The 72089-nt window shown below is 39.6% G+C and overlaps 3 protein-coding genes across 4 annotated transcripts in view; 2 read left to right on the top strand and 1 right to left on the bottom strand.

Moving 5' to 3' along the window:
- The window catches only part of DDX18 (DEAD-box helicase 18), a 13736-nt gene extending 6238 nt beyond the window's left edge, over positions 1–7498 (top strand). Inside the window, exons 10-14 of the mRNA XM_027637201.1 lie at positions 399–551; positions 1265–1378; positions 1839–1895; positions 3247–3424; positions 4052–7498. Of these exons, the coding sequence (XP_027493002.1) occupies positions 399–551; positions 1265–1378; positions 1839–1895; positions 3247–3424; positions 4052–4194 (645 nt within the window). The 3' untranslated portion in view covers positions 4195–7498. The remainder of the gene's footprint in view (positions 1–398; positions 552–1264; positions 1379–1838; positions 1896–3246; positions 3425–4051) is intronic.
- A 7107-nt stretch (positions 7499–14605) lies between these two features.
- On the top strand, positions 14606–24220 carry LOC113944079 (5-hydroxytryptamine receptor 5B-like). 2 transcript variants are annotated; one of them, XM_027636704.1, is made up of 2 exons: positions 14606–15702; positions 19691–23383. In XM_027636704.1, exons 1-2 carry the CDS (start codon positions 14917–14919, stop codon positions 19754–19756), a joined length of 852 nt encoding a protein of 283 aa, XP_027492505.1. In that variant the 5' UTR covers positions 14606–14916; the 3' UTR covers positions 19757–23383. The 2 variants fall into 2 exon arrangements, with proteins under 2 accessions (XP_027492505.1, XP_027492504.1); XM_027636703.1 differs by lacking the exon at positions 19691–23383 and adding an exon at positions 23394–24220 and having other exon boundaries at positions 14620–15702.
- Positions 24221–30032: 5812 nt separating this feature from the next.
- Positions 30033–69918, bottom strand: CCDC93 (coiled-coil domain containing 93). Its single transcript, XM_027636702.1, has 23 exons — positions 69777–69918; positions 68619–68732; positions 66863–66957; positions 64389–64500; positions 61873–61971; positions 61088–61144; positions 57542–57642; positions 56417–56456; positions 55010–55102; positions 54498–54548; positions 53372–53458; positions 49113–49229; positions 44782–44844; positions 44520–44593; positions 43883–43964; positions 42581–42652; positions 41378–41449; positions 41002–41110; positions 37794–37876; positions 34768–34805; positions 33316–33400; positions 32420–32533; positions 30033–31221 (listed from the first exon to the last, which is right to left on the bottom strand). The coding sequence occupies exons 1-23, from the start codon at positions 69816–69818 to the stop codon at positions 31168–31170; spliced, it is 1854 nt and encodes a 617-aa protein (XP_027492503.1). The 5' UTR covers positions 69819–69918; the 3' UTR covers positions 30033–31167.
- Between the last annotated feature and the right edge of the window lie 2171 nt (positions 69919–72089).

The following is a 72089-nucleotide window of genomic DNA, read 5'->3' as shown; positions in this document are numbered from 1 at the left end:
GGGTTTTGTTTGGTTGTTTGCTTCTTAACCTGTAATCACTCTTAACATATTGCTAGACTTGCAAATGTCCTTTTTCTGAACTTCAGACATTTATGCAGCCCTCCTGAACAGAATGTTTTTGCAATTTTTAATTTTTAATACTTTTGGTGATACATTGTAACCTCTGTGAATTGTCACTTTGTGTAGCCCTGTGCTGTTTAAGTTTTTCCTTGTTTCTTCACTGTGAAATGATCTTGCTTGGTCTGTACAAAACCAAGATTTGGAAAGATGCCCCAAATTATTTTATATGTATAAAATAATATATATGTGAAATGAGAAATTGTATTTAAGTTTACCAGCTGGCAAATTTAGCTTTCTTTGGTTGATATTTCATGCTCCATGTGATTGTTTCCTTTCAGGGCAAGCAGAAGCAAACCAAACGTACTACAACTTTTTTCCAATTCTGTAATGCAGAATCTGGAATATTACTGTGCACTGATGTTGCTGCCAGAGGATTGGATATTCCTGAAGTTGACTGGATTGTCCAATATGATCCTCCAGATGATCCAAAGGTAAGTTAAGGAAAGAGAGAAAGAAATCAAATCTTAACTACAAACGTAGTTGCAGAAAAAAGCTGAAACTCCTACTTGAGAGAGGTCAGGATTCAGCCATGATCATATCCAGCCACTGATTTCTTTCACTTCCCTTCACCACTTCCTAGGAAATCCTGCTCCTGAGACCTTTATCATCTTTTTAAAACTTACTTTTTAAAACATTCTTTTTGCTGTGAAATTAATTTAAAATCTAATCAGCTAAACAACAAAATGCTTTTCAAGAGGAGTGTGAATTTACGTGTGCATCCCTGAGTCTCAACAGCTTTTCCAGTTGAAATTTGATTTTTGTTTAAAAAGTAATATTCTGATTTGAATAAATGTCTACTATACACAAGTGAAATTCAAAAAACTCAGAAGTTTTGACAAATATACACAGCAAGTTCACCAAAGCCAAGGTTTAATTTTCAATTACAGCAGACTAAGATTTTTTTCCCTCAGTAAAAGGTAAATTACTTTAGCCAAGGGTTCTGTCTCAGCATACCTGTGCTTTGCATCTTTGGCAGTTGGTTTCCCCTCATCCACGTGTCAGTGCCAAGAATAAGTCTTAAGAAGGAATGAATGATATGTTACGTTATATTAATGTCAAATTTTGGGTGTTTTTTGTGAAGCTCTTTGATTATTGCAAGTTTTTAAGACCGATTGAATTTACTGTTGCTTATTCTTCCCAAAAGGAATATATTCATCGTGTTGGTAGAACTGCCAGAGGCATAAATGGGAGAGGTCATGCTCTGCTCATTTTACGACCAGAAGAACTGGGCTTTCTACGATACCTAAAACAAGCCAGGGTAAACTTGTGTCTACATTTTAATGGGGTTTTTTGTTTGTTTACTGTGCATCAGGTTTTTAAATTTAAGAACTTTTTTACTATTCAAAGATCAATTTCAATTTATTAAATTCCAGAAGAAGCGTAACCTTCTCGTGAGTGTAACCATTTTAATATGTTAGAGCTGCACAGAGTTTTTTTGTTGCTCTCCTTATAGTCTTGTTTTGCCACTTTTAAAGTGGTATAATTTCTGAAGCAAAAGTGGTAAAAGAAGGTGTCATACTGAGCATCTTTATTACTCCAGCTTAAAGGAAGTGATAATACTGTCATATTGATGTAAAAGCACTTTACAGATATAGGTGTGGTGTTAAAAAAGAAATCTTCTGTTATCTAGCAGGTCTTTTTGTCTTGGGTCTTAAACACATTCACTATATACAGAGTGTAAATAATTTTGAAATTTCATTTCCTCTTTTGCTTTTAAGGTACCACTGAGTGAATTTGAATTTTCTTGGTCAAAAATTTCAGACATCCAGTCTCAGGTATGAAATGACTTTGTACTACAATTACTTTGAATATTATATTTCATGGAGAATGTTACAGCCTATAACGACTGCAGTTCACAAATAGATGTGCTTGTTTAGGAAAGTTCCTGTAAATGAGCACTGTGCAGGAAATCGTCCTACCCTCAATGACAGTAAAGCAAGAAAATATTTAGAAATTAAAGATGAATTTTAATATTTAGTACTAAATCGTCATCATTATACAGTACAAACTGGCTTTTAAGAATTGTTTTTTACATTACATCACAAAATAACAAAATAACAGTGATGCAAAATGACAGTGATGTCAACCTACTTTCAGCTTTTGAACAAAATGTTCTTATCTGGCTTAGCAGATAGGGGTTTTGTTAGGTAATTACTTATGTTTAGATTAGTTGCAAGTAATGTATGTATTGTAAGATGATTTTCTCAGACTTCAGTATGCAGAAATACACCCAGTACCAAAACTTAGGAATGTTAGTATGTAGTCCATATGTACTTTTAACTAGCTAGTGTTAATAAAACCCAGCATCAGCTAAACCTGCTTTGTGCTCTGGTGCTACAAAAATAACCATGGAGCACAAAGTTGAGTGGAATAGCATAGATAATTCTGTAGGTGTGAATTTCTGTTGTTTGTGAGTTCTGTGAATCATTGTTTTGATAAGAGATCTGTGAAGTTTCTTTGCAGTAACTTAAATTTAAAATAGCAAGTACAAGAAGCTGATCCTTACATAGAGAAGTTCCTAATTAAGAATAATCAGGAAATAATGGTATCTAATGTAACTTATTTTTAGTTTGCTGAATTAACATATGTTAATCATCAAATGAGACACTCTGATTTAATGAGAATTGGGAACTTGGCCCACAACAAATCAAATATCTCAGTCTACACTAGTGTATCTGCATTTTTGTCTTAGAATTAACACTTCTTATTTTACAATGCATTTGAACCATAATGGATAAGACTGTACAGAATTGCACGGAATCGTGGAGTTTAGACTTAAAAGTATATTGTCATTGTCCACTAATTCTCAATACACATAGTTTCATGGTGTGGCTGCAGTTGTATTCTCTTTCTTGATTAACTTTTTTTTTATTATTTCTATAAATTTAATAGTTGCTGAGGCTTTGTTTGTAATGTAATTCAGCTTCAAGCTTTTTTGTCCCTCTGCTTGTTTATAAAAGCATTTGATACCTGTATGTGCACTCTGCTGTCACAGGGCAGTTTTGCTGAAGTGAATAGAGAATGTCATTGCCACTCACAGAGTAAATAATCTGCTGGAATATTATGTATGGACTTTACAGATATAATTGTTTGTGACTCTTGGTTGTTTTTTTTTTCTCTGACCAGCTGGAAAAACTGATAGAGAAGAACTATTTCCTTCACAAGTCAGCCCAGGAGGCATACAAAGCTTACATTAGAGCTTATGACTCCCATTCTCTGAAGCAGATCTATAATGTCAATAATTTGGATCTTCCCAAAGTCAGCCTTTCATTTGGTTTTAAAGTTCCTCCGTTTGTTGACCTCAGTATCCTTTTACTGTTTCAGAGTTGAATTTCTGCATTATAAGTGTTCTGTGCAACTTACTGAATTCCTGTTACCTCAGGTTCTGATGGTTTGTAGTTGTGGGGGTTTTTTTGCTATTAACGGTAGGAATCCATCATGCTCTTTCTTATCAAAGAAAATGTTACATTGCACATGCTATAACTGCAAAAATTGCCTACAAGCATCTGTATTTTGGTGCATGTCCATGCTGTGTGTGCCTCAGTTGCTGTGGGGCAGCAGATACTGGAATGCACACGTGTTCCAAAGTACTGTTCTCCTCTGTGCAAAATTATTTTCATGGAAATGCACACACTTATGTTTCCTAGTCGTGGAATATTGACATAGAGGGGCAAAAGCATGAAATAGAAGGCTGTATCTAGATTACTGTCAGACCTGGCAGTGGATGGAACTTGAAGCAATAGCACTTTGGACAACTGCAGGAGTATTTAGAACCACAGGCACGTAGTTCTGGTTTCCTCTATAGTTATGCAACTCAGCTTTTTGTATAATGCTGGTATTTTTTTCCTCATATTAATAACCCTTTCAAAACCCCAAAAAAACAACATTCAAAATTATTCCTTTTTAAGTTCTTTAACCAATAAAACTTCAGATGTGAACAGCAACCATGGCAGAAGACTTCAGAAAAGAGGTGGAGGTGGAGGATTTGGTTACCAGAAGTCCAAGAGTGTCCACAAAGCAAAAATCTTCAAACACATCAGCAAGAAATCAGACAATCGACAGTTTTCTCGTTAATCATCCAGTCATTAAAATGGCTGCTGGCATTGGAAGAGCCCACCTTGATCAAAACCATCTGGCAGTTACTTTCAGTTTAAACTGCTCCATTCACATGTTTAGGTTTTTTTTTTCTGGGAACATCTTTTATTTCTCAGGTCAGGAAGACTCTTTGGAAGGGAGACTAAAGGATAATATGGCCAGCTAATTTTGCCATATTTAAGGAAGAAGCTCATTTAATTACTTAAAGTCAATACTACAGAGGTTTTTATTAAAGAAAGAAACATTACTTTTAGGTTTTGTAGAAGAGCTTGCTTTACATTTACCCTTTTTTCTATGCGCACCTCTGAAAATTGTTGGAGTGATCAACATAAGGACATTACAACATGAGATGAAAAGGTTTTGCTCACTTGAATCTTTGCAAGGGATTTTAGTGCTACAGAACTCTGCACTGGCCATCAAATATGCTGAAGAATATAGGAAGATTCCTTTAGAACAGAGCGTATGGATGAATAATTAAGGCTTTATGAGCTTGTGATTAATTTCAGACATGGTATCTTTATAACAAGTACAGTGTCCAAAATAATAAATCACCTCTTACACCACTTCTGGGACGTGCATAATACTCTTTTGATGTTGTGGTAGAATGGTAACAGTCTAGTGCAATGTTTGGTTTTCCTTCATGTTCGCTTTAAATCTGAAATTATCTGCTGTGCTCTCTTATGAAATGCAAAAAGAATTAAGAAAAGCAGGTAACATAAATTGTACTTGACCCAGATAATGTTTTTTAAGATACTTCATAACCTTGATGCAGAGAAGGTTTGTAGTTGTATCTTGTAAATTATAAAAGTGAATTCCTTTTAAGTCTTAGTATATCAGATCAGTGGTGGGCAAAGTCAAAGGTGCTGCCACAGGACTGAGGGTGGAGAGACTCAAGTGAAAAAATGAAATGGGGTATAGATATACTAGGAGGGTATTTTGAAGGAAGAATATAAAAGGCTGAAGTAGAAGAGGCTGGAATACAGATTGCAAACAAAGAAATGTGAAGAGTGCAAAAAGATACACAAGTTGGGCAAAAGTAGAGTAACTGTATTACATATTATTTTCATCTCTGCTGTTGTAGCAGTAGGTAACTGCTCATATGAGGCTGCAGTGGTGGTGGGCAAGTGTTTAAAAAGTGTTCATGTGTCAAGACAGGGAAGAACAAATGTCGCAGAATCCAGAAATCTGGACCCCAGGTGATTACAGTAAACCAGCTTTTAATTAACATTTAAAATGTAACTCGGGACCAGTTACAAATCATAAGTAGTTATTCCAATATAAATAGGACTGTTGTTTCTTAGGTCTTCTGAAGTAGCATGTCAGATTTAAAACTATGATATGAGCATTGATGTATGGCCAAAAAAAATAAGTGAACTTTGTTTTCAGCCTTAAAAAAAATAGATAATTTTTGGGGGGGAGAAATAATATCACCATTCTGTTGCCAGTGCTTCCACCATTCAGAACTGAGCATTGCCTGCTTTTCCATTTCTGTCTGTAGACTTGGACTTTTCAAGATTCTTAATTAACACTGGTCAGATCTTCAGAGCTTCTGATATGTCAAAATATTTCAGTAGATTAATTTTGTCACGTGGATTTGAACGTCTTGTGCTTCTAGCATTGCATTGAAATGGCAAAATCTGCTCTGAAGGGTAAGCAATGCTAAGAACATGATGCCTGTCTCATTGAGTTCTAATCTTTGATTCTGGGGTTTCTTATATATTTATAAATAATAGATGTTAAAATAGTTCTCATGCCTGGTTATTAGTGGCACATTTTAGGAGTTATCTCTGAGACCTACAGCCTCATACAGTTTAGGGTTTCTCTCTGTACTTGCCAGCTGTGTAGTCACAGCATGGGAATTAACTTACATTATAGCAAAAGAAACGCTGAGGGACTCATTAGATGAACTGCAAAATTAATTACTTGGAAAGAGATGTAAGCAAAGCTTTAGTAAACCACTGTGAAGATCAGAGAGCATGGTGATGTGGGGGAAAGCAGCCTGGCTGTGGTAGTGTGGAATATTTGTTTGGAACAGGTAAAAGAGCTGAGATGTTGGGCCCAGTCAGTGGCCACCTGTCTGACCATGTGCTGCAGTACCAGAACTGGTTGGGCTTGAAAATGCATCAAAATTCCTGCCACTTCCCTGTGTAGGCAAAAGCCTGCACTGGGGAAAACTACTTTTATCTGTCAGTCATTTTGGGAACAGCAAGCTGACTGCTTTCCCAACAGTGTGAAAACCTCTAGCTGCACCTAACTTTTTCTTTGGAAGAGCTGAGGTACTGTCTGATACATGGGAAACACTGACAAAACAGTGCTTTTGCATGAGCCTGCACAATTCCTCCCTGGGATATTTGGGTTGCATTTTCTTATAGACCCTAATACAAAGAAACCTTTGAACCAATCTTACTTAGGAGATGAAAAGACTGGATACTATTACTCTAGAGTAATACCAGCTTACCCTAAAAAAAAAAATTTAAACACTGTTACTTAAACATTATATATGTATGATGGCTGCACAGCCTGTGGTAACTACATAATTTGCTCTAATTTCCTGATCAAGCAGAAGAGAAATTCACGAGCTGAGACTAAGTGGGAGTTAAAAGAGAAAGGGCTTCAGCTTCCTGGCTTGTGCAGATGCAATTACCTTTTGCTTTGTTTATGAAATTAGAAATGACAAATAGTTTCTGGTGAAATATCATGTATGGGGCAGCATCTGTTCTACTGTGGGGTATTGCAAGAAGTGTAAAACATAGTCAAACTGATTGGAAATCCAGCATTTCCTTTGCAACTTCCCCTGTTATCAATCTTGTGAGCAGTTAATAGACCTCAGCCCTCAGACTCTCAAGGCTTGTCTCATAACAGTGACCGATAGGTTGGGGACTAATATTGTGTGCCTTGAGAAATTGCCTCCTTTCTCTGAGAACCTTGACAAAGAAATTGGACTCTTTAAACCACTTAAGGGGGTCATCAAAACTGTCCTGCTTGAACTCAAAGATTTTTTTGACAGTTCTTGGAACAGGCCCATAAAGGAGAATTCCATTGCTGAGCTACTGTTCATAATCATGAAAGATCTTGTCATGATACGAATTTCCTTTGCCATAACAAGTTATAGACAAGCACAAGAACCAGTCAGAAAGTGTTGCCATTAAATTTTTCAGGGTGAATGTCACAGGTAGAGGGCACCTTTATTGACGGTGTAGAGCAAGAATGCTTGAGAACTGGGTAAGATATTATCTACTGAGGTCTGCTGTAAATAAAAAGTGTGTTTATGTTTTGGCAATAATTAGCCTTTTTGTTTGATGTATGAGTTGATGACTCAATTTAAGTAAACTACCAAGCTTTAGGTACTCAAATGATTTCCTTTCAAGCCAGTGATCTGAGGCTCAGGGGAAGCAAGCTCTCACAGGAAGAGTGAAAAGGGTCATGTGATTTTAAAAAATAACATTTTAGTAGAGGTCCCACTGTGAAGGAAGGCAGGGTGCTGACAAAACACAGCACAGCTCTGACTTTTGCTTGTAGTTCTACCACTGTCCTGTTTAGGAGACAGTTTTCCAGTTATTTCACCACCCCCACCCCCCCAAACTTAGAAGGGATTTTACAGAGACCTAAAATCCTAACAACTAGCCCTTGAAAGGTCAGTTGGTTGTTGGGGCTGCGTTTTATTTGAACTAAATTAATGCTGAAAGAAGCCTAGAAACAAGGGGCTGGGCGTAAAGAATAAAGTCTGTCACTGCTCTTGACTTTTGCTCTACCAGCTTGGTTGTCTCGGGATTTTAGCTGCTTGGCTTGACACGGAATTCATGCAACTCTTTTTGATGCTTTTGTTTCTCCAATGCTTTTAGATTTATAGATGATGTTGAGCCCTGACAGTAGGAATCCAGCCTCCTGAACTGGAATGCTCTTAGCTTCTAAAAAATCTGCTTTCTTCCATCAAAGTCATAAATACCATGATGTTGCTTCTGTCAAATCTCTTTATTGCACAGCCATGTGGGGAAGAGATTACTTTTTTTTTTCTCAGCCACCACGATAAACTTTTGATATGGAGTTGTGAGGAGAGGTAGAGGAAAGATGCCATTAAGAGAAGGGAAGACAAATAGAAAATTGGAGTGCTGTCTAGAAACACATTCACTTTGCTATATCTGTGTCATCCAGCTTAAGAACTGCATTCACTTTAAAAAAAAAAAAAAAAAGAAAAGAAAAAAACCAAACCTGCGCATACTCTTCAATAGCAGTCCATCTTCCTAAACACTTTTGTAAGCTGCAACACTGAAAAGCATAACCATCTACTATTTTTGACCAGTTGGTCAAAATTAAAAAAAAAAAAATAAATTCATAGGCTCTGCAAAATCTTATATAACAGTACCGAAACTTCCAAACTCTATTTTGGCTGTCAGCTCAATGTGTTGAACCACCCAGGCTTTCTGAGCTCCTCTTTGAGTGGTTGCAATCACCTATGAATATTGAGAATTACAGGAATACCAGATATGTTACTCAGAACTAAGCCTAGATGTTCACTCATAGGGTCTGACAGACCATGTGAATTTGCAGGAGTTATTGGGTCTCTGGTTAAATGTTCTTGATTGTCACTTCTGATTTAAAGCACTTTCTGTATGGGAAAACAGGAGGAGGCAAATTCTCCCTGGCACCTTTCTGTCCTTATTAAGAGACCAGAGAAAGAATTTATGAAAGTACATAGTAACACTAGTACCTACAAAATGTGATTTGAGGGCATAAATGTAGCCCTAAAATGACATTGCTAAAAAACCCAAACCAAACCAACCCCACCATAAAGCAACTTCATGGTTTTATAGAAATTGTATTCACTGATATCTTTGCATTCCTCTCTTTGAGTGTGGCAAAAGAAAAATTAGCAAAATGGTGTGTGGTACTAAAAGAGATAATTCTCTAATACTAGAAAAATAATCCTTTGCCAGTACTAAGCCCTATTGCAGATGATCTGTAGCAAAACTGTATGAAGCGCTAAATGATTATTTAAACATTATATTTTCCCCTTCATTGCAAAATCTTTTTCTGGTGCTTGGCAAGTATGTGCTACTATAACTCTATATAAATTCTCTGTAATTTTTTTGTCCCTCTTTCTACATAAATTCTGGAAGGGATTATTTGTAAATAAGGATAGAGTAGAGAATAGAATAGAATAGAATAGAATAGAATAGAATAGAATAGAATATTTTCAATTGGAAGGAACCCACTATGATCATCCACTCAAGGTGAGGCTACACTAATGCTATTTCAGGTGCAAACAGCTGTAATTAATATTAAGCTCAAAGAATTTTTTTTTTATTTGAGTGTGGGCATAAAACTTGCCTATTCAAAAGTATTGCACAGAGAAATAAACCACACACACACACCTGCCCCAGACTTGGACTGATGGTAAATTCATACAAAGGCCTTGCTTTAGATTCACCTCACATTATGATGGCAGTGGAGTTAATTTGTAGTAATAGGTGGCTTGTATGGGGAATGTTTGTGAACACTTTGTCCAAGGAAAGAAGGATATTTCTACCAAACTTAAGAGAAATTTGAAATGAGTTGCACAGGTTTAAAGTGAGCTAAAACAAGAATCAAAAGGCCTCTGGACACTGCAACTTTCTTGGACGCCAATTAAACTAGAGTTCAATGGATGTGAATTACTAAATAACTTTGACACTTTAAATATTAAAATCCACCCATGGAAAACCCATGTTTAATACACAGTCAAAATAATAATTAGATAAATTCCAGCTCCTCCTCAAGAATTCTACCAGTAGCAGAAGCTACAATAGTCAAGGTCAGGCAAATTAGATTTACTCTCTTATGGTTTATTAGTTGAGGGGTTTTTTTATGTGGCCACTCTTAACAGGAGAAAAGGATAATGTCAGCAAAACTAAAAATTCCCTTTTTTATTCATGTGTTGGCCTTAGCAGTACCAGGGCTCATTATCTCATACACACTTCAGGGCAAACCTAATTCATGCCAGGATAGAGATCTTTGGTGACTACCCCTTGTGTTTGAAATCTTGCTTTAGTCTCTCACATCCTCATAGGCTACATAAATCTGATATTTGAATAGAAAGTCTTCTGTCAAGGATTTGCTGATTATTATTAATGAAATCAATACTAGGTATAATTTATGGGACATCTAGATTCTCTATCACATTTTCAATCATAAAAGTATGGAACTGGCTGTCAAAGGGATTTGGAAGTTTGGTTTTCTCTTGAGCTGAAATTTTCTAGATATTTATCAAATTAATTGCAACATTTATATAACTGAGTTTTCTGAAAAAATGCTTTACAAAGGAGGCTACTTTTCTATTAAAGAGCTAGCAGAGAACAGAGGAGAATGTGATAAAACTGCATCTACTAGAAGCTTTCATAGGATTTTTCAACCTAAACCAAAAAGTAATCTGCCTCTATCTCTAACACATAAAAAACAGCTTCTGAAAAATGTAACATTAAATTTTATATATTTGCTATAAAAATACAGCATCACTTCACATAATGAATTGAAATTCTGTTATCTGGATGAATCATCATCCTCCAAAGCTGTTCCTAAGCAGCATTCTGTTTTTGGAAGTGCCTGGAAACAGGGTGCTGTAACCAAGCTGGCCTGGGCAATTGCTGCCTGGTCAGGACAAACACTTCCTTAGCACAGCTGAGCAAAGGGGAGCTTGGACAGGAATTATGAGGATGCAGAGAGGGTTAAGCCAAGTTAAGAACTTCCAGAATGACAGAAAAAAAAAGATTATGACAAGACTGAGTCTGAGGAGATTCATTTCAAGAGAGAGGGTTCTGAGGGTGATGTTTGGTAAAGTGATAAAGACAAGGAAATATGTTTTGCAACTCCTCACCTCTGTCACAAATCCTCTTCTCAGCAATTCTCAGGTACACAGGGAAAAGTGAGAACAGATGCAAAGGAAGATGTAAAGTATTTCTCCTCTAAGACTTACAAGCAATTACTATTTCCACCGTTTTTTTGTTTTGCATCCCTCAGACTTCCCAGCCCACAAAGAACCAAACATCCAGATGTTACTTGGTATTCTCTGTTAATTCTATCACCCTTAGTCACATATTTGTTTGCTTATTTTAAGAGCAATGAAATGGTTGGTTACACACTGTTATACTCCACTGAAAAAACCCAAAACTATGAAGATTCAAACTGTAGTTTCTGAAGTCATTGAAAAGTATCAGTGAATGAAACAAAGGGTTTTCATTTTTTTCAGTTCACTTTGACATGGCAGCAGCTTATCATACTATAATTGTGCATAAAACTAAACTAGGTCCTCCTTTAGTTTCAGTAGAAGGAAAATGTTTTAGTTTTGGTTTTTTACTTTCTTGGTTTTTTTTTTACCTATGTATTTTATCGTGTCATGTAATTTGTATTTGTTTTTCTGCTATTTAGAATAAGTCAATACGTGCAAGTCTCCTCATTTTTTTATAATTCCCTCTTCTCTTTTTCAAAGCATACCCTGGTTTCTGAGACATTGTAAAGTGTTGCCATAGCAATCTTTGAGGAGTGCTAAGCCTTTGCAGTCACAGGACAAGACAGCAGTGGGGTAATTATCAAGAAAAAATAAACCCCTTGGAGACTTTATTCAAGCCTCTGTATTATAGGACTGGGTTATTTCAGCCAAGAGGGAGGAAAAAGTAGGAGATTTCAATGCATTTGATGTGTGAACTGGAATGTAATTCTCAGGATGTGGCACGTAATGTACACATAATAAGTAGGAGAAGAGGGATGGGGGATATGGCTTCTAGGAAAAGAAGATTTTGAGATCATCTGGGCTGCTTTAATGATGGTCTGCAACAAAAGGGTCTAAAACAGTAATCTGCTTGTAAGTCTAAGAGTAGGAATAGTCTGCAACCCACCAAGGAAGTACCCTCACACAAGAAAAAGACAACCTCATTTGCTGCAGGAGCAGGAACCAATAGATCATATCCTGCCCATTTGAAACATGAAACTTTTGCTGTTAGTCTAAGTTTTGCTTGTTTTTATGCAGTCTTTCTTTAATAACCAAGTTAATTCACAAGATCCTTTTAGTCCTTAAGTTCACAGAATTGGACTGAGAATTGTTGAAACATTTAGAAGTTAAAAGGCTTTTTTATCTGCTTGTTTCCCTGCCTGCTTTCATGTTTGGCTGCCTTTAAAATGAACAAAGTGTTGTTCAGTAATCCTTTCACTGGCATTTTAAAAGTGGCATTAACTAACAAAGTGAGACACAAATTAGAAAGGAGCAATATAAGGCAAAGCATGCAAAGCTGGCTGTGAAGCAGTCACATGCTGCCTGCCAACCCTGACAAATTTTTAGCAGTGTCTAGCTGTCTCAGGTGCTGCTTTAGGCTTAACTTGCCTAAAGTATTATGCAAAGCCTTTTTTTGACAAGCTCTGTCAGATTCTACCCGTTGGAAGCTCAAAGCAAAGGAAGCCCATTCAGCACTCAGAAGTCCTTTTCTCCTCATAATAAAAACTGGTAAGTGATGCAGATAGTCTTCTCTTTGCTGCTGGCTTATACTAGAACACGTGTCAGAATTACTGTAGGATAGAACAGCTGAAATCATGTTTGCATTAAGGGCCTGAAAAAGGATTTATTTGCTTTATTGTTCATCTGGTGAGTGAAGTGGCATCCAAAAGTTAACCAACAAAACAACCTGGTTATTCTGACTACAGTCATTGCCCTTAATTTCTGTAATATTTTATCACTGTTCCAGATTCTGAAGTTGGGGACCCCTGAGTAAGACAAGCCGGATTCTGTTTGCTGTGGGTAACACAGTGGTGCTGTGAGAGGTTTGTGTTTTGTCAAATGGTGCTATTTCTTCAGTGAATATGAATGCAAATGAAGAACATTGATTTGAGCAGCATTCATGTAGACAGGACCATTCTGACCCAGAAAATACTCCTTCTCTACCTCAACAATGAGCAGCCAATCTCCTGGCCTCAAATTCTGCCCCACTACAGTTTGTGATGTAGGTGTGCTGCTATTTGCAAGGAAATAAACTTCACTGACCTTCTTTGGTCTTATTTACAGATGCTCAACTTATTCAAATCCCTTTGGATATCTCTCAACAGCACCATATGACCTGGTAAGGGAAAAGAGCCTGTGTTTTTCCACCAACTCACATTGGAATAGTCCTGATCCCAGACTATGGGGAAAGAGAGAGGGTGAAAATGCCGGTAGTGGGTTGTAAAGGACCCCAGGAATGAAAGCAGGCTGGGATAAAGGATAACTCCCAAATACCTTAGATATAATGCTTTAAACACACTTTAGGTATAACACCCAGGTTGCTATATGATCCTGTCACAGTACTACAACTACGCCAAGTTGACTTAATGATCTTAAAGATCTTTTCCAATCTTACTGATTCTGTGATTTACTGAGGATGGTGAGGCACTGGAACAGTTTGCCCAGAGAAGTTGCAGATGCCCGATTCCTAGAACTGTTCAAGGCCAGGTTGTATGGGGCTCAGAGCAACCTGGTCTAGTGGAAGGTGTCCCTGCCCATGGCAGGGGTTGGAACGAGATGATCTTTAGTGTCCCTTCTAACCCAAACCATCTGTGATTGTATATTCCGTGATTTATTACTCAGGAAGTTACAAATCAAATCGCTATATCTCCTTTATGCTACCACATTGTTAACTTCTGTTACAGACTTTAAAAAAGTTTGTGTAATGGGTTTAAAATAATTTCTGAAACATCTTGAGTTTGGGGGGAGTTGGAGTAGGGGCTGTTCTGTCACCTCATGGGGGCTGTGGGGAGAAGGGGGTGTCTTGTCACCGCACAGGCTGTGGGGACACAGAGACTTCTCCTGTCTGCTCAGCCCTAGTGAGGCCACACCGGCAGTGCTGTGAGCAGTTCTGGGCTCTTCAGACAAGACAAGGAGCTACTGGAGAGAGTTCAGTAGAGGCCACAAAGATGATGAGAGGTCTGGAGCATCTCTCTTATGAGGAGAGACTTCAGGAGCTGGGCCTTTTTAGACTAGAGGAGACTGAGAGGGGATCTCATTAATGCACATAAATATCCCAAGGGCAAGTGTCAAGAGGACGGTGCCAGACTGTGGTGGTGCTCAGTGACAGGACGAGGAGCAATGGCCTTAAACTAAAACACAAGAAGTTTCACCTCAACACAAGGAAGAAATTCTTTACGTTGAGGGTGGTAGAGCCCTGGAACAGCTGCCCAGGGGGGTTGTGAACTCTCCCTCTCTGGAGACATTCCAGACCCACCTGGAGGCGTTCCTGTGTCCCCTGCTCCAGGTGACCCTGCCTTGGCAGGGAGTTGGACTGCGTGATCTACAGAGGTCCCTTCCAACCCTGACAATTCTGTGAGGAGAGGGAGTCCGGCCGCCTCGCGGGGATCGCGGGGCGAACCCGGGAGAGCCGTCACCGTTCAGGGAGCGGCTCCGCCACCGCCCCCGGGGCGGCCGCTGGGGCGGGGCGGGAGCGGCGGTGCCGCCCTCCCTCCATCCCTCCCCGTGCCGGCTCCTCGCCGCCGTCCCGCGGAGCCTCCCGCCCTCCTGCAGCTGCCCGGGATGGTTGTGAGGAGCGGCGGGCGGGAGCCGCGGGCTGCGCTGGGGCGGCGGCACATGGGGGGCGGGCGCTGAAGGAGGCGCGTCCCGGTGCGGGCTCCCGCCCGCCGACAGCGGGGCTGGGGACTGTGCCGGCGGCCTGGGAAGGGGGAAGAGTGAGGGGTCGAGCCCCGGTCCTGGGCATGGCGGAGACCCTGAGCCCCTGCAGCCCACGGGGCCAGTGCCAGCCCGGCATGGGCGCCAACGCCTCGTCCGCCAACATGGACACCAACGCCTCCTCCTCGGCCACCCCCGCGCTGATGGGCGGCAGCGCGTGGAGGGGCCGGGAGCCCTTCTCCATCTTCACCGTCCTCATCATGACCCTGCTGGTGCTCCTCACCGTGGCCACCTTCCTCTGGAACCTGCTGGTGCTGGCGACCATCCTGCGGGTGAAGGCCTTCCACCGGGTGCCCCACAACCTCGTGGCCTCCACGGCGGTGTCGGACGCGCTGGTGGCGGCGCTGGTGATGCCGCTGAGCCTGGTGAAGGAGCTTTCGGCCGGGCGGCGGTGGCGGCTGGGCCGGGAACTGTGCCTCGTGTGGGTCAGCTTCGACGTGCTGTGCTGCACCGCCAGCATCTGGAACGTGACGGCCATCGCCCTGGACCGCTACTGGTCCATCACCCGCCACCTGCAGTACACGCTGCTCACCCGCCGCCGCATCTCCAACGTGATGATCGCGCTCACCTGGGTGCTCTCCGCCGCCATCTCCCTCGCCCCCCTCTTCGGCTGGGGCGAGACCTACAGCCCTGAGCAGGAGCGCTGCCAGGTCAGCCAGGACCCCTCCTACACCATCGTCTCCACCGGCGGGGCTTTCTACCTGCCCCTCTGCGTGGTACTGTTCGTCTACTGGAAGATCTACAAGGCGTCCAAGTTCCATATGGGGGGCCGCAGGAGGAACGCCGTGGTGCCCCTGCCCGAGGCTGCCCAGGTAAGGGTGGGGATGGGGAGGAAAGCCCCTGCTTCTCCCTCAGGCACCCGCGATCGTCCTTCTCATCTGCTCCCAGCCGTCACCCCTGCTCTGGTGGTTTCAGCACAGTGAGAAAGCTACCAGGTGTCCTGGGGGTCCCGTGGGAGTTTAACTCTTATACAGACTGGACACTGTTACAGACTGGACGTGAGCAGTAATTAGCCAGTCAAAAAGCGCCACTCTTGAAGAGCTTTATTCTCATTGTTTCCTTGTGTGTCCTAAGAGTGAGAAACAGGTGCATTTACTGCCAGTTGGGAGAGCCATTTAAGAATATTCTCTTTGTTCTGAATTTGCCATTCTTTGGGGGTTTTTTCCTCTTTATTTCTTTTTACAGTGTTAGTGGGGTAAACAAAGACATAAACAGACATAAACAGATCCCTCAGTCTGGTAAGTAAGAGTAGATGCATGCATATTTTATCTACCAACACAGACTTTGTATCAGTATCTCAATACGTATCTCAATACATTTTAATAAGCAAATTATGCACTTCATTGATGTACTTGGGCTATTTTTCCTTGAATACTGCTCACTACATAGTGTTAAAGCAATGAGCAATTAATTGTTTCTGGTTTAAAATAACCTTCTGTCTTAAAAACCATGTCCTTCTTCTTATCCCAGAGATTGTCTGTAATCTCACAGTGCCTTAGTCGTGTGGAGATCTCATTCATTTTGGGGACACACCTTGCTGACAGGAAAGCTGTGTCCCTTCAGAAGGGTTGGGGTTGGCTCTTTGTGTCCCGTAAGTCAGGCTCTCTGCATGATCATGCTCTCAACCATGCCATGGCACCAAAGTGCTTGGCAATGCTCTCTATAAATTCTCCCTGCTTTCTGTCACATATTCTTACTCTCGCTCCTGCCTGTGGAAAAGATTCTTTATGTTTTTGTGATTTCCTGTTGTACTTGCTAAGTCCAGTCCCTTCCCAATAGCAAAAGATGACCTGTGTGGATGTCAGAGATATCTAAAGAGACATGGAACATTTCTGTTCAGTTTGGGCTAATCCTGCAGGGCCTCACTCCTCTTACTTTGATTTCGAGTCCTGGTAGGAAACACGTTATTATGGTCAGAAATAGAAGTCTGTAGGTTGTGTCCCCAGATTCTTGCAAGAGATAACAGCACTGGTAATTATATGTGATTAGACTTGCAGATTTGGATTGTAATGTCTTGGAGATATTTTTAATATATATTGGTTGATTAAGGTGTCTTCTGTGCAAAAACATAAAATGTGTTAGAAAACTTGAGAATGTCTCCTCTAGTGGCATTCTTTTCTTTTTTTCCTACGATCTTCACCCCCTAGTTTGCACCAAATTTCTGTCCAAATTGTTATGAGTATGAGGAATGTGTTGCTTAGAGTTAATGTATAATCTTTCCAAGCACAAAAGCCAGCTGATAGTTGCATGCTGTGTCTTTTACATACACACGTACACAGGACTACTAGTTTGGCATCTAAAATTCTGGGAAGCTAAATGAACTGAGGCGTTGCTGCTTGAGCTGATCTAGAGACATGTTGGTATGTCAGTTTTGGCAGAAAAAAGTCTGTCTCCTCATTGTCATAGCTGTGTCTGCAGAAGCCCCTGCATGAGCCCAGCATGGGTGGCAAGTGAGTGCTTTTTGCTGATGCAGTGTCTGGGAGCTGGTATAGGCTGTACTGACAGAAGAGCTCTGTCAGTGTGAGCTGACTCCCCATTTTGGAAGGGTTGCCAGCTGTTTACTCCTCACCTAAAGGAAGGGCTGATGCCCAGATGTACATGTACTCATTTAATGAACCCGTGGATCAGGGGAGCTGGCATTCAGGATGCATTTCTTCTCAGTTTTCTTTCTAAGAGACTGAGACTTATTCACTGAGTTTCATCCTGATCTTGTTTAAGCTTATAAGCAGGATCCATCACATCCACAGGAAGAGTAGCAGTCTCCCAATGAATTCTGGATCTTCAAACACAACACGAATGTTCCTTTGGCAAAACCCTTTTTTTTTGTTTTAACCTTCAAACACAAGAATAACATTGCCAGGATACGCAGCAAACCTGGTGAGGTGATCCAGCATTGCTTTTCCACATGCAGAGGTGATCAAGCTGTCAGCATCGGCTCTGTCCTTCTCTCTGATGAGGCAATTTCTGTTCCATATCTCTTGGTTTGCCCATCAGCTCACCCTAATTCACCATTTCTTTCTCCCTTAATGCCTCTCCTCCTCTGCTTTCTTTCATCCCTTCCCTCTCTGAGAATGCTCACCTGTCATGCTCTCCCTGGCAACATTTTCCTTCTGTCACCCTTACTCTGGATGTGGATTGCCCTCTGCATGTATGTCACTTCTCACTTCAGGTGCCCTGCACTATCCGAGGAACATTAGAGGGGTTTTTGGCAGAAGATGCCAAAGGCTGGAAGTGCTTCCCAGTCTGGAGGTGAGCAATAGCAGCAGCAGTAACAGATCCCTGCTGGGAGAGACGTCAGTGTTGCACTCAGGAACTGGCTGTCAGGTAGCGCTGGATTGGAACTGTGCCCCATGGCTGAGGTATAACCAGCTGGTTAATTCTGGCAAGTTTAAGGAGGAAAAGGCTTGAGTTCATAGTGCTGATGGGCCAGTAGAGATGCCTTGAAGAAACAGATGCACCAAATAGAACAGTGATGGTGAGATATATATATATATGTGTGGGTGTGTATGTATATGTATATTTATAGTTACCAAGTAACTATTTTAAGTAACTTTTTGGTTAAAATCGTACTTGTGTTTTTGAAAAATGCTTTTTAAAACCTTCCAAAAAATCCAGGTGAGGGATATGGACATGAAACATCTGGGGTGCTTCTAATTTTAATGAGAGCTTGTTTCTTACCTTCCCTTGAAACAAAAAAAAATTGCAGAATTGGGATCCTAAATTAAGCTGAGGCTCTTATAATTGTTTGCTTGCTAGTTATGAAACTCCTTAAAAAGTAAATTCTGCAGGCAATACTGATGTGGGTGATCCTTGTAAAAAACCTTGTGACATACCATCACTGACAGAGAGCTATGCTCTGTCACACCTTCTTGACAGCAGGTAATAATTTTCTCTCTAAAGAGTCCAGTTGAAATAAATGAAACTGCTTGAAAAGCAGCAGGTACTGCTGGATAATGCCATTTTAAATCAATGAAGTCCCTTGTAGCATAGGCTTTGCCCAGGAAAACCATGGATGACAGAATCTGAATGTCTGGATTACTTACAAGTAGCAATTGCAGAGTCAGGATTAAATTTCTATGTGAGGAGATAAAAATAAAGTTCCATTGATGGTTGGGCATTTTTTAGTTGTTGTTTTGTTTTGTTTTTTTCCTTTTTCCCTCTTGAAGTACTTGTATAAAAAATGAGGCATGATCCAAACCTTACTGTTCTGTGACAATCCTTCCCACTTTACACAGTCTGAGGCCCATAGCTCCAGCAGTGCAATGTTATTCTTCACCTTGGCCCCTTCCAACTCACAATGTGGGAGAGAAAACAGATTTTCCTTCTCTGAAGGGGTCACAGGCCTTCCATTTATTTCTGCTTCTGACTGTACAAATAGAAAAGATGGGTCAGGAAATGAATTTCAATTGTCTGGAAGAGTGGCAGCAAATGTCAGAGAGAAGCAAGGTGAGGCAGGAAGCAAAGTGGAGTAGCTAGTGGTTTCCTGGCAGAAATACAGAGTTATTCCTGCTCGCAGCAAAAGAAAATCCTGTGAGAGAAAGCAGGTGTTTTTCTCCCTATCAAATGATCTGTTTGTCTTATTGGTGGAGCATCCAAGAAAGTGTAGATGTTCCTATATTTTGATCCTTTCCTGTGCATTTCAATTTCTTGTGTTCTTGTTCAAAGAGCAAGAAGTGCCAAAGCTGCACTGAGGTAATAATGACCTTTGCTGAATCACACTGTAATAGGCAAAACTCTGAATTTGTGGTAGGAAGCCAGATTTGATTGAAGTTTATCTTTACTGTTGTTTTGTTATTGCAGACCCTGGAGGTGCAGGACAAACACACAGATTACCTACCACGAAGGACCAGTAATAGCAATGATTAAAGCTATAAGGAACGTTTTAAATCAAGGGATTTTGTCAGAAGCTCCTTGGTAACATGTTTTCTATGACACTGCTAGGAACATAGGAATTGGAAACATACAGCTCTTGGAACATGTAGCCATTTAGTAGTAGTGATTCACTGGGAACAGACAGACAAGTGAAGGGGCATTGAACTGTAACTGCTGATCAATGTAAAGAAGAATAAATTCTGAAACTAAAACCAAACTCCTTTGTGTCTGTAGAAGAATTTGTACTTGAGATCTCATTTCCTTCATTTACTCTATTATTCTCCCTGGAAAGCAGTCATCTCTGCACTTCTCAGGGCCTGTTGTCCTGGAAATAACAGATTTTATGAATGCAGAACCTAATTCTGGCCTCAGAGTAGCAGTCCCTTCATACCAGCTATTTCCCCACTGCTCCTGACTCGTAGATCCTGGAGCAGTGCCTGGGCAGATGGAAGGAAGTCAGTGCCCAAGGCATAGTGTGCTGCTTAACACTGAGTGAGAACAGTGTTCAACAGCGCAGAAATGTTCCCAGATGAGAGGTGTCTCTGCTACAACCCAAGCATCTCCATGGACTGCTTTAATTTACAGCCTGTGACCACCTTTTCCACTGTCACAGCCTGCTCATCAGCAGGCCTAAAACGAGCTCATCCCTCATTTCACATGGTGCAGGGATAATGGTCAGGTATTGTGGCTTATGTTAGAAATTGGAGTCATGCAAAGCCTCCAGGATTGGCACTGAGAACTGCAGATGTGGTATAGCCAGAACCGTGTTTAGTTCAAGTAAATCACAACTGGCAGGGCTGAAAAGCAGCCACGTAATCTTTTGACCTGTGTTCTTGTTCAGACAAAGCCAAATTAAGGTGGATTACCCTGTGCCTGCATAAGGGAGGGAATCCTTCAGCACAGCTCCCCTGCCAGCACTGTGCACCCCAACAGGGCTTGCCTGCAGCAGGCTAATTTACCTTCCATGGACTTAGCGTGGGTTGCCTTGTAGAAAATATCTGTAACAACGTGGTCTTGGGGGCTGATAGCAGTAGTAAAGATAATCTTACACCAACCAGGCCAGTGAGATGAGTCAGGTCTGCAGCAAATCATATAGAGAGCAATAAAAATAAAATTTAAAAAAAAAAAAAAAATGAAGTGATAATGAAAGGTTGGACTTCCCCAGCTTTGCGCTCTGCGCTGATACATATTTTCTGATGTGAATGGCACTTCTGATTAAATCTGTGTTTAACCTTAAAAGCCTGTTGGGCTCATTCCCTGAGGAACAAGCCCCCACAGGATAGATGAGGTGCTGGAGGTCCTGCAGGAGGTGTAGATGGTGACCAGGCAGGGAGGGAGCACTGGTGCCTTTCCAGGGCATAGAGCACAGCAGTGCTGAGCACGGGGTCTTGCTAGAAACCCTCTGTAAATTTGGGGCCCCTTTGAGGTGGTACAAGCCAGGAGCACCTTGGCCAGGTCTGCCAAGTGCAGCGCTCCTGCTGGGCGCTGGCCCTTGGAGCAGTGCCCTGTGCTGGGAATGCCCGGGAGGCAGGTGGGGTGGAGGCTTCTACACAGCTCCCAACTTGTCTGTTGAAGGCACAGACTGAAAGACCTCGCTGAGCAAGAATACTAGTTAACCTTTTCAAGAACATTTTGTGTATCCTTTTCAAAGGATTTCTTATGGAAAATTGAAGCAAAATATCTCCAGTCTGCCACACAGTCACTTAATGGAAGGTTCCATGAGAGATGCCATTATTTTTCTTAAAGGACTTGACTACTATTTTCTCTATTATTATTATTACTGTTAATACAACATTATTCAGAAGTCTCAGGCAAAACTAGTCAAAAAACAAATGAAAAAAGAGCTGTGACAACAGAGAAAGTAGAAATTACTTAGGAAGGTAGCTGCTGTCCTGTAATTTATAAAACATATCATGATCTATTTTCACTTGCTGTTTAGTATTCAGAGGCTGGATCGAACAACCAGTGAAGTTTGTAAAAGCTCCTTTGACTTCAGTAGGAACTTGACCAGGCAGTAAATGCTGGCTTCATTAGGGAAAACACCTGAGGACTGTGATATTTTCTATCAAAATAAATAAAATAATTTTTTCTTAAGATATGTAATTAAGTGATGAAAGGGTTGCTGCCACTAAATTCTGCAATTGAGTCATAAGCCTTTTAAAACCTGAAGTAGCAAAAAGGCTCTGATTTGATGATGGCACACTGCAAGCTCTATCTTTTGAGCAAGAGTTGAAGGTTAAGCATAGTACTAAACTGTGCCCAGCGCTATTGACAAAGTCCTTTGTGTGGCTCTTCCCAAGAGGCACACCTATGTAACTATTCCTCAGGGCTGAGACATAATCTTTCAGGGTTGCTTGTCACAAATTTGTCCTCGTGTCATACATTCATCCCCTTTTGCAGAGTGTGATTAAGGATGTGCAGAGCAAATCCTTCTGCAGACAAATGGTGTGATCCTTGCTACATGAGGGGTGTCCCATTTTAATTGTCAGAACAGATGTGATTTTCATTTTCCTCCATTATTTGCCTGCACCCATAATCTGCTACTCTTACATTCTGCAGTCATGTCTCATGTCTGGGGGTGCAGACAGGGATATCCATCTTGAAGAGTGATTGTTTAGCCATTGCCAGTGCTTCCCTCTCTGAGTTGCCATGCTCATATTAAGAGGCCCTCCATCTGTTATAAAGCTTGCACAAAGGTGGCACATGCATATGGAATATGTAGCTAATTTAACAACAAACCACCCTTGGAGTGGTGTCAAAGTCTTGCAGTGCCTGTGGATTATCACTTAGGCAAATTTTAGAGCCTCAGGTCGCATCCTTAAACTGTTTCTTTTATGGCACTGTCCTCATAACTGTAGTGCCTAGAAAAACTTTAATATTGCAGATACTTTAATCTTCAGATTAAAATCACAGGGGAGTATTTTTTTCTGGTTAGACTATAAGCACATTAATAACTTGTGCCCAGAACCTGTTTGCCACAGTCTCAGTGCACAGGTGACTCTCCCACAGAGAGACAAGCAGACAAGAAGTGCTGTCGGCAACCTGGAGTAGCTGAAATGTACTCCTCTCTTGTGGAACTTCTGCTGAAGCCAGAGTTTGAACTGAAGGCCAGCTGAAATGGTGTTTTTCTGGCAGTGGAGTATTTTTTGAGAGAATACAGAATCACAGAATGGTTGGGGTTGGAATGGACCTCTGGAGATCATGTAGTCCAACCCTTCTGCTACAGCAGTTCATCTAGAGCAGGTCTAAAGGACACTGAAGGTCATGTACAGCATGAGTCTAGTGTAGGGATAGGCAGAAGGTGCATGCCTTTGTTAACCTGCCTTAACAACCTGATTTCCCACTAGGTATCAAGGCATCCAATAAATGAACTGAAAAAGAATCCCACAACACACATGGCATCAGTTACTTTTTATTTAGCTCCGTTTGTCAGTCACACTTGGCAGCTTTTCCAACATAATGAGAAGTCTGGTAACTTTGGCACTCAGGGGCATTTTCTTTCTTTTAATGTGGAAGGAATGAAGTTGAGGCCTTTTGTGGTAGGTGCACAGATGTTGTGCTGTCACTTAGTAATAATACTTCACTCAAACAAACTGTCTTGGTAAGAAACCATGTTTGCTTTTGTTTTGAGGTGAAGGAAGCTTCGCATGAACCACAGATGGTGTTTACAGCTCGTCATGCAGCTATCACTTTCCAGACAGATGGAGAAACATGGAGAGAACAGAAAGAGAAAAAGGCAGCTCTGATGGTTGGCATCTTAATTGGAGTTTTTGTACTGTGCTGGATCCCTTTCTTCATCACAGAATTAATAAGTCCCCTCTGTTCCTGCAACATCCCACCCGTCTGGAAAAGCATCTTTCTTTGGCTTGGCTACTCAAATTCTTTCTTTAATCCTCTAATTTATACAGCATTTAACAAAAATTACAACAATGCCTTCAAGAACCTTTTTGTAAAGCAGAGATAAAAGGGGACACAGAGGAGAAAATCATTCCTCTGTTGCATAATATAGAGATTTCTTGAGGGAAACATGCCTGTGATATGTACAGGTTTCATGCACAAGAGCTACTCAAGGGGATTCAGGAACAATGAGAAAGAAGATGGAAGATGTTTGGATATAAACCAACTGACAGTTTACAGTTCCCCCTTGGAAATACATATGTGCTGCTCCAGGGTTTGGCAGAGAAGATGGAAGCAGTGAATACCTCCCGTCTGCTCTTGGAATCAACATGTGCTGAGGTCTAAAGCGAAGCACTGTGTGTGTCTGATACCGTGACTGTCAAACCCAACACATCTGATCTCATCCAACCTACACGTGCCATCCTGGAGCTCTCTCATCATTAGCAAAGGCAACAGTGGGAGCTGCTAATTGAGCAATACCAAAATGTTTGTGACAGGGGCAGGATGCTGCTTCATTTCTGAGATTTATTTGGAAGGGAATAAACATGATGTATTCAATCAGTCGTTGAGTTGATGTGAAATTAAAATGGATGATTAAGCAGCTCAGAAACATGCCCTGATATGATTGAGGGGCTGTGTGTGCTCTAGTAAGCAGTGTTTGATGGGCAGGCTTGGTGAAACATGGCTTGGCTGTGTCCCCTAGAGTCCCCTGGGAGTGAAATTTTAGAGCCAAATGTAAAATTATTCAGAACTCCCAAGGACATGCTCTCACTCCTTGCACAGGAGGCGGATCTAGCCTGGAGTTTTCACCTAAGTGTTGCACCCTTACTCTGCAGGGCTCAGGCTCTCCCTGTTTTATGAAACCCAGGTGAGCTCAAGATAGACCCCCAATACCTCCAAGTGAACGGGGACTGGATGCATTATTGTTTCATGCTACCAAATAAGTGAGCATGTCTGTGTTACAAACACCAAACATGCTGTTCAGTCACCAGGTTTGCTGGCAGCAGCGTGTGGCTGCTTAGCAGTGGTAGGTGAGTGTCTGCACCATGTCTTGCACCATAAGTCTGCTCATCACCCTCCCTGAGTGAAGTCCACAATTTGTCAGCTTGCATCAGCTACCTCCTGCTATAAGAAAGGTGTTGATGCCATCAGGTGTGACTCCCCAGACCCCAAAGTGACTCAAAACCAAGCCTTAAATTGTTATTCCAAGGTCTAACAAACACTCCTGTCTACCAATATATACATAAATAAATGAAGTATTTCCTTGCATACTGCAAAATCTATCTCACTCCATATTGTTCCTCTAGTGGGTTTCACTTCCTCCCCTACCCTGAGGGGGAGAGCTGAGAGCATCTCTGAGTGTTTCTTGCATGGCAGCTTTTTACTGACGCAGAATCCCAGCACCCTCTTCCATCTCCTCCTAAAGCTTCCTTAGGTACTATAAGGGCAAATCATCATAGCTCTTATGGAGCTGGGCAGCATCACAGCTCCTTCAGAAGCTGAGGTTTAACCTTTCACACTGCCCTTCTCTGCCAGTCTTGTATTTTCTGCTGCTTAAGCAACCCTTTGGTTCAAAGCGTACCCTCGGGCAAACACAAACTGCACAGGGTGACTAAAGTCAGGAATTTCAGCTCCATCAACCTGCACCACTGGCATTTTCATCTCACTGCAGCACATCACACTCAGCCTCATCTCTGACAGGTACCGACCCAACGGGCATTGACACCAGTGCTGAGCATGAAGCTCCTACCAAAGCCTTGGTATCCTGGCAGTCTCTCCAGGCAATGGCAGCCAGGTGTGTTTCCAGAGCCAGGGACTGACGTCCTGAGCATCCACGTCAGTGAGGTATTATCAAGTAGCTCGTGTGTTCTGAAAAACAAAACAATGATGCAGCCTTTACTTCCTTAAATTTAAAGCAGAGTCAGACTTTAAAGAGTTAACTTTAAAGGTAATCTAGTGCATCTTAAAGTGATTCATGTATCTGGTAATGTCAAATTGAGCTTAATGTCAGGTATTCTGGCAACTTAGACCCAGGCATGTTCCTGCTCCTTTCTAAACAAGTGATTTAAATAAATGCCATCAAAGCACATGTTCCTCCAGCTCCTGAAGTGAGCCTGGCTGTATCTCAGGAGCACAGTGTGTGGTGAGGTCAGGCACTGCTGTACTTCACAGCTGCAGTGGTGTGACAGTCCAGTGTGACCAGCTCTGCCTGTAGCCACAGCCATCTGTGTGTCTTGTGTTCCTGCAGATGGTGCTTCTCCTCTCAATTTCAGTGGAAATTCAGAAATTTTAATAACCTAGAATTTCAGAGTTGTTAGATAGTGGCTCAGACTTAAATGCCAATTTAAATAACTTTCCTTTGTGACTCTCAACTTGCCTGCATATGGAATAGCTACCATTTAAACTACTGTTTGGAGGCTTAATTAAACCAGAAGGAAGACACATATGTAAGAGACTGAAAGTTACTAAAACCCACAGGCCTCATTCAGAACCATTCACAAATTTTTCAAGTCAATTGAATTTTTCATGTGAAAGAAAAACTTTAAAATCCAAACAGATGACATGGAAGGAAGAAATGAAGAGGTCATCTTGAGCTGGTGTTAAAATGCATACAAATCTCCTGAAGTTTCTCATAATAGCACTTTTGCCAAATTTTAGTGCCTGTACCCCCTGTGCCTGGTAAGGCAAGCCATTACTATCACAAAAATCCAATGCCAACCCTGCTGCACTGAAGTTAAGGCCCATCACAGTGTGTGGCTGCAGCAGCAGCAGCAGTGATACTCACGTTCCAGCTGTCCGTGCCTGCTGACCGGAGCAACACCCGCCTCCAGTTCTGTCACAGGAGCCCTTCCACGATACAACAGGTTGTAAAGGTACATTTTACCATGGCTTGGCAGCTGGAACTTGGGAGAACACCACAGAGCTGTGAGGTCACTGTGCAGGTCAGTGCAGCTGCACAGCTGCACAGTATTTGCTGCAGACAGAGATGCAGCAGGGTGCCCTCAGCGAGCGGCACAGCTGGGAGTAGGGCACTGACGCAGCACAACACAGCTCTCCACCTCCTCAAGGATGAATTTAGCTTCCTTAGGAGGCGAGTCTGAGCCTCTGCAATTTTGCTGTGAGAAGTTCTGAAGATAACGAGCTGGTGCTCTACCCACCCAGGCATCTGTGACAGCAGTGAGTGCTACAGTGACAGCAACCAGCCGGCTTTGAATGCACCCAGAGGCGCCGAGGAGCAAGCGGGGCTTTCACTTCATTGCAGTGGCTTTAGAAAGCTCTGAACGAAATTGACTTCCCACACTGGCTCTAAATGCAGACTACATTTAGGAGAGCAGCAGCACATGTTCAGGGTTTAAAATCCTGGGGTTTTAATGGCATGGAATCTGAGCTTAGTGTAGGGAACAGAAATATGTTATCTGGAGGTACAGCCTAACCTGCTGGGTGCTACTTCCCACCCAAAGTCAGAAAAGGTGTTCCCATCCCCAGAGCTTTACCCTCCCATTTGTGTACCAAACCCAGTGACCTGGTACAACAGGAGACTAACTGCTGGATAGTCATGAACCCTGATTAAAAAAATTTGGAACTGTGGATAATGTTCTACGTCCCTTGGTACTTTTATTTCTGCGATTAATTACTCTCATTATTAAATCTTGCAACTTTATTTTATTTGAAAAAAGAGTAAAATCAAGCATGGAAAGGATTCCTCTTTCTGGCACTTAAGCATTAGGGTTTAGATCTGACATTATTGCTGTGCAGTTATCGTTGGCTTCAGGATGGATCAAAGAAAATATTGAAAATACAACTCCTATATGAACTAAGATAAATGACACAGTATCTTGACTATCCAAATAGAAAAAAAAAAAGCAGCTTTATAAAGGAGCATAATTTTGCAGAGCTTAGACATATGGTAATTTATTTCCCCAAACAGAAGCTGCCAATTTGGAGTACAGCAATCATCTCTGCTTGCACACAGTGGACTACTAGTTTTAAACTTTATTTCCTGACACTGAATGTGCTCCTAGAAAACCCCACTGGAGCCTATTGCTCAGCAGAAAGGCACTGCTGCCTCCTGCAGCAAGGTTCTGAGAACCCTGCAGCAGCTGTATTGAAATGAAGGCCTAAGTTTGTTGTGCTGTTGGAGTCCAGACTGTGCAGAAATGAAAAGGCTTTGGAACATGAACGTGAACAGAAAATGCTAATAACTCTCTATGCTCCTGTCTCCAGGAAACCTACATCCATGCTCCAGCCTCCACAACGGAAGCTCTTCAGTAATTCATTGCTGTACCCAGGAATTGCTGATATTCCAGCCATTCTCCAGCCTCTGCTCCAGAGTTCACACCGGCTGCAGCCAGGGCTGTGCAGGCACTGCATGAGTAAACAGGCTGGAGTTCGTACATTTTTAAGATAACAGACTATCCTCAGAGTATGTCACCCACCACCCAAACGAGTAGGATTTGTGTATGGCCCTGTCATGTGTCCTACTTACAAGCCCAATTTAGCAAAGCTGCTCTAAGGGGGTGGGTGCCCCAGCCAAGCACAGCTCTCCAGCTGCCTGTTTTGCAGGAGTGCCAGCAGGTACACAGAGGGGGACACAGGAGAAGTAATAACACCCTTTCTCTCATGCAAGTAATTTTATGTTTCTAAAGAACTTTCAGCAAAGTCTATGTCCTGTGTGGCTGGGTGTGCCCATAGTGCCTGCCTCTGGAGAGTAAAGAGTGCAACGTGCCAATTTGCCACAGAGTAGAATGCTTTTGGTGTCATACACACTAAGGTCACGCTTCAATAAGCAGATTTTGTCATAAAATAAAGAGGAACGAGGGAAGAACCCTTATAGAAAATACTGGTTACATTTAAACTTGCCTTCAGAGATTTTCTCTATTGACGTGAGAGGTGACTAGGTGCAGTTCTCCAGTTGTTGTGATGTACTGTAACAAAAGGATTGTCTGGATTTTGTCAAGTATGTGTCACTGATTCCACTCTCAAAAAATGCTTTACAAGTGCACTTGAGGAACTGCATTTAGAGAGCTGTCACCATCTAAGGTAAGTGTATGCCTGAATTTCAGAGACTGTCTCAGCTTCTGAAACAGAGGGCAGACTGACTTTCCAGCAGTTTATTCATCAGTATATCAAACTAATTACATTCATTGAAATGCAAATTAAAGCTCTGAACTGGCTCTAGCAAATAAAAAAAAAGGAAGTTTTGCTGCAAGTCCTGTAAATGTTACTTTACAAGCCTGGTAACACCAAATGAATTCAGGGCAAAACCTTCCTCTTTAAACAAAGAAATTCTGAGAAACTCTTACTCCTCCCTTGAAACCAGCTGAGATGGAGAATTAAGACAGATTCTTCTTGCTATTGGTTCCTCCCCTGGTATCAGAGGAAATGGCACTCAATACATAGTCTGTGTCAGAAGGCAAGGATCTATCCTCTTTTCATACCTCTCCAGCCTTTTTCTTCTCATTTTCACAGGGGTCTTAAGGCAAAGATAAGTGTCCATCTGCCCTCGGTTCCATCTGGTTTAGATAATCAGTTATAATGTGGACTCTGATTTATTCCCTATGAGCAGTAACTGCATCTTCACAAACCTCAGATTTATATCTAAGTCAAAATTACAAACTCTCAGCCAGAGCAATGGCTCTAACATTTTTATACTCCTCATTGAAGTTTCCAGGTTACTGTGTTTGTAGCAGGTAAGCATAAAATTTAACCTTATACTGAATGAATAATCACATCATTTATTCTACATCCAAGTTCATTACTTATCCTACCTAGAAAATTTTGCTTGATGGCTAAAGCAATTTTGATGAAAATGGTAAAATCCAAATTGAAATGTCCACTCAAGTTCTTTTTTTGAGAATTCCACAGTACACAAATACAGCACAGCTTCAATTCTCAAACAGGTTTTCTTGTTCCCAAAGATGAATTATTTGATTTACAAACTAGAAAGAGCATTACAGTTTTTATGGAGGGCAAAGTCTGTAGATAAGAAATAACATCACCTAGTATCAAAGCTGACTACAAAGTCTGCAAGTTTCCTTCTTTGAAGGAAATGTTGAATATAATTTTTTCCTTCTTTGAAGGGACTTGGAATCTGATTTTGCCTTCCTTTCTCACTAGCCCTGGGCAGACTGACTTTTTGAACAGATACAAGAGGAGCAGCCTGTGTCTGTTCAGTCCCTGACTCATGTGGGAGAGCAAGGTACCAGCTGGCTCAGTAGAAAGGTTTTCTTTATGTTTGTGCTGAAGGAACAAGATGTCACAAAAACAGCATCTCATTTCACTACTGACACAATTCATCTTTTAGGGCACTTGTAACTTGAGAGCCTGGTAAAGCTCCTAAGGCAAGTTCCACCTTAAAGACACGATAGCAGAATGTCACTGGATTCCAAACATCCTTTATTTTATATTTGCTGCCATAGAAAGTAATTGAACAGCACTGTCATCAGGGTCATTGGGAAAAAGGAACATTGATTTCTTCTCCTGAAGATGTGACGTACATTAAGAAGTCAGTCCAAAATCCTGGTGTTAAGTACAAAAAGCAACTGTTTGAATTATAAAATACTGTATATACAGATATAAAAATGTTTCAGAAAGTGTCCCACAAAGTTTCTAAACTTTCAAGATCAAATCTTCAGCAGGGTAAGTAGGTTGTTGTCTTCAAAGGTGAGCATCAGTTCATCTGAGCACAATGTCTCAATCTTTATCTTCCTATATTACAGGTGATAGACTGATTTTCATCCCAGTCAGGGATAACATGGTAGTCCTAGTGATTAAGGTCTTTTTTCCTGGAGCTATTAATTTAACAAGCATACTCTCTATATATAAAAAGGAAATTTCAAAGAAATTTATACAACAGCTAGACTTTATAAAAATATAGATCTATAATTTTACACCAGGACTTATCCAAGGTAAGTCTCCATTTTCTTATGTCTTAACCATTAGAAATTAATTTTTATCCTTTGGAATCCTATCTATGGCTAAACTGTAAATTAAAGTAATGTGAAGTTATTAGGTGGTGAAGCGAGTTTCAAGAATCTCATTCTGTGGGGGTTTTTTGGGTCAAAATTAACAAACTACTGCATTCTGCAGTGCTCATCTTGTGGTACTGGACATATTACACAGCACATATCTACTTATTCCAGAATCTTGACCTAATTCAGTGTTAAAACCCAAATAAAAAACATCTCCACTGTTCTTACTGTGGGAAAAAAAAACAACAACAAAACAAACCCAAACCCAAATAAATAAAATTAGACAGTATTTCTATTTTGCTGTACTGTGTTAACTCTTTACTGTGTAGTGGAGGCAATAATGAATAATACAGCCATGTGATGAGGGATTGTAAACTGAACACATACTGGAAAAAACAGACTTTTACAGCTGTGTGTATATAATTTTTTATATATATATCTATATATATACATCTACATTGCAGTTATAACTGTCACCTCACAAAAGAGATTCAATGGACTGAACAATCTTCTATAAATTTCCCTAGCTGGAGTTCTTCAGGAAGAACTGGCTTTCAGCTTGGACAGCAGCATTTCATTCTTACGGCATTCCTGTGAACAGAAAGCAAACATAGGAGGAGGTAGTTGCTCTTTACTAGTTGTATCTCCACATCAACAAAACCAAACACTTTTTTTTGTTTTGAAGGATCTCCAAAATCCAAAGTAGTCTGGAGTGAGTGATGAGCTGAAGATAATTCCTATTCATCCACAATGTTATTCCAATGATCATACTCATTAAACTTTGACATGCAAGTCAAAAGGAACACTGCTTGACCATTCATCTAAAGTTGTAACAAGTAGCTAAAGCAAATCCAGCTTTTTACTTATAAATAGAATAAATTTGAAACGGAGTTTACTTGTAGGTGATCTGGAACTTCACAGGACAGTTTGCAAAAAAGTCAGTGTTCAGGGAACAACTCTAGGTAAAGAAATGTATTTACGTAAGATCACACCACCTGTGTTCAGTTTCACTTCATTTATTTTTAAGGGCAGCAAGGTTGAGAAGAAGTTCCATCACGTGGCAATGGAAGAAAAATGGGCTAAAAATTAAATAAATAAACCTCCACCTAAGTTCTGCAACAAGGATGTAAAATTCTGTATGTCAAACAAGCAGCTGAACAGTCCCTGTCATTCTCCCAGAGCACATTGTCTGAAACAGGAAGAAACTGTCTCAGAACAAAGCAGGACAAATTACAGAAAGATGTTTTTCCTCCAACATCTGAAGCCAAATGACAATTTTGCCTGGCAGCACTCCTTTGTCATTCATTCTCATGGAGACAAGAATTAACAGAAGTACAAGATGATTAAAAGCTTGGGAAAGGCTGAATCAATGAAGTGTTAAACGGTGCTTTCACAGTCGTTAGACAACAAGGCTGGTTCCCAAAGGTATTTATAACTACCAAGACTCTGCACTTCCTCCTTATTCACACACATTCCCTCAACCCTCTTTGCTCCAGCAAAGAGACTGCTCATAAGTCTTCAAGAAATTCCACTCAGAAACCTAAATATGCATCTTGCTCGATAACAAATTATCCTCCCTGTAACACAGAGGGATGCCAATCTAGTAGTGAAACAGGAATTGCCAGAATCAAGGGTCCAAGATTCACGTGGAGATAACCACCAGGATACATCATGAACATGGTGTGATAAGCATCGTGGCAGGAAATCTCGTGCATATATTAGTGCACAAATCAAGTCAAAATGGGTCACTGAACACTTGACAGTTTTACATCAGCAAAAGTGCTCTTACCTCTTTAAATTCTTTCACTGTTTTGAAGTAAAGCCTCTGTTTCTCTAGAAGCTCTAAGTATTCATCATTCAACTGGTCTCTTCGCATTTTGTTTTCTTGCTTCTTCTTTTCCATCTGTTAGTGTGTAGGAAGGATAAGAGATCATACATTGTGCATGGAATACACACACAGATATCCTGCATATGGAACAACTATCTATAAAACAGTGGGAGACAGATGCCTCATAAATGATACCTAGAAACCTAGTGCTGAAGCCCCAGTAGCAGTGGCACTACAGATGGCATTTGGAAAGCAGTAAAATAGCCTCCAATGTTAGCAGAACAGTTTTGTCTTCTCTGAACCTGTCCTCAACCACAAACCCTTTCACTTGCTACGTGGACACAACGCACTCAGCAGCAAAGCTCAGCCATTTCTCAAACAGGTCAAAAAACCCATCTGAGTGGATTCAACAAGTGAGGGCTGCAAGATCCCCTAAGACAAGGGATGGTTGGGACTCTGAGGTGCTGCTGACCCTCTTCAGCAGCAGAGAGCGGCTCCCATGAGCTCCAGCTGCCTGAGGTGCAGCTCTGACTGCACCCACACAATCCAGGTGGAGGAGCTCTCCCTGAGTTCAGTGACATTCAGCTGTCTCAAGCATTTAAATCACTACACTGCCAGTAACCAAGTTATGGGGCATAAGCTTCCTGTCAGGTGTTATAACACCTCTGTTCTACTCTGTTCGTTGACATTTAGTGGTGAAAAGTTTCTTATCAATGTGAAAAAGAGATAATACTTGTTAGCTGCTTGCTTTATTTGCACCTCACATAATGGATCTCTCCACACACAGTTATTATCCAAGAGGCTTTGCTGAAATAACTCCCAGGTTCTAGCAAAGAAAAGTGAGAGGAGTCTCAGACCTTCATTCGATTCTGTTTGATGCCTTCTACAATCTGCTCCATCTGCCGTAAAAACTGCTCACGAGAACCAGAAGATGCCATTGCTCTGGAAAGAAAAAAATGTAACAACTGACAGGAATGTGAAACACTGTGTCTCAGCTACAAGCTCAATGTACAAAGTGTCTTGTACATTTGGCCACATCCAAGAATTCTCATTGCTTAGTGTTCTGTGTAAAACTTCATCTTTGCAATCAGTGATTTCAGTAACAGTGCAGCTCTTCAGCTGCTATAAGCTACCAAAGAGAGGGGAACAGACACTGCAGAGCTCATCACAAGTGTTGTCCCTCTCAGTTCCTTGTTCTCATGTGCTGTACAGAAATAAATTGCAAATAACTAAATAAAAGCATAAATTTTGAAGAAAAATCGCTGTTATGAATGTTAAGGAAGTTTGTAGAGGTCTAGGAGGCCAGAAAATATTCACTAAGCAATTTCAGGCCCTAACAGGGAAAGCCTAGAAATCATTTTAGACTTTAACATATCTTAAATAGAGCAAGAAAAAATAAACCAAGGAAAATGCAATCCCCCGAGCATACACCCCCAAAAAGCCCCCAGTCCAAAGCCCAGCTGTCAATTACAATATTGGTTTCTATTGCCTGGACAAAAGAATCTCATCACTTAGCAAAACAGATCTACAATCCCTGCTTCAAAGGAAAACATCTGAAATAGTAAATTCTTGGGGTTTGTTGTAATTATTGTGTTGGATAACATAATAGAAAAAAAAAAATAATTCTGATCAAATACAGAAGGTCACAAGTGTATAGAAGAAAGTAAAGAGATAATTACTCTGAAAAAAAAAAGCTTAGAACTTCATAACAGAATTATAAAAAGATATAATAGGAAGAACTGTTTAAAACTACTAAATGGCCATCTCCTCCCTCATGACTCTCCTGAATTGAACTGTCCTGACAAAAATGCCTAATGGGCTTTTGTTTCTGAAATCAAAAAGATCCAGAAAAAAATAAACACTGGCTGCATCACAGACTGATATTTGACCAGGAACTTCTAAAGGAACCATGATTTTACATAAGGACTTCAAACTATATCAAAACCTTTAAATACAGAGTTGTTTTATAATAAATGTCTGAAATATGTCCCAGTCTGATGTTTTGTACATAATGTAATAACCACAACTTCACAAAATGGAGGAAAAGATTTAAATTAATGCCAGGAAAATTATGACGGAATTTCCACATCTAAAGACTCAGATATTAAAAACATATGCTGGCTATAAAAGTTTGGGGAATCATAGACTTGGAATTACCTAACTGGCTTAATCAGAATTAATAAACTATTTTATAAACCAGTTTATGATTATAAAACTTTAACAAATTTTTAGTCACTGTAACTGATGCCCACTCCCATTCTTCCAACCAATTCTTTGCCACTATAAAGAGATAAAGGACCATTACTTACTGATGGAAGTTGTCATGAATAGAATTTAGTAAGTTAACCTGTGAATTAGAAAATCAAAAAAGAAGAAAATATACATTTGTCTTTTCTGGTATGAGTTCTCACAGACAATAAGATGAAATTTAGTTCAAAAAATTGACTATAGAGATACTGCCCTGAAAAGCAGCCAGCTGTATGAAAATTACCATAAGCTTTCTTTCAGGACAAACCCCACGATTCTTCTGATTAGTAAAATCTATTTCAGTGGTGGAATCACAGAAAGCAGAAGTAGGTCTTGGATCACAACTGAGATTTTTAATTTCACTGACACTCAATGATATCACTGAGAATTTTCTAGCATGATGACTTCCCAAACTAAAGCCATATGGTAAAATGGCCTGTACACATGTCCAAAATGTGTTGAAACCTGACATTAAAATACCTTACAGGTACTGGCCCAGTGTTCAACAGTGACTGTGCACAAGCACATCACAAATAAACAGAAAAAACCTCCACTTTTGCCTCTGAGACTGGAACCACACACTGTATTGTGATGAAGTATCTCCACACAATCCTGTGAAGACTCACCAAGCAGTGCAGGCACAGCAGGTGAATTCCTGCCCTGCTTTCATCATGCAGATGAGTTTTACAGGTTTCTGAACTGCAACATTACTTGCTTTGCTTATATGTACTTTACAGGATGCTAAAAGATGAACTTGCAAAAGGTACAGAATGGCATTTCATTAACATTCCACTGACTCAACACAAAAATAGTAATTTATAACAGCATCACAGGACTATTTTGTTGCTTGGTATAAACTCCCCCAACTAATTAAACTATATTCAATATATCCCATGTAACCACCATTGATTTTTGTCTTGTTTTTTATGTATTGCTGAGAGTATTAAAATTCAGCAACTAGCAATTAATGTAACCCTTTCTCTTGGTTTTGAATATATCTTGCAAGTCTCCTGTGATTCAGCCTTCCAAGCAGTTTCTCCTTTTGATGAGTGTTTGAAGTATTCTGCATTAAACAAACTCAAGTGTAGCAAACAGAATCACCTGCCCCACTGCTGTGGAAAGCTGAACTCATCTCTCCCAAATTTAAAACCTTCCACCTGGATGAGACAGCAATAAGCACACACATGGCAGAATCTGCAGGTGTTCCTGACCTTCCCTTGGAAAATTCGAACAAATTCTGAACGGACTCCAGAGCAGCCAAGATGCTTAAGAATTCCTGTTATTTACAGGACAGAAATTGTTGTATGACTCATCATATCAATGATCAAATCAATATTTTCCAAATCCATATCCCTGCCTCAAGACTCTTCCAATAAGTGTGTGTTTGAGAATGTAATTACAGTTTATACCGCAAAGTATTCACGTCGTGAAAAGTAACACTGCACAGCAGTACTGCACAACCACTGCACAGGAAGATGTGATGTGTTACATTACAGTGAATCAGAGTCTGCACCCCAAAACTGAAAGACATTATGAAAAAAAGGAGTTAAAAAAGCATTTAAAAAATCTTTCACAAAATAATGATGAAAACATGAACCATGATCACAGAGACCATTCATGTCAGAACTAAAACCTCCACAGCCAAAATTCAACTTCAGAGTAATTCCTGCTATTGCTATTTTAAAGCAATGATGTTCAGTGTGTTTTATGAAAGGGTTGGTTTGGGAAGGAGAAAAGAAAAAAAAACAGGAATAAGAAAAAGTGTAAGTATATTCCAGAAATCTTTGTGAGGCACAGATGCCAAAGGCATCTTTTGTACATTACTAGACAATATTTAGTTGCTGAAACCTCAGTTCTCATATTAAGTGACTCAAGGAAATCTCAATGACATTATACATTTAACTAAGTTAAGATGGCATCAGAAGAACATTCAGAATTCTCCCTGTGAACCCCCCAAAAGGCACTGATTTATTTTGACAAGAGTACTTCCAATTTATGTATCAGTGAAATAAATCTGCTCTGTATTCTCTTGCCTGTTGTTTATGTGTGCCCATTTCAAAAACAATCTTGGCATGCTTTTAAAATTTGCAGGCTTGTCCTCAAAATAAAAAAAACAAATAAATCTGAATTTAACCTAGGGGAGAAGCAAAAGTAATATAAATTCTATAGTTGCTACTTAATGTAGTTTTTTAAGTCTGATATATGACTCTTCTGAATGGAAAAAATGAAAACTACCTGACAAGTAGATTAGAATCAGCTACTTAAGGGAAGGAAATGGTTGCTTATGATCTTTGAAACGAAACCAGAGATACAGTGTCTTTACACAGTCAAAAAAATTTGACCACTGCTTGTCTGTCAAACTAAACAAATATATCTAAGTAATGCGAAACTCACTAATCTGTTCTTATTTCATCAGAATAAACAGAGAAGCCTGAAGTATCAAAACATATTTTAAAAGTAAAGTCATAATTTTTATCAACTCTTGACAACTCCTATTTCTCCGTCTTTACTGAAATCAGATGTTTTGTTGTTGCCAAAAAAGAAAGCTGAAATCACTCACTTAAGTTATGCCTAACAAAGAGGTGAACCCTGTATAGCTGGGAGAGACAAAAACCAAGTTGCTCCCATGTAAACTACTGTTCTGATACAGTGAAATCACCAGTGGCTTCAGTGCAGGCAGGCTCAGACCCTGAGAACTAACTCTGATGTTGCTGACAGCAGCTGGAATTTGCTCTCCAAAGTTATTTCCTGGAGCATTGGTTCATAATAAAATATTGACAAAACCCAGAAAAATAGGGCAATTTGGACCTGTAATAACATGACAGATATTTGCTAATCAAATGTTACTCACGTTTTGTGAACACAGCAAGTGGTTCAAACATGGTGTACTAACATCAGTTCTCTTACAACACAGACCATTTCCCCTCCAAGATTAGAAATATTCCTATGAATCAGTTGTTCCATTTTTATTTACAAAGACTGGTAACTCTGCTATGACAGGACTGAATATGGCGAAAGCCAAGTAAAATCTTTTTATCTCCTTCTCCACAGATGGAATATTTAGAAAACAGTAATAACAACTTCTTACCTCCTTTTCCAAATATACTTTCTTATCATCCAGTGTATTATAAAGAGTAAAAAATTGCTTCGTTTCTTTGTGAGTTGCTGAGACTGCAAACAAAAAAAAAAAAAGGAGTAGAATAATAAAAGAACATGAGGCAAAATGGAATCTGTAGAAATACTTCATAGGCTTTATATAACATACTTTCCACTATCAATAATGGAACACAGTCTTTAATACACTTTGGAGGTATGTTCCCTCTGAATGTAAATCTCAGTAGGGTTTCCAGCTATCATCTTTTATAAGGGCAACACAGCTCAGTGTCTAAATTAAGCCTCAAATGCTGACAGTCCTTTATGGTAACATATGTTGGCACCATCAGCCTGTCCATCCTTTCTTCTCCAGATTTACCCTTACACCACAGAGGCTCCTGTGCTGCTCACAGTGGCCCTGGCACAGCTGTGGCGTTGGAGAGGCACAGGCTGGGCAGGGACAGACAGACAATCTGATAGTACTGTGTAGAAATAAAGTGTATTAGATATTTCCAGCTGCACAGGTGCAAGATGACCAACAAAGCTTTTTCTGTTTCAAAGCCTTTTTTATCTTCTTAGAATCTATTCATTGTGATAGAATTAAATAATACTTTCTGGTTTAGGTGTTTATAGCAGATGTTGGTCAGAGCTCAGTGAGGAAGGTAAGGCTCAGCCATGCCTTCCCTTTGGGCCTACAAGATGATGCCTGATACTCAAATCTGCTGAGTGCTCTTCTCTTCTTCAATGCCTAAGAAAACCCAAGATATTTGTGATTCCCAAGGAAAGAGTTCAACACAGAAAGACAGTCAGCAGAAATCATTAATATATTAAGTACTGTCTAGAAACCAGAACCTGGAAAAAAATGCATGGGTTAAAAAAGATAAACCTTGGTGAAATCGTGCTCATTACATCACACTCTAAAGGCTAACCAACTGCCATCTTTAAATAATACCTTTATGGAACTAATACACTTGGCTAAGCTTTTCAATAGAACCATTTACAGACAGAATGACCTCCTTCCCACAGCACAACTTCACTGAACTTCCAAAATTTTTTAAAAAAATTCCAGCTTTTGATTTGTACCATCCTCTTCTCCAGCTGAAGCTCAGGAGCAACCCACAGCTCAAAGTTGTATGTCTTAGTGACAGAAGTTCAGCAGTGGCTACTTCTGCAGTAGGAGATGCTTGGGATCAAAGAGCTTTGTCAGTGTCACAGTACAAATGTGATGTTCTGCTCATGCCGCAGCCTCGAGGAACACACTGAGTACCAGGAGCCTGGAAACACTGAGGAAATCAGAAAAGCCTGGCACAGGCTAACAAATTAGTAAGGGCTGTTCAGTATGTTCCATAAAGATTTTCCAAAAGGTGAAATCATGCTGCAGCATGAAAAACTGCAGAAACACAGGCAACAGGCTTATGTCAAATGTGGTCTCCTAGTTAGTCTGGGTTTTGCAGAACTGCTGCCAAATGGAAGAGGCTTTTCCCAAACCACTTCCTTCATGCAGCTCTTTCTGTTCTTGCAGCAGCTCTGGTAGTCCAGATTTTTTATGGATTCCATGTACCAGCTGAGAAAACCTATCAAGATTTCCACTGGGCAGAACGTTGTACCAAGTTATGGAGCCTTATGGGCACACACCAGAACCCGTGTAAGGTACAACAGACAAAGAAGAAGAGGAAGAAAGAGCCAATTGGCTCATTGATTCTCTTGAAGCCTCAGCTTAATGTTTTCAATGGAAGAGGCTCAGTTAGGTAAAAAATAAAGTACTGAATATTGGAACCGAAAAGCATTCTAGTACAAAAATCACAAAATCACTAAGGTTGGAAGTCATCGCTGAAGACTCTTGTCCAACACCCTTTGGATCAAGGTTCAAAAAATCAACTCTGAAGGTCATCTGAATCTGGCTAAATGAAAAGCTTCTACATACCTCTAAAATTACCACAATTCACAGAAAGACTGGCTAGAGATTGTCAGCTCACTTTTCCAGAAGTTTAGCCTGTATGACACAAGTTGCCAAGCACGACTGAGCACTCTGTTATCCTGAGTTACTACACATTGTACTATAGAAAACAAAGTCCCATAAAATTCAAAGCATCTTAAATCTACCCACAAGCTGCACAAGTCTCTTTGATTCCAATCTTTCTGTACTTCCTATATAAATGAAGCTCAATCATCTGAGCAGGTGAATGCTCTGACTAGAGACTGAATTAATGTAAGACAACAAAGTTCTTTGTAGCTGGACCTGATTAAATGAACTGCATGGCACAGCTAAGAGGGGGGAAGAAGTACTGGATTTTTACTCACATCTCTTCCACGTATTGAGTTAGACAACACACATGGAAGACAGCACACGACTGTGTCACTAGAAATGCCTCACCAGGGCAAAGGATCTGGATCACAGTTGGATAACCAGACTGGAACTGTTCAACCCTCAAGAGCTTGGTTCACACACATATTTAATAAACGCAGAATATCTTTAAAACATTAGCTAGTTCTTTTTAGTAGAGACTTAGGTTATGCTAACATACAAGCTCATTAAATATACACCAGTAAGCACACTGGTCTGTTATCAGTTTAATGAACAATTTTGAAATTTTATTCCATTTACATGTTCCATACCATCCATGCACAGCACACACACTCCTATTCAAAAATTCAACTGAGCACATTTCCCAATTTTATAACTTCTGATCATAGAAGCTAAAGACAATTTGTACTCTCTTTCTACTAAGATACTGCAGGATTTTACTAATCAAAAATGAAAGAAAACAGTCCCTTCAAGAAACTGCCTTTTCTTTGTAGTTCTTGACACAGTTTGGTTCAGAATCAGATACTTCAAGGAAAACAACAAATGCAATCTCATGGCAAGGCAAATTAATTAAACACAACTCAAACTTACAGCAATCTCATTTGTCAATGGTAAATTAAGGACTTTCTAAACACATTGGTTATTAACCTAAATGACAGAACCTGTTGCAGACAAAATTTACTCCAGAGATCTTGTGCACTGAGTTTCACCCTCAGGAAAATTCTTAAAGCCCAGCTTATAAAACCTTGAAAATATGGTGTAGAACATGAATACCAAAAGACCCTTAAAATACCACAGAATTAATAGTGTTGTTGTTACATGCCATATGCTCAAAATGCAACTGCCCTCCTTTCAGGGCTTTAGCCTTTAGCAGGATGTTCCTGCTTGATATACATACCCTGACTGTAAAGTTCAATAAATCTCTTCTGATACTGTGTGAGCTCAGCTCGGCTGGGTACTTCATCAATCTTGCGCTGTAAAATGGCTATTTCTCTGTTTCTTCGTGCCTGAATAGAAAGTTAGGAGGGGAGAAAACAAAGCCTCTTCTTGTTCTCTTCTTAAAATGGATGAAGCCCACCCCCCCAGCAATACTTTGTTACTAAATAATTTATTTTAAAAAAGAAAAGCATTGGCTGAGGATCAATTTTTTTTTCTAATTGATTTGTGGCAGAAGAACTTGTTAAAATTAGAACAACAAAGAGAAGTATTAGAAGTTACAAGAGAAGAAAAATGTCAACAACTTCATACAAGTAAATTCACAAAGAGTTACTCACCAGTAACAGCCGGATCTTTTGAAGTTTCTCTTTCTCAGCTTGGTACTGCTGTTCTATGATCTTATTCGGCTCCTAGAATTTGAGAACCCAAAGCAATTGTGTATTACAGTAGCATATAAGAGCTGTAGTGCAAAAATGGGCAGACTGGGTTTGTTTTCTTTTTTTCCTCTATCTTCCATTTAACGGTGCCTATAATGACATCACCATTTGTTGTTTTAGTTGTTTTTTTAACAATAATTCATAATCTGTATTAAAAACCTGACACATCTACTGTAAGCAAGTGCATTTAGCTAGCTTTTAATTTTTGATATTTTAGTTTAAGATTTGTCAATAGCATCTGCACTACTTTCCAAGAGTCGCACTTTAAATATGAATCAGAAGATTGTCCGTACCCTTTGTCTGAGTGTTTATACTTTGATTCAGTGGTGGATTTAAAAATAAACAAGGCATCAGGAGAGAACATAAATCTTCTGACACGTATTCAATATTTCCTGGATTGTGGACTTCAAGGTAACTTTTTCTTGTTAAAAAATTTAAGGTTTAGGTTTACTTTCTAACTTTTTCATGCTGTGTTCAGAAGGACAGCAGCATCACAGAACTTCTGATCTACCTCATCTCAGAGGCATGAATGTATAAAATGTTTACCCACAGAAAATACAAGTCATTCAAGCTTTTCCTTTTCTGTTCATTCATTATTCATTGCCATCACTCTGGATGCACTTGTGTTAAAGCCTAACTTCTGACAGCTACTCACAGCATGCAATGTACCGAGCCACTGAAAACTCCTGCTTTCATCCTTCAAATAAACCCACTTCTAACAAAAAAACAACCAAGCCAAACACGCTTTCTGAGGAAGAGTTGTTTCTGTCAGAGGTTTGCACAGCTCTCAACACCCAGAGATTCTTCTCTGGTACCATACAGAAAGAAGTAATGCACAAAAGAACAAAGATGCACAAAAGCATCACTGAGTAGATCCCCACGGATCCTGCAAGAATAATCAAGAATGCTACAGCTGTTTCCAGAACAGGAATTATTTCTAGGATTATTAGCCTCATCTGTGCCTTTACCAGGGGGATATGGAATTTTTCAGATATTTCAGCAGATACTTTAATGCTTATGAGAATGTCCCAAAAGTCAAAAGGACTTAAGCCAACATTTCAAAACAAAAATTTTAGGTAAAAAACTTAAGACATTTGCTATTACCTGTTCCTCCCCATCTTCCGCTGCTTCAGCTTTCAAATTCTCAATACTTTGTTGAAGTCTCTCCATTTCTTCCTGTAATACAAACAAAAAATGATGAGGCTTTTAACTGAGACCTATTCTCTTAGCAGGGGAGAGCAGGGATCTTGACAACCCACACTAACAAAACTGCAGAGCTGACCACACATAGTTTGAACAGCATTCCCTGCTTAAGGGTAAGGCATCCATTAATACTTATCACATTAAACCGTCTGCTTTTATCAAACATAGAAACAGATTTATTTTACTTGCAAATACACTAGATCCAGCTAAGACAGCTAATGAGTGACATGGGCAGTGAAGCTGAAGAAGCAAAGCAATATTACAATAGCAGCAGAGTGACATGGGACTGTAACATATGGCATTTGTAGAAATGAATGAACCTAAAGTTACTTGCAAGGAAGTTTTCATTACAATCCTTTAGAGCTTTCCAAAGGAGTACGTATGGAGAACACGTATGCTTATGCTCCATGTAGGCCTTAGGGCACTATTTGCTTCTTTTCATTCTATTAAATTACATCCACTGTTGTTTGAATAGAAGGAAATGAAAACATTTCTCTCAGATCATATTTCTGGGCAGTCCATAAACACAGCAGTAAACAGGAAAGTGAAACAGCAATTAAGCAGTAAAACTGGAACACGTTCTGAAAACTGGAATAGCTTGTCTCTTTTGGTGGGTTGCTCCACAGATAGGGGCCTTGATGAACACTCCTCTTTGGCACTTTGCCTCTCCTCAGGTCTCTGTTGGTTGCATTATCCAGGAAAAGATAATCCATTTCAGGCTGTGAATAGCACAAGTGGGTGTCTAGTACAGCCCAACCTCAAACTTACATTTTAGTATCCCTGTCAGCCCACCCCAGGTTGCTCTCAGCAGAATGGTGATGAGCAGGAGAAGAGCCAGAAGGGTCACAGCTCTGAGCAGCACAAGGCAGATCTGGTGTCTAGGAACTGCCCTGTATTAAGGACGGCCACATGAACTCAGCTGCCCTGGCAGCCCTCAGGGCAGGGGGCAGGTCCCTCTGGTTAATCCAGTGCCAGCCCTTTTGGTCACAGCCTCGCTGTAGATACAGGAAACTGCCCATAATTCTGCTGCAAATCAAGCTGGTGGCAACATTCAACATCAGCCTGGAACTACCAGAACACAGAGGGTGGGGAGTGCAGGACAGATGACAGACAGCGACACACACAGCACAACAACAAATCAGGAAGTACAGTGCTTACTCACCCAGTTTTAAATTAATCCTTAGATAAGACACTGGAACTTACCCTACAATGTGCTTTGAACTCTTGCTCCTGGCTTTTCAGGTTTTCATTCATGGCCACCAGCGCTCGCAGACTCTGTAATACGCTAAATTTGAAGATGCAGTAAACCATATTAGATTTTTAGTTTCTAATTTAAACAGATGGAGAATTAACATATATTAGAACAAGCTTAGTTCTAAGTAAATTTCTAATAAAATCTAGGTAAATTAAAACCCCAAATACCACCACTGATATACCAAGGTCAAAATAAAGATGCAGTATTACACTGAGTATTTTGATGGCTTTGCTATGTTTTAACCTCATTACTCTGGAAGTTTTGAGAGACTCCTATTTAATTTATTTGAGATGAAGGCTTCAAATATGAACAAAATAATTCAAGAAGGTCTCAGCTACTTGTCAAATGTGTCTAGGGTTCTTCTGTTTTAAACACCTACAATTATTTTGAACTACAGACTGACACTTTTCGTTCTGACTGAACACTATGGTAATGTTTTCCTGTCTTTGGAAAGCAAGCTGGAGAATTATTTAATTTTAAAATTTTAGTTATTTGTGTAGTTTGATAAAGGAAGAAACATTCAACGATTAATTTTAAAAGTCATTATTTTTCAGAATTTCAAAGGTCATAAAGGAAGAAACTTACCTAGAATCTGCCTGGGCTTCTATTGTTTCTAAGGCTGCCAATTCCTTGTCCAGTTTTTCACTGTAACTCTTAACCTAAGGGTTGCAATTAATAATAAACTGAAATACACTTCCACACATGAGTCATGCTACTTAGCTTTCCCACACCATGGGATGAGTTAAGCTGGCAAACACCTTCACCATTTAATACATTCCTTCACACACAGAACTTCTTAAAAACATTTCAGCTACAATCAGCACACAGGAAAACAAACAAAGATTACCTCAGCTAATGTCTTTTTTGCTTCGGCACATTTTGCCTGCAGATCAGTACATTTAGCTTGCAACTGTTATGAAAGAGAAAGAAAAGATTTTGATTCTATATTCTACACTAATTACACCTGTAATGCAGAACAGCAATATCTGAGCTATTCATGACTGTCTCTTAAACAACAGGCCAACCATCACAGACACTGTCTTTTCTTGTCAGCTATTCTGAGAGCATCTGATTGCAAGAATTCTGATTGAATATTTAATTAATGACAGGAACATTTACCACGTGACCTTCTGGATAAAGTCCCAGAATAAACAGCAGATTGTAGAAAATATATGGCAACAGAAAGGTAACTTATTGCACAGAATTCTGTGAAATTACTCAAACTTATTTAGCCTGGTTATACTAGCCTAGTTTCACACCAGGCTAAGAAGAGAGTCCCATTTTGTGCTTCTCCAAATAAGTCAAGGGTATACCACATGTCCATACCAAATAAGCAAGCTGGTTTATGGTTTTCTTTTGTGTAACTATGGAAAGTCTAACAAGAAGGTAGTTAGCAAAATGCCAGTGGATATTTCACTTGTAATAATTTACAGAGGCTAATTTTAGAAGAGCATCCTTCTTTAAAGTCCTTATGATTTAAGATAACATTGCCAATAGTAACAACAAAAACGGGATGTGGGTTACAAAAGTGGAGCAGAAGTGAGCAAACAAAAAACACACACGTAGCTCTGTTTCACTTCCCTTCATGCTGATTTAGTTTGCTGTTCACAACACAGAGCTGTGATTTAATGCTCCACTCATTCCTTTCCGAAGCCTAATTTATATTAAAAAAAAAACCTTTTTAATTGTTTTTCATAACTTTTCACCAATAATTCACCAATAGACTGGATTCTAACTAACTGAAAAAATTTTAAGCCTTCAGTCCACATCTCATGAAAACTGACATGAAGCGTAAAGAGAAATGAAGAGTGAAGAGTATGAGAAATCTTGCCAAAATTTACTACACTATTGAAGCCGGAACTCCATAAACATTTTTAAAAAGGTGGAGTCTTGACCGTCACTGATTTCAAACACTGCCTTTGGCAAGTAGTAAGAGAAATTCAGCCAGGAAATTTTTACTTTACTAAAGTGATAAAAGGATTATATTTGGCTAACAGCTGTCAGTACATTTTTTCCCCACATATAAACAGCACTGAGACTGTTACTTACTGAAAACAAGCCACATAGAATTAAAGGGTCCTCAACTGTTAAAATGGCATGAAAACAGACTTAGTAAATACTTAAGTTTTCCTGTGAATTGTGAAGTTTGTTTGGCAGTTCAAAGCAGATACGTAATGAAGTAAAACTCTACCAATTTTGTGTGGTTTACAACCAGGGTTCCTCCTCACCCTAAACTGCTTTCTGCTTCTCAGCAGCACATGGAAAACAAGCAAATACATTCATCCATATACCAGGGAAACTGGCAAAGGAAATTGCATACACGAGGCATGAAAACATAGTCCCCAAAACATATATCTAGTTAACAGACATATTCTGTATTACTGATCCAGGAGCCAGATTATGCTCAAATTCTCTGGAATATCAGAGTCATCTGCTACAGACAAAATGCTTTTGAACATTTCAGTCATTGAGGCTGCAGACAGACTTTGATGGATCCTTTCTGCTTTCCAGATCATAACTGCACAACACAGGAGAGCTGCAAAAGCCACCCATGACTGCTGGGCTCACTTACCAGCCTCTCTTACTGTTCAACTAGGCAAGAAAGATCAAGGGAACAGCACGGCTGGAGAGCTGTGCTAGTGCACTTTGCACTTTTTGAAACCTGAACTAGCTGTTGCAATTTCCTAATGCCACTTCTCCTCCACAACGGTACCCAGGCTGTCCTCCCAAAAATTAAGCCTGAGCTAACTGCCCACAAGGGAATGCAAGGGCAATGCAGTGTTCTCAAACTGAGCATGTTTCCAGTATGACTACAGATGGAGAAAAACTACAGATGGTTGTGAGCTGTTGGACGCAACCAAAACCTGTAGATCTGTAATTAGAACTCAATTAAACCTGAGCAAATCTGCCCTCTCTTCTAACAGGACAGTGTTACATCATTGCCAATCATGACAACAAAGCTTCTTACCTGGAACAGGTTTGCTCAGAGCAGATGCTGCAAGCGCCTGCATCTATCTCCATTCTACAATATACACACACCCTACATCTCTATGTCCCTTCACATGTACGTGTCCTACAGCCTTTGTGGTTTAAAAGAAGAGTTAAAGTGTGACACAAACCTACTGCAGTGACTTGGGATACACTGAAATTCCCCACTTCTGAAATTCCAAACATCTCATTTTGTAATTTGTGTTTCTACTTCAGAAATTAACTTCAATTGAACACGAGAATCCACCAGGATTTAACTGTCTGTAAGTCCATACTATGATTCTGCAAGTCCGACACTTCAGCCTATATTTAAATGCTAGTTAGTGTCAATACTTTTCTTACTGACAGCCATCATCCTGACAGGACACCACAGTCATGTTTGATATAAACAGACATGGAAAATTCATATTACCAAAATGTTAAAAGAACCTAAACTCAAGTAAAAAAAACCAAAACACAAACAACCTATATTTTATTTCATTATATAAAATAACATCATAATTATAGTATATCATAATATTTCCCTCTAGAGTGAAGAAGAATTGTGATGGACATAGTTTGCATTCAAGGTATAGTGAAAATAATAATTGTAGTGTTCTTGACAATTAAAAAAATGCTATTTCTAACCACACAGGCATGCCAGAGGGCAACATGAACAGATAGGCATCAGTTAAAGAAGAACAAAACTAGTTTGGCAATTTCCAGAGGAAATGCATTCTAATATTGACCAGCCAAAACACTGTCATACTCTACCCCTCAAAATTCTTCTTTTCTGCAAAATAAATCAAGAAGAACCTGCACTGGTTCTTAATAAAGCTTTTTATTAATTTGGAAAAAAAGAAGAGAGAAACAAAGAACAGGATAGGCAATTAGTCTTTCAAATGTGTTGTGCATAGATTTTATTTCTCCAGTTTTATTTAAACTTAGCATCACTTGAAAGTTAGTCAGAGACTTCAAAAAATGTTTCACAGCATATGCTTTACTTGAAGGAGATTTAAGCCTTCAATGGATAAACAACCTTTAAATAAAGTACACTATTGCACTGTTAAAGACTATTTTATTCTAATTTTATAAATAAATAAATGAGTTAAGTCTGTAAGTGGCTGAGCAGGAAGGTTTAGAATCCAGTGCTTCCATAGCTATCCCATAGAGGGCAAGGCTTTCCAAGCTACCCTTGTTTTACCTCTGCTGTTTGTAGGACAGAACGTAACACCGTCTCATACAATGTCTCATAGAGACACCCGTCTATCAGAGCCCCTGTAACCCAACACTGAACAGATAAAACCAGTTAAGATGTAAGGTTAAGGCGTACTGACAAGAGCAGAGCAAAACAAAACAAAAAGCAGATAAAGGTTGCTGAAGCAGTGCTGTACTTGACAGAGCATCACTCACAGGAGTCATCAGTAACTTTTTCCTCAAGTACTATTTATTTTTTTTGGCAAGCTCTTCCAATTACTGACTCTGATGCAGTATGTTTTGATCAGATTCTGCAAGCTAAAAATGGTGCTGATTACAGCGGTATGCATAATTAAAAGCAGCATTTCAGTAATGGCATAGCTTTTCCACTTACACTTTTCTGTGTTTAAATGGCAATAGCAAAAGTAGGTTGAAATAGAGGAATAATGGAATACTTGCCCCTAGTTATAGATATTAAAAAAACATCACTCAAAAATTCAAGAGCCTTTCCTTCCTAAAAAAAATGCGAAAATGAAAATTGAGTAGTAACTTGCAAAAACGTCCACAAACCAGCAAAACCCCCACCTTGGTGAGACAAGCTGGCTCACATAAAGGACAGGAAGTGCTAAAAGTAATTTATAACATATTTTAGAGTAACTTCCTAAATTGTTTCTTAAAACTGTGAAAACAGCACATTTAACACTGTAGCTAACAAATCAAACAGTGATACTCTCTCTGTTTTTCTCTGAAAGACATGCAAAAAGAGGAAAAGCATGTTTTGATTAGCTAGCCCCCTCCTCACACACAGGGCTACACAATTTTTTAATATAAAACCAGCCACATTGTCTTAGTAATAAATGTGCAAGCAAGACATTCAGAGACACTGAAATGAATGTTCAGCATGACAAATTGCTGGTACAGAAGATAGCTTGTAAATCTTTTTTGGATAGCAAAAACTTTGTGATCAACCACATTTATCAGAGTTTTCTTCTTTATTACACACACAATACTTACCTCTTCCAGGAGCTTGGTTTTTTGCAAAATCTGCTTGTTCAGAGATGCTACCTTCCTTCTGTGTTGTTGGGCAGCTCCAAGCCTTTCTGGTCGCTCCTCAGCTGAAAGCTCAGATTGCTAAAATAAACCATAACAACAGCCTTTTGGACCTCACAACATTGCTTTCTGCTTCTTCAGAAGCTCATGAAATACCAAAGTGGGATACCTCTGTGATTTTTCTTATCTAGAACTGTGCCCCACTATCCAACAGAAAGAATGACTTATCAATTTTTCTCACACCAAGATAAGGAAGTAGCTGAACAATTGAATTATATTCCAAAATTTACAGGTAAAGTAAACTAAAGTGTCCTGGTACAGGTGGAAAATAATACAGTATATTAGAAGACAGACAATTTTTTGGCATCAACATTACAGTTAAACCTGGTAGAAAAAATACAAAATGGTAAAAAACACCTTAAGCCATGATATTTACTGAGTTTGTTGACTTGGAGATGCTCTACACCCCAGTAGGCAGATCCAGGACTTTCAAAGGCCTTGAACAATAGCGTATTTAGATTCTGAAATAGAGGCTTGGATGCATCTTGATGCTGAATGACAACAACATACTCAGTGTGGTAGATAAAACCCACTGAGTGGTAAATGTTTTTTGTGTGTGCACATGTACTGTTGACACCAGTCTTTGAGAACTACTCAATCCAGCCTGCAATGCCAAGGAAGTGTCTCATAAATACATAATGAAGACAGCAATCTGGATCCAGTCTCCTATTCTCTCTGAATAGTGAAAGCAGAGCTGACAGAAACATTCTTTACCAGAAATAACATTTATAATAGAAATTGTATATTTGCAGTAGACAAAAAAATGATTAAAAACCTGTGACAGCCTGATGTCTAAGGGATTATTCGCCTAGAAATTATTTGTAACTTTTGAAAGTCCTCTGTTTTGGTAATTTGCTTCATGCACTCATACTTCTTTTTTTCAATTAATCCATTTTCCAATATTTCATTAGAAAACCAGTTAATTTTTAAGTACTTCAGGTGCTAATTTACAGTCTGTCAAAGACTTCAATACTAAGTGCTTTTTGAATAATCACCAAATATTGACAACCACTACAATGTATAATCACCCAAAATGCTGCAAGAAGTATGACATACTCTTCACTCATATTTGGTCCTGGTTCCACTTTAGGCATACAGGTAAACAGCTTAATTTTAAATGAAAATAAGAGGCAAAATCTGTCTTCCTCTTCACCATTTTCTATGTTATTCAATTTGAAGAACATCTTAATGATTTGTTGTACTTTTATATCCACAACACAAGACCAATTCTGACTTCTTAACCCAACAATCCACATGTTTTCTCTCCCTTTATCCGGAAAGGAAAAACTGCCTATAAGCAACACCTGTAACACTCAGACTTAATTATTTTTCTCATTATTTAGTCAAATTACATTCCCTCATCATGTCATGCATTCCAAGATCCCATCTTTCTCACCATACATTCAAAACATCTTATATGCATAACATGCCAATTGAGAAAACTGGAAATGCAAGAGAAAAAAACGTGAGCTAAACCAGTCCAAGACTGATGTTTGCAAAAACAGTAAAACCCCATACAGTACAGCTTTGGCACAAAAAAAAAAAAAAAGGTCATGTCTTACAAAGTGAACAGCTTTCTTTTTGAAAATGGGAAATAACCATCACTATAATGCAGAGGTTTCTGCAGAGAAATCCTTCTTGTCTGCAAATGAAAAAGCCACGGATAAGCCTCATGCAGTCACAGTGGGCTAAGGATCCACTCTGCAGCAACACTATAAAGTTATTGAGGAACTAGGTTCCAAGCTGTGGAGAAAAATCCATCTTTCAGTACAAAAGGAAGAAAGCACAAATTATAGAAGCTACTTTGCTTTCGACCTTGTTGTTGCCTCGTCTCTCACTACACTGGAGCAGCAGCTGCCTTTTGACTACAGTTTAAAAAAGCTGTATCTGAGCACTAATGTTTCTGACTCTTTAAGATTATCAATTTGCTACTCTACCTCGATATATGAACTTCAATTACACACAAAAAAAGGGATACATGGATACATCCTTCAACTTTTCTGTGAACACACATTAATCCCCAGCACTCACAAGTATAGATTCACTTCTGTATTCTTCCCTGTTTCCTGCAACTGCTCAATTGCCCTAAAAAGATTTAGCCAATTCAAATTAGTTAAACATGAAGTGCTATTAGCCTCATTTTGTATGATAGAATTTGATAAATTAATCCACATTATTAGTTATGCATGAGGATCACTAACCCATGGCAGCTCAAAAACTGGTAGCCAAAATACATGGCTAATTCTAGACTTTCAGAGCCTGTCTCCCACAGTTCATAGGTAAAGCTTCTGCAATTAATGTTGTTCTTTATGTTGAGATTCTCTCACACATATATGCTATAAACTAATAGTTAAAGAATTCAAACATTACTCTATAGAACTTTACGAGGGCTTTAGAGTGTTTCCTCAAACCAAAAAATTATAAAAAAATCCAATTTATTATCTTCTTTGAACAACAAACCCTAACCAAACTAAAAGGTTAAAAATTTTATTGTATAATACTTCTACTAACTGTATAGGGAGCATAAAAGTTTTTGATATAGGATTCTAGAAATCCTAAAACATGTTGAGTCAACTTAAGATATAAGTAACTTGCAAACAGCACCTAAAACTCTTGAAGAGTATTCTCCTTCAGGCATTTTTGAAGGGGGTAGTTTTGACACAGCACTACTCTACTTTTAGTCATTCTCTCACTTTACCAGGGAAGAAGGTTTTGCTCCTATTCTACTCCTAGCAAAATCATTTGTTATTGATCACTGTAGTTGTAAATTCTCAGTAAAATCAAAATAATTGAATAATAATTGAATAATTGGCCTTAGAAAGCTGGTGATGAATAGACAGATACAAGCCATGTTAACGATTTTCTGTCAGTATTTTTAGAAAGTGAGGAATGACACCAAAATCCTCCCTCCAGTTTACTCAGTAAGTTAACACAGCAGCAGAATGGAGGGGCAAATGCAGAAAACTGTATGCATTGATCTTCTGCAAAAATGCCTCTTGTAAGAAAGGTCCTGGCCCATGGCAATATCAGATCTAGAATTTTGTTTGTCAGCTATCTTCACTGGGCCTGTGGATTCAATTAAGACTCCGGTAGACAAATAAGCACTGCTGCATTCCTCAGACTGTGTTCAGTTACAAGGGGTTAAAACTATTAATGTTATATCCAAACATTGCTGAAGCTTCAATAAACTGTTTAATAACATCCTTAATTCTTTTTCTGATGCATGAATACATGCACAGAAATTTATTTTGTTTTATCACATCCAATAGTTTTGAAAAGTGATCTATTTTTGGTTTGACTCGAATCAGTTCTTACTTTCCAGAGTATTAATCATTGTTCTACTATAGTAGTCAAGGTTCTGTTGCCTTCTCTCAGAACAGAAGAAATGTAACATTGAAATATGACCCTTGGGCTTCTGTTCTTCCAATTCTTTATAATAAAGAAAGGCCAGGAGTTTGCTATAGACTCTGTTGAGCTATAGGGTTTATCTCCCAAATGGGAAAGGTCCATACCTCATATGTGTCAACAAAAAGGAAGAAATATGAGAAAACTATTGGACAAATAAGAGCGACCTATAACTCATATCTGGCAGTGATGTATTGTATGGATTAATTGCTTGAAGAGCCAGATTTTCTTTTCACATTACAGTAAAAACAATCACAGTTGAACACAATAAATGGGGCGAATGTGCACGTTTAATTGCCTTGACTCCTTAAAGCAACAAAGGCTTGGGTTTGATGAGACAAGATTCAAAACTAGAGACCCAGGGCATGACAGAATTTGAGCCCAGTGCAAGCAAGATCCCAGCATATGAAAATCTGAGTGGAAGAGGCCTACATTTTTTTCTGAGCAGGCCCTCAGAACTGTATTTCTGTGCTAAACACTGAGCATTTTAAAATGTATTTAGAGGTTAGATCTGTAATTTGCATAGGTATCAACTCAGGCCCTTCTTCCTTCACAAAGACATTTAAGCAGCTGCTTAAACTCAAATTACTCATACATCTCTTTAAAATACTTCTCTGAATTCTGGCTTTGCTGCTATCCACAGCACAAATGAAGCAGTGTGTTTCAAGAGAATTATGGCAATTAAATTGGGAGCTTAAGGCCTAAATTAACAAGCTATTGAACACGATGTGGTAAAACACAATCCAGGTGACACTTACCTTTTCAGCATATTCAGACACTATTTGCTTGATCTCATCTGACTGGAGTCCAACAATCTGGCCAACTGTGCTTGCTGTCAGTTTTCCCTGCAATTGTGTCAAGAATATGTTTGGAGTTTTGGAGCTGCCCGTACTTTTTACATGACAATTTCCACAAGCTCTAATTTTAACAGAAATTTATAAAATTTTTACACTGGGTAAAAATATCTAATCAGAAGAAAAGTCCAGGAAACATTCCACCCCTCAAAGTCAACTTTGCTGACGGAAATTTCTCATTTAAAACCTTTTAGCAAATTTGAATTCAGATTTCAGAAACTTAATTTTGATTCTAATCTCTATATTGAATTCTACATTTGCAGTAATAAAACTCTAAGAATGCAGGCATGTGCAAGAATGCACCTTTCAAACTGCATGCTTGTATAAAAACAGTTTTCAAAGAGAGCTGAATTCTACAGTGGATTTCAGTAGAAAGCATGTCAATCAACTTGGAGTGCAGACTAATTACTGCTTTTGCTTTTGTGACTTCAGCATAAACAGAAACAATTTTTAACAACTGAATTTCTTCCTATTCTTCTCACCCAGAAATCAAAATATAAGGATTGACTACAAGTTCCATTATATCATTAAACACAACGAATTTAGAAAACAAGATATATGCCCAGTATTACATATCCAGTATTTTCAGTGTCTTAGACCAACATAGTTGTTTCTAACTATTTATAGGTGCATTGAAAAGCACCTTGAAAGGCACAGAATTTTCCTCCACTCTCCCCAGTAAAACAATTCCTCCTCTGCATAACTTCACAAGATGAATAAAGTAAGATCATACTGCATCTTGGGCAGCTGCACAGTGATGTCTTTCCTCTGAAATTCTCCTTATAGAAACCATCTGGAAGAGGCACTAATTTATATCGTTGTTACCATTTCAAGGCAACTGATGAACACGTCAGCCTCCTAAAAATTACGGTCTTTCTAATTCAACCACCTTTTATTGCACTCTCCTTATGAAAGTTCAAATGCAGTCATTCCAAGACTCCATACCTGAATCAGTAATCTGATTTTAGGAATAACTGCCACAATCAACCATAATTTAAACAAAGATGTATCAGTTTTAAATGGTACTCACCTCTTCTGTTGCCATTGCAGCCATTCCAGTCATCAGAGTTTTAATGCGAAGCTAGAGCAAAATAGGAAGATTTATACATAACAATTTAACTTCTACTATTTAGCTTTTTTCTGCCAGGGACACATCTGTACAATTAGTATGATACAACACGTGTATTTTAATGCATGTAATGGGGCACTAAATCTATGAACGTTAAAGAAGAGCTGGCTAAAGTTACCAAATTTAAGAAAATTCCTTATAACAGTACATATTCCCTCAAATTATTCAGCTCCACTGTCAACCAAGACCCAAGCTTTTAAAAATGTTCTAATTCCAAAACAAAAATTGAGTTTTGGAGTATTAAACACCTACAAACATTTCTGTGCATCAGGTTTCATATTCTCCTGTGGGAAGCAAATGCCACTTCAACTAACCATGGAAATTTTCCTTCTTCCAGAGAACAACTGGGCAGTGATAACTGCTGCCCTCCCCCCAAGTTAGTAACATCCATGCCTACTATGTCTGTGGCACACCTCTTCAGCTGCCTGAAGGTCATCTTCATCACAAGGCTCAGCTTTTCCTGCTGCTGCAAGCCCTGCAGGCAGCGCTGCTTTTTTATCTTCAGCCTTTTAAAGAAAAAAATAAGACACTATTATATCTAGTTCCTGCTTTCTAAAGTGTTAAATAAGACATCAAGGAGAAAACTGGAATGTAGCTGTTCTGTTTTCATGAATACATTTCAGCTACACTCCAAATCATGTCAGCTGAAACGTAAGGCTCCCTGATTTCTCACAAGTATTCCAGCTGTGTTTCTGGCTTCCTAGGGACACATCTGGTGCGAAGATTCCTTATCCCACAGCTTTCTGAGAGCTACCAACCTCAGAAGAAAACCAGCTATCCCAAAACATGATGTCTGCTACATAGGAGAAGGTTGAAATTTTTTTTTACATAAATAATTTTTATAACTTAATACTGGTATAATAAACATACAACATAAGAAGTGCAAAACTGCCTGGTTTAGTTAGAATTCGTACCACAAAATTAGTGACAGCTGGTGACAGACAGACTCGATTTCTAGGTCACTATTGCACCACTAACATGACTATTTCATTGTCCACTTCTGCCTTACTGGAGACTCCCACAACAATCATGATGACCACCTAATATACAATATCCCAAAGTCAACAATATTTTTGAAGAAAGAAAATTAACTCAATAAACATGACTGCAGCCTGGCAGTTACTCCGAGGGGAAAACATGCATGCCTAGATTGGGAAACAGCTCTATTTATAAAATTTAAATGCGAAATTTGTATGTGGAATATTGAGATGATGAAGGGCAACCTTAATATAATCAATGTATTGCTGAGTCCATGACATGCTTAATGCATTATTTTCATTATTTCTGTCTCTGATAAAAGCTTGTGGCCAAATTAACAGTAAATAGTAACAGTGCACATACTCTGACAAGGACATTTTAAGATTCCATAATCATCAAAAGCAAGGATATTACTTTTCAAGAAGACCAATGATTTATTTATGACATGGTATCATGTTTCTCTACCACATTCGATAACCTGTTTTGTAATAAATGTCTACAATATTTCTTACCAAGCTGAATGAGTCTTTAAAAAGAAAAAGAAAAACCCATTAATGATCACATTATGGAACACTTAGTCAAAACATGCTTACTAAGCAGACAGGATATGTCATTACCTCACAGTAAAAACGGAACTAAAACAAACACAACACCCTACCCCTCTTTCTTTTAAACATGGAATGCAGATTTTAATTTCCAGTTAGCAGTTTTTTTAGAGAGGGTAATAATGGAAGTTATAGCTGTTAATGCTACTGTTTTCTTCAAAGATCTAAGAGTAACCAACACTCCAACAATGCAATTCTTGCCACTATTTGAATATTTTAAATTAGTATTTTTTTTACCTGTTCCGTTTTTCCCGCTTGTCTGCTAAATCCATATCTCCTAAAAGAACAATAGGAAATATGATGGAAATAGATTGTTGTTTACAACTTTCACAAATACATTTCTATCAGTTTTCAACATAAGATATGCATCAACAGCCAGATTCAGGTTAGTTTTTGGAATGTTTCAAGGTAAGTAAATAAGCAAGCACTGGAGTATATTTACAGAATGATTTCAACTCCATCTACTCTTTCCATCACGATTTGCAAATCTTGACTCTTCATAAAATGCTGTCATATAAAGTTCATGAAAGGAAAAAGCAATGCCCTCTTTCCACTTGGAAGTTAATCCTGAGCTATTACACTATAGTCCATGTTACTGTTAAAAGGAAGGCACTCAGAGAGAACAAAAAATACAAACATCTATGGCTTTGGGTGAGAAGAAGCCACAGAAGATACAAAACGGAATTCAAATGTCATTTGCACTCGTTAAGTATTAAGAGCTCAGACAGCAGACAAGCTGTTCTTATCACTAAACTGTGAAAAGAAAAACTGGAAATAGAAACCTCAAATAGAAGCTCTGTACCTTCATTTTTATGTGTTTGGAGAGCTCTCAGCAAACCAGAGGGGTTTTCAAAGATAATGGAAAAGTGAAAACCTTGGTAACTTGGACTTTATATGGGAGTTTGCAGAAAGTAAAAAGACCAAACAATGACTCAGCCTCTTGATGTAACAGCCACATTAGAACTATAAAAAGAGGCAACAGCAACTTCAGCTCCTTTTCCCCTCACTTTCTGAGGATTGCTTGCAAAAAGACTATTGATTGACAGTACCTAGAAGGATCATGAATTTAAGCCACTTCTATAACACAAAGAACAACCATGTTAAAAAAACATACCCTACTAAAAGCACAAAGTCTGAACTTGGGCTCCTATTGTACAAAAAACGGTTCACACATAAAAGGACTGTACAGTCCCCAGAGAATTTACAGGATAAGCAAACAAAATATGAAACCAAACAGGAGTACATTTCACATAGTTCATTTCTGAAGTAGTATGAAAAAACTTATCACAATCCGAATTTTATATGTAATGCTTATAATACACACAACACAAACCCCAAGGAGAATTAAATGAAGCCTTTCACCTGCCGTATTCCAGAAGTGTAGCATGAACCTTTGATTCCTCATCCAGCAGTTCCTCAGCTCCCTTCTGACGTTTGTATTTTCTCTGAGGTTTGTAAACCTCCTGTAAGACAGTGAATGGATTCAGAGCTCGTAAAAGGCTTTTCTAAAATAAATGATGAATTGTTATCTCAAGTGATATACACATTGTTTACTTTCCAACTCAATATACTTAACCAAATAAACATCCCTCACTTTGTCTTTTTGGAATTATATTATAAAATCTTACTGAATTCAGTTCTAAATAATTTGCTATACGAATAAAACCTTTCCAGGTTTAAAACAAAAATATAAGTGGATATTTAACAACAACACAATTTCTCAACCATCTCTTCTGTCATGTTTGAAAGAAGAGTAAAAAATAATACATTCAACATCTATTAAGATTATTTGGCTAATTCCAGTGTCTAGTAATGTTACCTCCTTTGTGAGTTAATTCTATTTGCAAACTCTGATTAGATAAATAAACGCAATTATTTTTTACTCAGTGATCACAGGTTACAACAGAACTAAAGCAGATTTTATTGGAACAAAAATACCTGAAGGAGTTTGTTAGCAAAATGATTCAATCTAATGCTATCCCAGTGTGATCCAATAGTTGGACAACAGCCCATCAAATAGAACAAGGATTCACAAGTACTATTTTGTTCTCATAGAATTGCTTCCAATTTAAAAACAAAAGGAAGAACATTTTTTGTTTGTTCTGACTTTCTGTACAAGACAAACTATTATTTTCAACAAGCAGTTGTTGCACCATAACATTGAAAAAGATTGAAAGCTATTTCAGCAAAGACAGGTAATCCCAAAGTGGAGATTTCAAACAAGTGAAAATTGACACTATTCCTTGGCAAGTTTCTACTGAATTTGTCTGTTACCCTTTGCAATTTTTACTTCATTTCTAATCTTAATTTCTGTCATCTTTGCTTCCAGCTATTCAATCTTGCTACATTTTTGACTGTCATATGAAAAAGCCTTTTAGGACCAAGGATCTCCCACAAAATGCACTTTCACACCTACAGAGAGGCAATGTAACAAAAATAATTATAGCTTTTTTTTTTAAAAACTGTATTTTATACCTTTGCTATATAAAGTGTAGGCATCATATCATAAACATTAGTCTTGGCATCAGGTAATTGAGTAGTTGAACAAAACCACTGCAAGATAACCTCAATTGACTAGACAGTCACCTTTCAGCAGCATCAGTTCTTATTCCAATAACCATCACTGATATTTAATATTCCCTTTTCCAAACTTTAGGCCTGATCATGACCATAAATCTCAACGTACTGACTCCTTGAGATAAGAAGGGTAGGTCCTCAGACCAGAGTTGTAGTAATGAATTCAGACAAACTATTCTTTCACACTTGCTGATCCTCTTTTAGGAGAGTGAATTTCTCTTCCAGTTCCAATGCATAATGATTTAAAGGTGACCTACAAAAGTACCTTCATCTAACAGCCACCTTCTCCTTCCAGTTCCTATGGATAGATAGAAAAGCTTCTGCACATTCTCCCTTGCAGATTCATTCTGTGTTCTTCTGGGCTGTACTTATGCTTTGATGCCTTAAGAGATCTCACGAACTAATCTTTTGTTAAGAAGATCAGGTGCCAGCTGCAGAAGACATGATCCTGACAGAGCTCATATATTTAAGGAAGAGGTGTTTGTCTAATGATACCCTGAACAAATGGCAAAAACTTTATGTACCATGAAGGTGCACCTAGAAACAAGATAACTGAGCCAGAGGAGAAGATAGAATACAAATAATGGAACATAGAAATTAAGCCTTGAAACCACTTCTGTTTCTCAGCAACCACAGGGAACCCTTCATCGCTGTTAATCAAATATCTTCTCTATATTTTTGAATGACACTGAAAATTCTAGGTACTGCTGTCCCATAAGAGCATTGTGATTACTTTGTTTCTGTCTCTTCTGTGACAAGGTCGATATCAGCCACTTGGATACAGACTCTTTAGTGCTATATAAAGACAGTGCAGGTAAAAAATGGACACACTTGAAAAACTAGGACAATTATTCTGAAAATTGAAAATAAACAGAAGCCAAATGAATTTCAAGTGCTACTTGATAGAACTCACATTTGGAATTTGCTTTATCCCACAGGTTTGCATTCCTTCTCAATTTAAAAGGTTATACAGGCACATAAACAATGCAATGATACCTATGTACAAGGGGAGCTAACTTGTAAAACAGAAAACATCTCAGTGGAAAGACAAAGTATTTCTGGCTGGAGTAACAGACTCATTGTAAGTCTGCTAATTAAAAAAAACACAATCAAACCATGGGGAACAATACTTAAGAGACTGTAACTGAAGTTTTCAAAGCAAGGGCAATTATTCAAATAGATTAACAAAGGATTTGCACTGGTCATCACCTGGAGACTTTCACAGCAACGTTATTCTACAAACACAGACTGTAACTCAACCACATCCGTGAGGTTCAGCAGCACTCAGGTCACTAGTATAGAAAAACAACTATCTCCAAAACGTGCCAAAAAAGTCAGATGACTTGTTTGGTCCATCACACAACCTCTCACACAGCTCATTACACCGGCAGTGGACACCTCCACCTGTGCATGAAGAGTTCAGCTGCCTGGTAGAGCTACCTGAAATATCACTGGTTTTCTCTGCAGAGTAGGGTTTCACCATCTATTGAAGAGCCCTCGAAATGTCCTAATCAAATCAAACCCAGATTTTTCATCCTTTCTGAAATGCTGGACTGGAATTTATCAAGATGGTCGAAAACAAACAGTAGCAAACTGTGGGGAGTCAGGAATGGTGAGCTGATGGTTCCAAGCAAACAGGGTAACTAGAAAGCAAGGACAGAAACTGCAGGGATAGAAACTTCAGTTGCTAGCTAGGCAGCTGAATTTAGGTATGAGAGTGAAAGAGCCTAGATGTCATTGTATTATTCATGAACAAGCTTTCAAAAAATATAAACAAGCGGTTTATCCAAGAGTTAAAAGATCTGCACCTGAAGAGGGAGGGAGAACACAGGTGATACCACCTTTCCCAACCAACATCTGCCACTTGAAGAAAACATTTCTGAAGTAAAATGTGTACTTCCACAGCTAATTACAAGTAAAAAAGACAAGCATATAAATGCAGACATTTAAATTGAAGAGGTCATCACTATATTAATTAATTTCAAGATAAATAGTCCAACTGCTGATAGCTTCAAACAAACAGTCTACTGAGAGTTTAATAGCCTGTAAGCTATTTGGTGAGTTTAGTTTGACAGTGTGGAATTGCACACTCTCTCTGTAAGCATTTGATATGATTTCTCCACTCATACAGTGCACACCTAAAAGGTTTTCAATCTGATATATTGGCATTTGAGACCTGTTCTAAGAATGAACGTCAACATGTAACTTAATTGGTATCTTCTCATGAGAAAAGCCAGGACTGGCTGCACTAAACAGAATTAACCACCACCATTTCATTACTAAAGCCACTTGTTTCTTGATCATGAAAAAGGAAAAATCTAACATACTTACAAAGATATCAGTAACCGTTTTGATTGCTTTCTCTTTCCTTTGCATAAATTCATCATCCTGAAAAACATTAATGGAGGTAATGAAAAAGACCAGGAATGGAGATTAAATCTCAACCATTCTAATGATTCTGTGAAACAAAGTTGTCAAATAGTTTCTGAGTTGTCCAGTTATTTGGCAAAAAGTTAGTGACTTCCTGTAACACAGAAATGTAGTTGCTTCTGTCATCAGATGCTGGGTAGGTCCTTAAAACTGTATCCAGATTGGCAGTCCTGCTCTCTGCTTATACAGGACCTGACACAAATGCAATTCCAGCACACTACTGGGATCTTCAATCTTTACTACACTATAAAAAAATGAAGCAGTGATAGGCTTTATGTGGAAAAGAGAAAAGTATTCTCTACTGTTATTTTAGTTTCTAAGCATTAAAAATAATTAAAAAAACAACCAAAAAGCTAACCAAAAAACAAAAGCACAAACCCCAAAACAAAATCCAAACCATTCCAAGTTAGTAAAATCTGTCTATCCCAATAGTAGGGTCATCTACCTTTAATACTGTTACTAAGTTATGAGACAAACTTGGGTTCTAGGTGTTAAATTTGGAATTAATAGAACTGATAGTCCTGCATTACAGGCACATATCCAAGCTCCTCCTATACAAAGGAAACAAAACAAAATGATAGCAAAAGCAACTCTGGTATATTGTGCTGATTTCAGAGCTGTGAAGCTGATACTGCACCTGAGCATTTGACACATCGTAACAGAAACAGGAACTGGCTTCATCATACCTCTGGTAGTCTGTGAGTTTTTTGAAACTGTGATATAGAGTAAGAACGGACATAGTCTCCCATTTCTTCCCTTGTTTCTATTGCACGTTTCACCAGCCACTGAAAAAAAATAATTATCAGTTGAAAGAAGAAGAGTAACAGCAGCAAACAACAAACTGCTGCATAATTATTTTTAATATATGACAAAAGCTAAAAGCACATTTTAAGCACAGAAACAAGTGATTTTTTTATTTGTAAACATGGTAACCCAGGGACCTAATCCTAACAAAATGATTCAGCATAAGCTATTTTATAAACTTCAAATTTCTTCTTCTTCTGTGCATATGATTCTTTTATGAAATTTTCCTACTATAGATCTCTGTTATAAAAAACTACAGCTCCACTGTGAAAAGACGTATCTTCAAGCCTATGAAGTGCTCATGAAGAACCACATGCCTGTGTAAGAAAAAAAGACTTCTTCTGACATTTATAAGACCACACAAAAAGCCACAAAATATTGAAGTACATTTTAAACAATGTTGGAGAAGATAAATCCTGCTGGCTGTTGACAGCCTGTGCAGGAGGTCACATAAGAGATGAGATCAATCTTGGGATCCAAGTTTGAACCAGCAACTGTTTCCTGTGCTATAACCATGAACCCCTGGAAAGCAAGGGGAAGATGATGACAACGAGAGATGAAAATGCAATCTATTAATTACAAAGTACATCTCAACACAAGTTTGTGTACATACTTTTGTCTGTGAACATAAGCACAATTTACAAGGAAGAACAGCGACATTTCTGCCCACTGGAATATTTGTTACGGGATTTCTTTTACATAATTTTTTTAAAGTTCTGCTACAGTCTGTGGCAGTGAGCCAACCCAACCTAATTTCTTCCTGTTGGGAAGGATTCATCTAAATTTTTCCTGTCAAGACCACCAGACTAGTTTACACAGTGCAAGAGGTATTTGGACACAATGCCAGGCAGAAGAGCAAGCTTTTTTATTAGTTGGGCACTGATTTGAGATTTACAGATAGCAAGTGGAATCCTGAATTTAACAGGGCATCGAATAAAGTGTCATTATCAAATACATAATTCCTACATGGTGTAGTCAGCATTTTATAGCTCTTGCATAGTCTTTTTCAGAACAGAGTATGCTGGTGACATCAGCAAGTTTTCTAGAAAGTCTGTCTTGGCTGGGATGAAATGAGGAACCCACAGTGTGTGGAGCAGGCAGAGTTTCACAGGAATCTGACAGAAAGCCACAATTTCTAAAAAAAGATCCTCTACAGACAAAAAACTAAGTCAATCAAGAAAGACTTCAAGTATGGGTCAGCTATACCACCTACTGGCCAGCTACTGAGAACCAGAGAAATCCAGAAGGAGATTTCCTCCCTGCTTAGAATTAATGTTTCTCCTTTCCTGATATAATATCTCAAACCAGGATTTTGGATAAAGCAGGTCAGAGAAAAGAATACCTTGTGCTATAGTTCTTACAGGAGGAGTAATATTTTTCCTGTGAAAGAAGCCTAGTATTTAATAAACGTAACCATTCCTTGTCATCAAGTGACCAGGGAAAGAAATTCACCGGGATTGGATTATTTTTTTTTTGTGTAGGAAACAAGAGTTCAGAAGTAAAAAGTCTTATTAACAAGATACAAACTTTCCACCTTAGGCAGCATCAGAGCAGCTTGAAAGCTGTGTAACAGTAGCACACACCATGGAATGTTTTGTGGGGAGTGCAGTTAAGTGTGGTTTCGCTCAGGAGACTCCTACTAGAAGATAATGGACAAAGCATCAGGAAGTTTTCCCCACTTCTTACAAACTGGAACTTAGATTCCATTCTTGCTAAATTCCTTCACAGGCAGGAGGTAGTGAGATATTTAAGGAAAAAAAAGCTTGCTTAACAGTCTTCATTTTCCCTGTATATCAAAGATATGTTTCTGTGTGCAGATGAAAGGAAAATCAAAAAATGATAACAACATGCCAAGGATTCTCAAAATACCACACGAAGTTGTGTAACACTAACATCAAGTGTTAGCTTAAACCTTAATAAACTTGAGAACTATGAATATGCACATGCTTAGCTAGTGGCACTTGTCAGAGCAATGTATTTTTCCACCCATACAGTTTTTAAGTGATAAGAATTAAGGATGTATTATGCTTAAAGAAATAATCCCAACTGCCTTTAGCCTTATTCACATTTGATTCAATGACTATCTCATAACTTACAGTCTGTGCTTGTGCTTAAGCTTATGGAGTAAGCAGGTATTCCACAAAAGGTAGAATCTGACTCCATTTCAAAGGATTTAGAGAATTTGCCACCTTCTTAAATGTGGATCAAATTATACTTAAGGATTCTATCATCCATAATGTCACTCCATTCTTTAAAAACATTAAATTACTTCTCTGTGACTATTCATTTCAAAGTTAAATAAAGAGCCAAACAATAATACAAAGCTTTGTTAAATTTTTTCTGCAAGTTTTATGGCCTTTTTCAGCAAACTATCGATACACCATAAAATTATTATTACCTGTATAACAGGAAATATATGAATGAAATCCAGTCCCTGGATCTGATGTGGCTCCAAACGATGAGGACACTTCATTTTCGGTAATACTGACACAATTTTTTCAGTTAAGGCACTATTATAAAACAACAAAAACACAGATGTGTTTTTCTTTTGTAAATTACAAATTATTTTTGCAAACACAGTTAAGTTCCCTCTAGTGGCTTCCACTGTACGCAGTTTTTCTATTTATAGTATTACACACAAACCTTCTAGATCTGCGTGTCTGGTCAGATGAAATAACCAGGTAAGATGGATCTACAAACATCTTTGCATATTCTAGTATATGCCCACACTAGCTTTAAGAACAGTTATAATAAGAAATATGCATTTAAAAAGTACAGAATCACATGTAAGGACTTAAAATTTGTTTGGCAGAACTCCCAAAACATACCTTGATGCTAGTCCTGAAACTTGATGGTTTTAAATATATATTGCACTTAAAAGCTAAGTACACAGTATACTTCACATAGCTTTCAAGTGAGTAAAACTGAATTTGCTGGCAACTGTCTCATTCTAGAGCTCAGGCAGGATCTGGTAAAGTGAAAGGATTACCTTACCACAAGGGATTCATCTACAGAAACTTCATCCTGTTTCCACCAAATCCTTTATTTTAGGGCAAGGAATTTTTTTGCTGTAAGTGAAAATTTAAAAATGCCAAGTACATTTTTAAAGTAGGTGTCAGCACTGAGGATGAAAAATTTACTAGGAAAACCAAAGCTATTTCTCCATGAAGCAGAAAAAGTAACTGGTCCAGTACTGACCTCAGTGATATTTAGTACTGACCAAATGGACAACTGATATTTTGGAAGAACAAAATGGGAGCAAGAGCTATGAGACCAAAGCCTGGGAAAAGAGCCTGAAATGTTATACCTATTGAAGGGAAGTGGAGCACAATCAAAGCAAATGTAATTAAAACAAAAGTTTTATCCAATAGATGCAAGGTCCTCTCCTAATGTATGTCCATGTTTATTTCAACCCAGCAATTAAATAACAGGACACCATCACAGTGTCTTTGGAATAATACTGAGAAAACACAATTAACTTTTCCTTATCTTGAGAACACCACAGAAGCCCTGAGCCACCACCAATGTAAACATTACATGGACATCAAAACAGCCTATGCTTGTGTGATTCTGAACACTTCAGATTTACAAATAAATCATTGTTGCTGTTTTGGGAAAGGAGCCTGGTTTTTGTTTTGCCAGTTTTGCATCCAGTCAGCTGGAAAAATAACAGAACATTTTCAGGACAACTTAACTATTTCCTATCCTGCTGTTCTTAAGGATAACAACGATGGCAATTATAAAAACCTGGCGATTATAAAAATTACCACCACCATCTTCATTCCTAGCCTCTACTTAATTCCTTGCACTCAGCAATGCTTTATGTAGTTAGTAATCTATGAAAATTTGAGTGTCCCCAAGAGCAATGGCAATACCCACAAATCTTTATTTTTAAAAGTGTTACAGCCTTGCCAATGCTCAACGACTTTCAAGAAAACAGCACAGAGAGATGTTCTTTTCAACTACATTGAGCAAACAAGTCTCTTCATGTCACTGTAATTTGTCAGGCTATTCTTATTTTCTGCAAATTTTAATTATGGCTCTTTTATCACAGATATGCATGTGTTTGGAATGTGTTCCCTTTCTCAGCATAAACAAAGTTTATAACCTCCCTAATACAGGAATTAGCTGGCTTATGAGCAAATTCCATGCATAAGAAATTAATCAAAACAGAGTTGTTTCATTGGGTCACTCTGAGAAAGGAAATCTCCCACCCAGTATGGGGCAGGTAACTATTTTGGCAACAATGACATGCTTTAAATTCTGTTTGCTGATGCCTACAATTCCAACCCAGAACCATAAAGGAGAGTCAGAGGTTATTTACACATCAGAATTGCAGACAGAGGGTACTCAGGAAAGGTCTTCTAATGTTGCACTCCAGTTTCCAGCAGTGTGGTCTCTCTCTGCCCTTTGTTTTGGCCTCTGCATCATCCCCTTGTGCCAGCACAAGCATCTGTGCAGCTGTGCAGAGAACTGGATCCAGGAATTCATTCATGTTAAAACTATTTTCTTTTTCTTTTTTTTTTTTTTTTAATAGGGTTTAATCAGGATTAGTTCCCAATCCAGTTCGGTGTGGAGCCACACATATCCCTACTAAGCAGCGAAAGCATTTAAGAGCATGGCAGCCCAGCAGGAATAGCACTGCCTTTTTGGAAATAAACTTCTTTCTGGTTTTAGACTTTGTGGAACTACAGTCTGAGAAACCCAGAAACTTGTGCAATGTTTTGCAAACAGGCAGTCTTGAAAACCAGGAAACTTGGACCAAAAATCTTTCTTAGAAACAGGCAAATAGCAGGTAACTTCCCGTTCCCCACCTGCTTCCTCTTTTTTAAGAAGAATTAAAATACCCCACTTGCCATTTAACCAACTTACATTTTTTGACCAATAGTAGAGTTTTCCTGAAATAATAAATCAACATCGATATCGAAGTTGCAAGTAGTTATACACCACGTCATGCCACCTACCACCTATCAAAGGAACAACAGCAAAGTTAGTTCCATTAGAAACTGAAGAGGTTAAACCAAATATGTCTTACAGGCTGTAGTGTTCTCTCCATCCTCAGTATTCTCATAGAGAGACCAAAACAGATACCATAACCATATCAACTTCTACATACAATACACATATACAAGAAAAAAACCAGCAGTTATTGATATTCTAAATTCCTCTCTTAGCTTCATTTAGCCTTAGATTTGAAACAGTTTTCAGAATTAAACAAAAAAAGAAGGATAAAACAAAGAATGTTTAACATATAACAGTATGTTAAGTGTCATGATCTCTAAAAAGTGACCAGATCAAAATTTTATCAAGGATCATAATTTTTGCATTCATGTACTTACCTTTATATATACACACTTGCTACTACTATTCCTCGCTTGCTAAGACAAGCACTAGACACAGTACCAGCAATGGAAATCCTCAGCTCTACAGAAATCTCTATTTCAGGCCCTAATCTGACATATACTTAGGCATATTTAAACTCCTGAGCCATTTCATCAACTTTATATAAATATTTAAAGACAACATTGCATAAACATAGGCAAGATAACCTAAATAAATGCAAAGGCAAAGAACAGAGAAAGGGATTAAAATGTGGAGTAACTCACCAATATCACCCAGCAAATTGAGAACCTTGTTCTAGACAAGGTTTCTGACACATCACCCGTCCCACATTCCCCTCTGAAATAGTTAACCTCCAGAATCCCTTCTGCACTAGCACCTTGAGCATTTTCAATAGCAATGCTCCTTTTTGTGAGGTTGGGCACTGTAGTGAAATGATACCTTTGCAATTGTTCTTAGGTAAGTATGAACCTAACTTCTACACACAAATGCAACAATGTTACATCCTAGGGCACTCTCTTTCAAACTACTCCGTGCCTGCGTGCACAGACTCCTGAGCAGTTACACTTAGCAATAGCAAGGAGTTTGGAGAAACTAAAATTGCATTGTAAAGCAAGGCTGTGCTATGATCAAAGAGCAGAAAACAGAAGCGTCCATTTCAAGGCTTCTGTAGTTATATGTTTTCAAACCTTGGTTCAGGAATTTCTCACAGAGTCAGCACTGAAACAATTCAGAAAATCTCTCTTCAACCTGAACTTTGCTCACTGTCAGTATCACACACTTCCTGTCTGGGACAATGAAAGGTTAACATATGTGACATTCTAAAGATACGTAAAAACAGCCCCAAAATAATCTCACATGGATAACTGTTCCATTCTTACACAGATGCTTCCTCATTTCTCATTAACGAATACTCGTTTTTAAAATTACCAGGCTTTCTACAAGTATCAAATCTTTCTCATTATTCTAACTGTAGTTGAGAGAAGGGGAGAAATTTCCTGGATACGACTCTCCCACAGGCTGTAACATCCACAAAAAAAGCAGACAGCAATTAGGTTGCATTCAGTTGTCTCCCTTAAAACAGGCCTTGCTGCACGAAATCATCTTTTGAGACTGAGGAGGTCCTGTCTGCCTGAAACTAGGTCATTTGCAGAATTATTTACACAAGAAAGCCTCACAGGTTGCAAGTGTCCTTTATAAAGTCACCTAGCACTGCTAAACAAACTAGCAAAATACATGAACCTCATATACTTAAAAAAAGGCTTTAAAAATATTGCACTGGTCTCACCTTGTCAAAGGGTGACAACCCCTTGATTCTTGCTCGAAAATACCCAGCAGCCACCAACAATTCCAAAATTTCAGTCAACTTGATGTTTTGTTCCTCATCTTCTCTCGTTTCAACCTGACAAACGAACAACACAACACTAATTGAGCATTTCTCATTCATTTGAAGAATGAACATTTTCCAAACTTAACCTTAGCACAGGCCACATATCAGGGAAAATCTTGATTACCATATGCAACTTGGTTGTTAATATGAAAGACATTAAAGAAACAGGTACATTTCTACATGGATTTAACATCACATTTTTTTCACCCAGTTAAATACTTTAATCGGGTTTTCCTATTGAAACTCCTGGTCCACTGCTTGCATCCAGTTAGACAGACCGTCCTATTGCCACAAGCCACTTACTTTATTCTCCATTTCGCACATTTCCTTCAATTTCAGGGTTCATAAAATCACACACCTCAATTTAACCTCTACCCCAGCTAAAACCAGGACATGCTTCTATAATCCTTTTACAAAAACAGGAGGAGAAATCCACATGGAATTCCACTTTTTGGGGGGGTAATGCAATTTCAAAGCACAGCAGTGACAAAAGTAAAGTGTGACAGGCAAACCGGAGAGCTCCAGTGCTCCGAAGAGTGACTGCAGAGCACCAGCACAGCCACCACATCACAGTGCTTTTGTCCCCACCTTACAGGATGAAACCCCACGGCTCCAGGGATACACACGGTTCAGGAGAGACACAGAGCTCCCACACACCTCAGCCCTAGGCCGGAGAGACGGGTCACAGGGCTGCAGGTCTGCCCCGAGGGGCTGCAGGGACCCACCTGCGCACCCTCCACACCTCCAGTGTTCCGGACACCCTCCCGCTCTCCCCTCGCTCCCACGGGAACCAGGCGATCCCGTCCGGCAGCGGGCACCCGGCAGGGCGGTGGAGCACCGAAGGTGACCCGCACAGCGTTGCCGGCAGCCCCGCAGGCCTCCCCGCGCCCCCCGCGCCCCCGGGCCGAACCCGCGGCGCGGCAGCGACCGCCGGGATCCCGGAAAGGCTCTGGGAAGGAGAAGGCGGCGAGCCCGGGGACGCTGGTGCCGCGGGGCCGGGGGGAGCAGCGGCCGCGCCTCGGGGGGACGGGGGGCTGGGAGCGAGCGCTGCGGTACCTCCTGCGGGGCCTGGCGCTCCTGCCCCCGCGGGACCCCCATCGCGCTCCGCCGGCCGCGCCGCTGTCACGTCCGCTCGCCGCCGCCGCCGCCGCCGCAGCGCCCCGGCGAAGGGGTGTTCCCGGCCGGCGGCTGCCGGGTTCCCCCGCCCCCGCGCAATGGTTCGCCCGCACCCTCCCTGCGTACAAGCGCATCCGGGCCGTGCCATTCGCGGCCGAAGGGGTGCGGGGGAAGGAGGGCGGTGGCTCATGTGACTGACGGGCTGCGCGGAGCGCAACGGCCGCGGCCCCGCCCGCCGGCGGGCTGCGCCCCTGGGGGCGCCCCCGGGTGCCCCCGTGCCCGCGGCCCTTCGGAGCGCGGCTCCGCCTTCAGGCGCCGGGTGGTTCCCTTCAGCTGTACAGCACTTCGCACTGCGCTTTTTCCTTCATTTTTTTCCTTTACCAAGGGGTCCTGAGGCCTCCCGCCGGCATGGAGGACAAGTTGCGGAGGGTCTGTGACCGCGAGGTGTCTCACGGCCGCTCATGCCCTTCAGGGCGCTGACACTCCTCATTGGCAGCCGGGTTCCCTTTGGTGACCTGACTGCTGAAGGGGATTTTAACTCTCTTTTTCTCTGCCCTGCACACAGGTCACAGAATCACGGAATCAGTTAGGTTGGAGAAGACCTCTGAGATCGTCGAATTTGTCCTGTGACTGAACACCACCTTGTCAACTAGACCATTGCACCAAGTGCCATGTACAGTCTTTCCTTAAACACTTCCAGTGATGGTGATTCCACCACCTCCCTGGGCAGCCCATTCCAATGTCTAATTGCTCCATCGGTGAAGAAATTTTTCCTAATGTCCAACCTCAACTTCCCCTGGCACAGCTTAAGTCTGTGTCCTCTCATCCCACTGCTGGTTGCCTGGGAGAAGAGCCCGACTCCCACCTGGCTACAACCTTCTTTCAGGGAGTTGTAGAGTGATAAGGTCATCCCTGAGTCTCCTTTTCCCAGGCTAAACACCCCCAGCTCCCTCAGCTGTTCCTTGTAGGACTTGTGGCCAGTCTCACGCCAAGTAACCCTGGCAGTGCCACAATCTGGTGCTGCCTCTGCCTCCCAGCAGTGGGCACATCATGGGGCCATGTCTGAGTGGAGCCTGGTGGGAAGGCAGGCACCTGGATGTACTGGAACCTGGCCTCCCATCCCAGGTTTGGCAGCACTGGGCAGACACTGAGGGACGGTGGGTGTGTGCTGAGGGCTGGATGCTGTGCCCATGCCCTGTCTGGGTGCCAACACACTTTGGACTCATGAATAAAATCACACTAATGCAGGAGGATTTGATGGGTGGTAACAGCCTGGTAGCAAAACGTGGCACAGCATGGGGACAGGGCAGCATTCTTGTTGGCGACAGCCTCAGAAATAGAGGACAGTGGTCTCTTTTCAAGAGAAAAGAGGGTAGCAGAGCATATGTGAGCCAGTCCGTACTGACTGCTGTCCTCACGGAGTGATCAAAACAATAATAACAATAAAAGGAAAAATATACCAGACAAGATCAGACCATGTGCTGGTGTAACCACAGGCCATGTCTTAATTAGAGCTGCAGAAAACTGTTATGCAGTCACAGAGGTTAACATGCTGACCAGAGCAATATGGGTGTTCTGCTTTTTGTCTGCCTTCTCCTCACAGAGAACTGTATGACACTAATTTGATTGCCATGGAGAGGAAGACTGAAACAAACAAGCAAAAAGCAGGGACAAGGAGAAGGGTTTAAACAAGGAGAGTGTTAGGAATGGATGAAGGTGACCTTCAGATGCAACAGTCGTGAATGTTGCAAGGTAACTGCTGAAAAGAAACACCAACTTGGATAAAAGCTTTCTGAGCCATGACATGGTCATAAAATTCTCTTTAAAAGAAACACATTAAAGAAAAATGATAAACAAAAAGCTAAGGGTAGTATGGACTAGGGGCTTGAATAGTAACTGAGTATCAGGCAATGGAGGGAAGAAACCTATCCCGGGAAATTGAACTGTTTCTCTGGCTTTCTAGAGCATAGTAAAGCAAAGGAGGGAGACAGGGTTAATTAACTCCTATGAACTTTAAAACTCATGCAACTGGAACTCAAAATCACAAAGCTAACTTGAAATAATGTATTTACAGAAATGTAATAGGGTCTTTTAATTTGCTCTATGTTTTTGAGACCATAAGGACTGGAAACATTTTTCTTCTTTACAGTGAAAGCTGGAATTTTCCTTCACCTGGTATACAGTTGGGAAAGGAAAAAGAAAGTCACAAAAATACAAAAACGTATCTCTTTTGTCATTACAACTCATCTTTGA

Source organism: Corapipo altera, unplaced genomic scaffold, assembly GCF_003945725.1.
Source record: "Corapipo altera isolate COAL_440 unplaced genomic scaffold, ASM394572v1 45, whole genome shotgun sequence".
NCBI lineage: Eukaryota > Metazoa > Chordata > Aves > Passeriformes > Pipridae > Corapipo > Corapipo altera.
Note: the sequence above shows the minus strand (reverse complement) of the source record. Positions and strands in the feature narration are given on the sequence as shown.

What these genes read in the sequence shown, in the direction of transcription:
- LOC113944079 (XM_027636703.1), top strand. Translation starts at nt 14,917, where the DNA reads ATGGCGGAGACCCTGAGCCCCTGCAGCCCACGGGGCCAGTGCCAGCCC. An exon ending in CCCTGCCCGAGGCTGCCCAG is followed by an intron (nt 15,703 to 23,393) that starts GTAAGGGTGGGG and finishes TTTTGTTTTGAG; the next exon opens with GTGAAGGAAGCTTCGCATGA.
- CCDC93 (XM_027636702.1), bottom strand. Translation starts at nt 69,818, where the DNA reads ATGGGGGTCCCGCGGGGGCAGGAGCGCCAGGCCCCGCAGGAG. An exon ending in AAGCGGGAAAAACGGAACAG is followed by an intron (nt 55,103 to 56,416) that starts GTAAAAAAAATA and finishes TTTCTTTAAAAG; the next exon opens with GCTGAAGATAAAAAAGCAGC. An exon ending in TATTGAACTTTACAGTCAGG is followed by an intron (nt 37,877 to 41,001) that starts GTATGTATATCA and finishes TTTTGTTTGCAG; the next exon opens with TCTCAGCAACTCACAAAGAA.